Consider the following 72089-nt stretch of genomic DNA (forward strand, 5'->3'; position numbering starts at 1 on the left):
ATCTAGGCAGCAAATGAGGTTTCGACAAGCAATGATCAAGTTCAGACTCCATTTGTTTGCAAGAGCAGCGCGAGATAAAAACGCCGAAATTGTACGTACCAAAATACTCAGTGCTACTCTTCCAGCCGTCCATCTCACACGCACAGACACATTGTTCACATCGATAATAACAAGACTGACAACGGAATCCTGTGTAAACTCGCCAATCAATCAATAAAATAGAGTCAATTAAAACACAAGGAAAATGACAAGTAGCCAAGAGCTATAGGAACCTGATGGTGACCGCAACATAGTAGTACAAGTTCCCACATAAGAGGATCCGAGCAACTATCAAAGAAATGCTTTATTATTAGGACGGGGCTAGCGAGCGCCCAGGCGCTTATTTACGAGATCCAGCACTCTTATTATATATGAAAAATGCAACCGGTCCGTCCATATACGTTTCTAAAAAAGGAAACAACCTCGTCCCTGCCACTACCTTTCCCATGCCCACGTGACCATGCTACTTTACAAATAAATCAGCCCAGATCTTTGTCTCCACGTGCATTTATTTGGGGCTCAAAACATGTTAAAAGCCGTAACTTTTGATTCAAGCGTCAAAATTCAGTTCCGTTTTCACCGTTGGGTTTCTCACGACGAGTTCTTCAAAACTAGATCCCATTTGAGTAGGTTTCGTCAAACTTTTTTCCAGAGCAACTTTGAGTGCGATTGAGGCAACTATAGTGCTATATGGAAGCAACTTCTTTCTTTTGGCCTAGTAGGACTGCCAATAAGTTGGTTCGCGTAGAAATGAGAAAAATCACACAAAACACAAGGCACCTTTAGTGCTACATACAAATAAACTTCATTGCACTATGTGTATATGTGAATTTTGTTAACACTATCCCAACTTGTTTAGTATGGTTGCTCAATTGTCTTTTATTGATGGTTAGTTGTCTATGGTTGATATTCAGTTTCCTATAAGTACTATATATTGCCGACCATTGATGCCAATTGCCTGCTATTGGTAATTAGTTGCCTACTATTGCTGTTTAGTTGCTTAACTTTATAAAATAGTTGCCTAGAATATCTTGAAGTTGTTTATCATTGTTTTTCTAAGTTGCCTACAAACACTCTGAAGTTGCCTAGATTCACTGTCAAGTTGCCTACCATAACTAGCAATAACAGGCACAAGAGCAGTAACGGCAGATGACTTCATAGTGTTATAGGCAATTTAGAAACAACGACATAGGAGCATGAACAATAGAAACCTTAGAAGTACCGGTAAAGAAGTTAGAAGAATTTTAGACAAAATTAATTAGGACACAAAATGTAGTGAAGTTGTCTATTTTTAGCACTATAAAGATGCTTCTAGTAGAAGGAAAGTTGGTTATGAAGGTGATGTGATGTTATCTGCCTCTGTTTCAAAGTTGTTCTCTATTACTACTTAGTTGCTTACCGTTGCTAATTACTTACTTTTAATGGAGTGAAGTTGCTTGTTTAGCACTAAAGTTGCCCCATCTAGCATCAAAATTGCTTTAAAAAAATCAAAACATATCTAGGTGGGGTTTAATTTTGAAGAGCTCATCACGACCTGACTAGCCAACACGCGTGCACTCAATAACGTTGGCGGGCAGACTCCCCCAGAAAAGGAAAGCACAAGTATCTCACACCATCCATCCCACATAGTTTAGAAAACTGGAATCATGATAGACGACTTAGATCCCATAAAAACTTTTCGACATTGTAGTCAACTTAGGTCCCTTGATGGACAACCTCCATAGTATTGTAGGCAATTGAGGATCACTCGTAGGCAACTTCGTAGCGATGTAGGTAAACTTGGTTTGTGAGGTACACAACTTAGAAGCCATGTTATGCAACTTCCGCTCTATGGTAAACAACTTTACCAGTATGGCAGGCAACTGAACTATTTACAACTTATTTTTTGATATGCAACTTAGCAACCATGTTAACTACATATTACACTACTGCATACAACTAATTAGGAGGCTACTCGGCGAATTCAGTTATACACAGGGTGCAATTTATCTAGCATCAGAGTGACTCATGTTTAGCACTAAAGTTGCCTCATCTAGCATCAAAGTTGCTTTTGAAAAAAAATCATCAAAACATATTCATATGAGATCTAGTTTTGAAGAGCTCGTCACGAGGAACCCAACGGTGAAAACAGATAATAATTCGGACACGTGGTTTAAAAGTTATAGCTTTTTGAATTTTCTAACACTGAAATTAATGCATGCTACATCATTGCTGGGTTCGGACGGTTGATCTGATGAGGTGGAGAAAAATCAATGTACTGAGGAATCTTTCCATATATAGAATGGATGGATGAGCAGTTTTCTAAATCTGAAACCGATTTGTCCCATCTTGCAATCCATGCGCGTGCGCTCGCAACGACGTAATAGCGCAGCTGCACTTTAAGCATTTGGGTTATTATTATTCCACGGTTTGTCAACTTCGGAAGCTACAAGAACAGCAGGCGTAATGTGTCGTCAAACAAAACAAGGCCCCGGAGCAGGGAGCGAGTTCGGGGCTTCACGCCCTCATGCAATCTAGAATCATAAGAAATTGACCGACAACTGAGAAATATAGCTGCTCCAGGGCATACTCCTTCCTACATGATGTCAACACTCTAGGCTGCAAAACTGAAGACAGGGACAATCATTTTGCCTTTTATTCTCTTCGTACGCAGTTATCGTTCTCCTTTACCTCAAACAGACGCAGCAGCTCCCTGCTGCTTGTGCGCAAACTCGATACCCTTCTCGATGCTGGCCTTCAGCTCAGCCTTCAACGCCTCGAGTGCCTTGGCCTCGTAATCGGTCACTCCCTCCAGGTCGGAAGAGATGATGGACTCGACACCATTCTTCCCAATCTTAACTCTGGACGCAAAGAATGGCAGCTCAGTTAGCTCGGACTGGACATACGTGCACTCGTAAACATCTGGATCACCAGCCAGCGCACGGAGTGATGACTCAACAAATCTGGCGGCGGCATATGCCATGGACAGGGTAGCAGATCCAGCACCAGCTTTCGCCTCCACCACCTCTGTCCCTGCATTCTGTATCCTCTTTGTCAGCTCTTCGGTTTCCTCATCCGTGAAGGTGACAGATGGCCTGGTCTTGGACAACAGAGGTAGGATTGTAATTCCAGCATGACCACCAACAACTGGGACATCAACGTCAATGAGCTTGAGGTCCTTCTTCTGAGCTACAAACGTGTTAGCTCTGACAACATCTAGGGTGGAAACTCCGAAAAGCTTCTTGGGGTTGTAGACACCCTTCTGTTTCAGAATCTCAGCAGCAATCGGCACTGTGGAGTTGACTGGGTTGCTGATAATATGGATAAAGGCCTCAGGGCAATTGTCTGCGACAGCCTCAATAAGCGACTTGACGATGCCCGCGTTGATGTTAAACAGGTCATCACGAGTCATGCCTGGCTTTCTTGGGACCCCGGCAGGGATGACAACAACATCCACACCTTTCAAGCAGTTGGCTAATTCTGCGGGGCCAGTAAAGTCCATGACCTGAGAAGGTGTGTTGCAGTGGCTGAGATCAGCAGCGACTCCCTTGACATTCGCAATATCATACAGGCGCAGTTCTGAGACCAGAGGAGACATCTTGATTAACAGGCCCAATGGCTGCCCGATGCCCCCAGCAGCACCAAGCACTGCCACTTTGTAAGATGCCTCAGGTAGTATCTGAGCCACAGACTTTGCCTTTGGCACAACCCTTGTGGTGACAGATGCCCGAAGAGGTGCGGTCTTGCCGAGGAATGAGGATCCCAATTCAAAGTTAACTGATGACGACGATGCCTTTAAGACACCATAGCTTGTGATGCCATGGCTCCTTGGCCTTGAAACCAAAGCGGCCTGAGCACTAACTGAAGTCATGGTAACAGCTGATGCCATGTCCTACTGCAGGAACAGAGTTATATATGAGATTAATATACAGTGGTAACATGCAGCGTCTAATTACAAGTTCCATCTAAAAAAATTGAACTAGACTAACAGCCCAATACAGTGGTAAATGCAGATTCTAATTAAACCATCCATGGAGTAGATGTACGAACATTCGAAATAAAATGTAACGAGAATAAAACAAGGGCATTTGATTGTAAGTTATACTATGTATTTGCTTGCAAGCATCAATGGAACAAGGGATGGCAAACTATTTCCTCCCTTCATTTTGAACACGAAAGGAACTGTACTAATTATGAATTACTGTAATGAAATAGGAGTTCAAATTACACGTAAACACTTGTGACATTTCTTCCCCGACCGCGGAATTTAAACAAGTACTAGGTAGAATCAGAGATAAATTTCCCTAGGTAGAATAATGAGAGGAAGCTATTTCTATTCAGAATGCAGCAATTTACGGCTTTGCTAAACATGATGCAGGGCTGTACGACACGCAGACAATCAGATCCCTGGATCTGTGCAAGGGGGGCCGTCTGTATGATGGCACTGCACGAAAATCTTGCACAATGGCTCATCTCACAATAGCAATTTAGTAACCTATATGACTCCGCATAATATGCTGCCACGAGCAGGGGCGGATCTAAATAGTGCGGCGACACACCGAGAAATTGCGGAGGTGCCCTCCCCTCCCTACCCTGGCGGGATCGATTGATTTTAACAACAGAGAGAAACTGGTGCTGCGCCGGATGAGACGAACCAACCTATATGCTCATACCTGGAAGGAAGGAAGGAGACCCAATCAGTCGGCAGGGAGTGGGACGGGGCGTAGACAGCAGCAGGGCGCCGATGAAGTAGGGGAGCGGCGGCGGCGAAGCGCGGCCCGAGGGGGCGGGGTTGAGGGGGCGTCGGCGGTTGGTGGGCGGAGGCAGCGGCCCTTGGCTCACCCTTTGGTGTTTTTCTTGGTTGGGGGCAGGTGGCTCTGGACTCCTGGTGATAAATAAATAGCTGGGCTGGGCAGCGGCGGTGGCGGCGCACGAGAGAGAGAGAGATCGGCTTTGATTTTTATTGCGCTGCCTCGCTCGCTGGACGGTAGCCTCGGAGACAACGGGCTGGCTCTGCCGTTGGCCGACGCTCCTTTCTCCGTCCGCCGTTAGGTGGACCCGGTACGGGGGGCAGCTGGGGCAGGGGGGTCTTGCCTCCGTGTAGTTCTTGGAGATGTTGTTGTGCTTCCCTCAAATAAATAAATCAAGATACACACTTGTGCTTGTATAGGTGAAATGGAATAATAATTACTCCCTCCATTTTTATATACACAAGGCCACAACCTAATATTACATGTACTAAGGTATTTTCGTTTAATGGGATCATTAATACATTGCATGCATGCAAAGAAGGGATAGAAAGCTGATTAGAGTGTCATTATGACTGCATGCATGCAAGTATTAAATAGGTTGCTAGTAGCTCAAGAAAATATCATTAATTTTTATCTTGGTTACTGTTAGTGGCCTTATATAGATGCAAAGTGTATTTTCTGTAGTGGCCTTATATAAGTACTAAATGGAGGGAGTATAAAATAGCGATATGTAACTTTCGCGACAGAAAATCATAATTATAAATAAATACTCTGGAATATGAATATGATGACAACAATTTTACGTCACATAAAGTACACGCTACCAAAGTAATCCTAGAAACACTAAAAAGGCAGAGTAATCCTAGGTGTAGTGGCCTTTAGAGTTCCTCTTCAACCAAACTTCGATCAGCATAACCAAACTCCAAGTGCCATGTCTTTGAGTGACAAAGAAATTTGAAAATGGGAGAATGCCTTCAGGATGAGCGGAATCGGGAAAACAATTCAATCAAAGTGTGCTCCATCAAACTGCAAACCATAGCATGCATTCTTTCTTTTAGATTTCATCTATCTTCCTCCTCCAAAACGCTTTGCCCTAAGTACATAGCAGTCCTTTCAGGGAATCGGGCGAGGGTTCTGATGCATTACTTCAAAAGTGAAGTCATTTGACTTTACCACCATTGTACTCCTTTAGAGGAATCGTGTGCATGAGATTGTACATTTCAATTTGATGACACCCTCATTTTTTTTGCAATATCATTGAACTAAACATATATTTGAATCCACATCCTACTATACAAACATGCACTTATGGTTCCAATAGATAATATTGAGATCAATGCAACAGTAATAGATTGTATCCATTAGATAATATTCAGATTGCAAGGATTATTTCATTAGCATCTTGCATCTAGTCAAGTCATTTGAGATTTTATTAAATTTGATGTCAGGTGTAATTGATTTTATCTAAATATAACCAAACATATGTGGTTGGTCACCGAGATGTGGTGTTAGTGTAGATGCGACAATTTTGAGGGTTTTATCTTTAGTCAACATGTCAGATTCAGACATGTCTTCCTTTTAACAATGATATGTCTATGTAGTGGAGCACATGTCATTCTTGAGTTGACTTGTGTTCAGATAAATGGAGTTGTTGCTTAAGGAGCAACTATCTCACTCGGTGTGAGTGATCCTTCAAATATAAAGTTACCATGGTACATATTAACTTGCCATGAGACTCTAACCTATAAATCCATCTAATACTACTTCTCTTCTCCACCATTGTACCAAGACAATTAATAATACTAAATATCTACTACATAAAATTAATTTTCATGCAATGAGTAAAGTCACACCTACCTGAGTGGGGTATCATGCATATTTCCTCTCTACATATGCCAAAAATTTGAAGATGTCATGCAATGAGTGACCCATGTAGTGAAGCTAGCAAACGGATGTCATACTATTTTCTTGTCTTCTGTCGAAAAAACAACTTGGGAATATGGTGATACATTCGGGATGAGCGGCATTGGGGAAAGGGTTCAATCAAGCGCCCAAGATGATACTGCAATACGAAGATAGTTCCTCTTTAGACAAACATATTGTTAAATCCGATGAGTTTGAACCATTCCCTGAGTATAATTTTGTTTCTGGTGAAACATTAATTTACTTTTGGCACAGCAAAAATTTGCTTCGAGCTATAAATAGTTTTTTCTAATTTAATCATTTGTAGCAGAGTCACGCTTCCGTCGAGTAACAAATGTTGTCTCCATGGTAACAAAAAATTGCTTCGATTTAGCAAAATAAAAGGTGCTACGTAGTGGCAAAATTTGCTTCCAAATACAATACAATTTTAATTTCATCAACCAAAGAATTCTTTCCATAGAAATATGAATTTGTTTCCATCAAAAGATTTTTTTATTTCAAATGACATGAGGATATGTTGCCGTGATGATGAACATTTGCTTCTGTTAAACGAAGAATTTGCATCCGGCGGGGTTGGTTGAACCTGGTGAAGATAACAAACATGCCCTTAATGTATAAGTTGATAATTTAATTCTTCATCTGTTGACCTGTCAATATGAGGAAGTTTCTCATAGAAGAAAAAATAGGTGTTTTTCCTTGTTTCTCTCGTATCTTCTTTTCTCTACTACTTAAAAAGAACGTAAGGTTACCATTTCACCTTTCTTCCCACCACCCCTTCGTCCAACCTTCCCATTATATTAGTCTCATTTTGTGATGCCCGAATAATTAAGCTACAGTAACCCTCTGCTAATGATGCCACGTCACCTCGGGTACTGTTGATAAACTCGCGTTGATTCGAAACCGATTCAAATTCAATTTCAAAACTAAGGCAAACAATAAATGTTTTCAAACAATGAAACTAAAATGTTCAGGTCGTGCCAGATAATGCATAGGTGATTATGGTGGTGAAACCAAACTGTTATGAAATGGTTAACTGTACTAAATGATTTAAATAGTAGCAAACCTAATTATTTAAATGCCTTTACTAATTAATAAAATATCAATCTAAATTATTTGGGGACTAGACTTTTTGTGGCAGTGGACTAAACTGAAATACTATATTAGATGCTAAGTATATATTTTACAAAAACTAAAATAATAGGAAACAAAGATAAAACGGAATAAAAGAAAAGAAAAACAAAAAAATAAAGGAGGAGAAAACCTCCCATGCCCGATGGGCCTTGGCCCAGCCGGCCCCCACTCCCCCCTCCATAACCCCACCTGGGGGAAACCCTAACCCCCCGTCGCCCCACTTCCCCCATCGTTCCCCACGACCCTCACTGATGACCCACAAGTATATGGGATCAATTGTAGCTCTTTTCGATAAGTAAGAGTGTCGAACCCAACGAGGAGCAGAAGGAAATGACAAGTGGTTTTCAGCAAGGTAATGTCTGCAGGTGCTGAAATTGTAAGTAACAGAGTAGTTTGACAACAAGATAATTGTTGGAGATATGCCCTAGAGGCAATCATGTATGATGATATTTCCTATGTGTTTATGAATAAAGATAGTCCTTGGACATTATCAATGATGTGTATCAGCAAGTACGTGACTTGTTTGTGGGACTATGCATTGTATGATGACTGCCCTAAAAGGTCCCTAGTCGAAAGGGCTGTGTGGACGCGCAGCCGACTAGACTAGCATATGACACGGTCGATGGCTTGGTCTCACTAGCCATGGAGCATTGGATGCTAACCGGATAATATGGGCTTGGAAGGATCTGGTCGGATTCGACGTAGTCGGATCCGAGTCGAGATAAGGTCCGAGTCGAACAGACCCAACTATGAGACGCAGCGATATGTCATCTATGAGTCTCTAGTACGACATACGTTCTATGTCCTAACACCTGAGCTGGCGCATGTACTCGGGATGGTGACAGACCTGCTTTGGGCCGACCAAACGCTACTCCGTGACTGGGTAGTTACAAAGGTAGGTTTCGGGCTTGTCCAGACCCATGCTGTGAGACATGGTAGAGCAAGATGGGATTTGCCCCTCCGATCAGGAGAGATATACCCTGGGCCCCTCGTGTGATCCGACCAGGATAAGCATGGCCATGCGACAAGGATTATGAGATAATCCGGTTTGTGGTCGGCATCACTGGAACGAGAAAGAGGTCGGGCTAGCACAAGGATGACAGACTCGCCTTAAGCCAGACAACATATACCGTGTGGCAAAAGGAATGGAAGTGTGATGTACAGGTTCGCCTAACCAGCTTCATTGTCTACTTGGTGGTTGGCACGCCTTGCTAGAGGCCGCTACAAGCTGAGCAAGTTGGAAGTCATCCGACCTGCGACCAAGCCGACTTGAACCTAAGGGGTCGCGCGCTTAAGGGAAGAAACCTATAAGGTCGGATCCGAGGACACTGGTCAAATGTGATCCGAGTTGTATTCGAATTTTGGCCGAGTAGACTTATGGGCTTCAGGGTCCGTACAAGGCCCAAGTGTTGAGCCCGCGACGGACGCCTATATAAAGTGGAGGTGCGGCACACTCAGGGGTTGATTGCTTCGTCGCTGTCACTAGGGTTTGCATGTGTTGCGAATAGCCACCTCCACTCGCCGCCGGTTGTGTGATCGGACCTAGCAGTCTACCGCACGACGTTCCTCCTGCACGCGCGGATACCGTTAGAGGCGTTGCACTTGCGCTGCTCCGGCGAACCTGTTCGCGGGATCCGATCGGCTACGTGGGGACCGGCAAGGAGGAGACGACTCCAGGAAAGGCGACTCCGGGAACGCGCTGCCTCAACTCTACTCCGCTGCATGTCACTGCGCGTCTAGTGGTAACGAACTGTGATCCATCTCCCGTCGCATGTTCCTATTGTTCTGCGCGTAGGAAAATTTTAATTTGCAGTCGACGCACCCTACCGTAGACCCCAACAATAATTTGTAACGAGCAAGTAACGATAATAGTAACAAAAGTGCAGCAAGGTAGCTCAATTCTTTTGAGGCAAAGGACATGTCAAAACGGTCTCTTATAATAGGCAAAGCGTTCTTGAGGGTACACGGGAAATTCATCTAGTCACTTTCTGTTGGGGAACGTAGTGATTTCAAAAAAAATCCTACGCACACGCAAGACCATGGTGATGCATAGCAACGAGAGGGGAACGTACGGCACCTCCGCATTCAGCACACATTCAGCTCGGTGACGTCCCGCGAACTCCGATCCAGCAGAGCTCCGAGGGAGAGTTCCGTCAGCACGACGGCGTGATGACGGTGATGATTTATGCTACCGACGCAGGGCTTCGCCTAAGCACCGCTACGATATGACCGAGGTGGATTATGGTGGAGGGGGGCACCGCACACGGCTAAAAGATCAACTGATCAACTTGTGTGTCTATGGGGTGCCCCCTGCCCCCGTATATAAAGGAGCAAGGGGGGAGGCCGGCCGGCCCTAGGAGGGCGCGCCAAGAGGAGGAGTCCTCCTCCTAGTGGGAGTAGGACTCCCCTTTCCTAGTCCCACTAGGAGGGGGAAGGAAGGAGTGGGAGGGGGGAAAGGCAAGGGGGGTGCCGCCCCCCCTTCCTTGTCCTATTCGGACTCAAGGGGAGGGGGGCGCGGCCTGCCTTGGCCAGCCCCTCTCTCTCTCCACTAGGGCCCAACAAGGCCCATTAGCCCCCCGGGGGTTCCGGTAACCCCCTAGCACTCCGGTAAAATCCCGATTTCACCCGGAACTATTCCGATGTCCAAATATAGGCTTCCAATATATCAATCTTTATGTCTCGACCATTTCGAGACTCCTCGTCATGTCCGTGATCATATCCGGGACTCCGTACTACCTTCGGTACATCAAAACACATAAACTCATATTACCGATCATCATCGAACATTAAGCGTGCAGACCCTACGGGTTCGAGAACTATGTAGACATGACCGAGACACGTCTCCGGTCAATAACCAATAGCGGAACCTGGATGCTCATATTGGCTCCTACATATTCTACGAAGATCTTTATCGGTCAAACCGCATAACAACATACGTTGTTCCCTTTGTCATCGGTATGTTACTTGCCTGAGATTCGATCGTCGGTATCTCAATACCTAGTTCAATCTCATTACCGACAAGTCTCTTTACTCGTTCTGTAATGCATCATCCCGCAACTAACTCATTAGTTACATTGCTTGTAAGGCTTATAGTGATGTGCATTACCGAGAGGGCCCAAAGATACCTCTCCGACAATCGGAGTGACAAATCCTAATCTCGATCTATGCCAACTCAACAAGTACCTTCGGAGACACCTGTAGAGCACCTTTATAATCACCCAGTTACGTTGTGACGTTTGGTAGCACACAAAGTGTTCCTCTGGTATTCGGGAGTTGCATAATCTCATAGTCATAGGAACATGTATAAGTCATGAAGAAAGCAATAGCAACATACTAAACGATCAAGTGCTAAGCTAACGGAATGGGTCATGTCAATCATATCATTCTCTAATGATGTGATCCCGTTTATCAAATGACAACTCATGTCTATGGTTAGGAAACATAACCATCTTTGATCAACGAGCTAGTCAAGTAGAGGCATACTAGTGACACTCTGTTTGTCTATGTATTCACACATGTACTAAGTTTCCGGTTAATACAATTCTAGCATGAATAATAAACATTTATCATGATATAAGGAAATATAAATAACAACTTTATTATTGCCTCTAGGGCATATTTCCTTCACTTTCATCATGTTGATTCGATTCGTGTTCGCTACTTTGATAATTTAATATGTGGGTGGACCGGTGCTTAGGTGCTGTTCTTACTTGAAAAAACCTCCAACTTATGATTAACCCCCTCGCAAGCATCCGCAACTACGAGAAAAGTATTAAGAAATACATTCTAACCATAGCATTAAACTTTTGGATCCAATCGGTCCCTTACGGAATAGCGCATAAACTAGGGTTTAAGCTTATGTCACTCTCGCAACCCATGATCTAATAACTACTCCACAATGCATTCCCTTAGGCCCAAATATGGTGAAGTGTCATGTAGTCGACGTTCACATTACACCACTAAGGGAATCACAACATACATACTATCAAAATATCGAACACATATCAAGTTCACATGATTACTTGCAACATGATTTCTCCCGTGACCTCAAGAACAAAAGTAACTACTCACAAATGATAACCATGCTCAAGATCAGAGGGGTATTAAATAGCATATTGGATCTGAACATATAATCTTCCACCAAATAAACCATATAGTAATCAACTACAAGATGTAATCAACACTACTAGTCACCCACAAGGACCAATCTATAGTTCCGGTAAAAAGATTGAACACAAGAGATGAACTAGGGTTTGAGAGGAGATGGTGTTGTTGAAGATGTTGATGGATATTGCCCTCCCCAAGATGGGAGAGGTGTTGGTGATGATGATGACGATGATTTCCCCCTCCGGGGGGAAGTTCCCCCAGCGGAATCGCTCCACCGGAGGGCAAAAGTGCTCCTTCCCAAGTTCCGCCTTGAGACGGCGGCGCTCCGTCCCGAAAGTCCACTCCTTATTTTTTTTCTAGGTCAAAATGACTTATATACCAGAAGATGGGCATCGGAGGTGGGCCTGGATGAGCGCAACCCACCAGGGCGCGCTTTGGGGCCCATGCGCGCCCTGGTGTCTTGTGCTCACCAGGGCGGCCCCCTCCGGTACTTATTTGCTCCAATATTTCATATATATTCCATCAAAATTCATCATGAAGTTTCAGCTTGTTTGGAGTTGTGCAGAATTGTTGGGGAACACAGTATTTTCAAAAAAATTCCTACGATCACGCAAGATCTATCTAGGAGATGCATAGCAACGAGAGGGGAGAGTGTGTCCACGTACCCTCGTAGACCGAAAGCGGAAGCGTTTAGTAACGCGGTTGATGTAGTCGAACGTCTTTGCGATCCAACCGATCCAAGTACCGAACGTACGGCACCTCCGTGATCAGCACACGTTCAGCTCAGTGACGTCCCTCGAACTCTTGATCCAGTTGAGGCCGAGGGAGAGTTCCGTCAGCATGACGGTGTGGTGACGGTGATGATGAAGTTACCGGCGCAGGGCTTCGCCTAAGCACTACAACGATATGACCGAGGTGTGTAACTGTGGAGGGGGGCACCGCACACGGCTAAAAGATCAACTTGTGTGTCTTTGGGGTGCCCCTGCCCCCGTATATAAAGGAGGGGAGAAGGAGGCCGGCCAACAAGGGGCGCGCCAGGGAGAGGGGAGTCCTACTAGGACTCCAGTCCTAGTAGGATTCGGCCCCACCCTTTTTTCCTTCTACCGGAGGGGGAAAAGCGGAAGGATAGGGAGTAGGAGAGGAAAAGGGGGGTGGCGCCCCCTTCCCAAGTCCAATTCGGCCTCCTCCCTTGTGGGGGGCGCACCAGACCCTTGTGGGCTGGTTAGCCTCCCTCCTATGGCCCATATCTTTCCCCGGGGGGTTCCGGTAACCTCCCGGTACTCCGGAAAAATGTCCGAATCACTCGGAACCATTCCGATGTCCGAATGCAACCTTCCAACATATGAATCTTTACCTCTCGACCATTTCGAGACTCCTCGTCATGTTCGTGATCTCATCCGGTACTCCGAACAATCTTCGGTCATCAAATCACATAAACTCATAATACAAATCGTCGTCGAACGTTAAGCATGCGGACCCTATGGGTTCGAGAACTATGTAGACATGACCGAGACACCTCTCCGGTCAATAACCAATAGCGGAACCTGGATGCTCATATTGGCTCCTACATATTCTACGAAGATCTTTATCGGTCAAACCACATAACAACATACGTTGTTCCCTTTGTCATCGGTATGTTACTTGCCCGAGATTCGATCGTCGGTATCACCATACCTAGTTCAATCTCGTTACCGGCAAGTCTCTTTACTCGTTCCATAACGCATCATCCCGCAACTAACTCATTAGTCACATTGCTTGCAAGGCTTATAGTGATGTGCATTACCGAGAGGGCCCAAAGATACCTCTCCGACAATCGGAGTGACAAATCCTAATCTTGATCTATGCCAACTCAACAAACACCTTCGGAGACACCTGTAGAGCATCTTTAGAATCACCCAGTTACGTTGTGACGTTTGATAGCACACTAAGTGTTCCTCCAGTATTCGGGAGTTGCATAATTTCATAGTCAGAGGAACATGTATAAGTCATGAGGAAAGCAATAGCAATAAAACTTAACGATCATAATGCTAAGCTAACGGATGGGTCTTGTCCATCACATCATTCTCTAATGATGTGATCCCGTTCATCAAATGACAACACATGTCTATGGTCAGGAAACTTAACCATGTTTGATTAACGAGCTAGTCTAGTAGAGGCATACTAGGGACACTTTGTTTTGTCTATGTATTCACACATGTATTAAGTTTCCGGTTAATACAATTCTAGCATGAATAATAAACATTTATCATGATATAAGGAAATAAAATAATAACTTTATTATTGCCTCTAGGGCATATTTCCTTCAGTCCCCCACTTGCACTAGAGTCAATAATCTAGTTCACATCGCCATGTGATTTAACACCAATAGTTCACATCACCATGTGATTAGTTCACATCGCCATGTGACTAATACTCAAAGGTTTTACTAGAGTCAATAATCTAGTTCACATCGCTATGTGATTAACACCCAAAGAGTACTAAGGTGTGATCTTGTTTTGCTTGTGAGAGAAGCTTAGTCAATGGGTCTGTCACATTCAGAGCCGTATGTATTTTCCAAATATTCTATGTCTACAATGTTTTGTGCTACCTCTTGAGCATGTGTTGGTTTTCCCTTGAAGAGGAAAGGGTGATGCAGCAAAGTAGCGTAAGTATTTCCCTCAGTTTTTGAGAACCAAGGTATCAATCCAGTAGGAGGTTACACGCAAGTCGCCTTGTACCTGCACAAATAAATAAGAACCTTGCAACCAACGCGATAAAGGGGTTGTCAATCCCTTCACGGCCACTTGCAAAAGTGAGATCTGATAGAGATAATAAGATAAATATTTTTGGTATTTTTATGATATAGATTGGAAAGTAAAGATTGCAAAATAAACGGGGCATAAATAGCAAATTGATAGGAAAATAATATGATGGAAGATAGACCCGGGGGCCATAGGTTTCACTAGTGGCTTCTCTCAAGATAGCATAATTTACGGTGGGTGAACAAATTACTATCGAGCAATTGATAGAAAAGCGCATAGTTATGAGAATATCTAGGCATGATCATGTATATAGGCATCACGTCCGCGACAAGTAGACCGAAACGATTCTGCATCTACTACTATTACTCCACACATCGACCGCTATCCAGCATGCATCTAGAGTATTAAGTTCATAAGAACAGAGTAACACATTAGGCAAGATGACATGATGTAGAGGGATAAACTCAAGCAATATGACATAAACCCCATCCTTTTATCCTCGATGGCAACAATACAATACGTGCCTTGCTTCCCCTGCTGTCACTGGGAAAGGACACCACAAGATTGAACCCAAAGCTAAGCACTTCTCCCATTGCAAGAAAGATCAATCTAGTAGGCCAAACCAAACTGATAATTCGAAGAGACTTGCAAAGATATCAAATCATACATATAAGAATTCAGAGAAGAACCAAATATTGTTCATAGATAATCTAGGTCATAAACCCACAAGTCATCGGATCTCGACATACACACCGCAAAAATAATTACATCGAATAGATCTCCAAGAGAATCACGGAGAACTTTGTATTGAGATCCAAAGAGAGAGAAGAAGCCATCTAGCTAATAACTATGGACCCGAAGGTCTGTGGTAAACTACTCACACATCATCGGAGAGGCTATGGTGTTGCTGTAGAAGCCCTCCGTGATCGATTGCCCCTTCGGCGGAGCGCCGGAAAAGGCCCCAAGATGGGATCTCACGGGTACAGAAGGTTGCGGCGGTGGAAATAGGGTTTCGTGGTGCTCTCGGATGTTTTCAGGGTATATGAGTATATATAGGCGAAAGAAGTAGGTCGGTGGAGCCACGAGGGGCCCACGAGGGTGGGGGCGACCCTACCCCCCTAGGCGCGCCTCCCTACCTTGTGGCCGCCTCGTTGCTTCCTTGACGTCCACTCCAGGTTTCCTGGATTGCGTTTGTTCCAAAAATAACTCTCCCGAAGGTTTCATTCCGGTTGGACTCCATTTGATATTCCTTTTCTGCGAAACACTGAAATAGGCAAAAAACAGCATTTTGCACTGGGCCTTTGGTTAGTAGGTTAGTCCCAAAAATAATATAAAAGTGCATAACAAAGCCCATTAAACATCCAAAACAGATAATATAATAGCATGGAACAATAAAAAATTATAGATACGTTGGAGATGTATCAAGCATCCCCAAGCTTAATTCCTACTCGTCCTCGAGTAGGTAAATGATAAAAACAGAATTTTTGATGTGGAATGCTACCTAGCATAATTCTTAATGTAATTTTCTTTATTGTGGCATGAATGTTCAGATCCGAAAGATTCAAGATAAAAGTTTATTATCGACACAAAAATAATAATACTTCAAGCATACTAACAAAGCAATCATGTCTTCTCAAAATAACATGGCCAAAGAAAGTTATCCCTACAAAATCATATAGTCTGGCTATGATCTATCTTCATCACACAAAATATTTAAATCATGCACAACCCCGATGACAAGCCAAGCAATTGTTTCATACTTTTGATGTTCTCAAACTTTTTCAATCTTCACGCAATACATGAGCGTGAGCCATGGACATAACACTATATGTGGAATAGAAGGGTGGTTGTGGAGAAGACTAAAAGGAGAAGATAGTCTCACATCAACTAGGCGTATCAATGGGCTATGGAGATGCCCATCAATAGATATCAATATGAGTGAGTAGGGATTGCCATGCAACGGATGCACTAGAGCTATAACTATATGAAAGCTCAATAAAAGAAACTAAGTGGGTGTGCATCCAACTCGCTTGCTCACGAAGACCTAGGGCATTTTGAGGAAGCCCATCATTGGAATATACAAGCCAAGTTCTATAATGTAAAATTCCCACTAGTATATGAAAGTGACAACATAGGAGACTCTCTAATGCGAAGATCATGGTGCTACTTTGAAGCACAAGTGTGGTAAAAGGACAGTAACATTGTCCCTTCTCTCTTATTCTTCCATTTTTTTATTTGCGCCTTTTTATGGCCTCTTTTTTCCTTTTTTTTTCTTTTTGTCCGGAGTCTCATCCCGACTTATGGGGGAATCACAATCTCCATCATCCTTTCCTCACTTGGAACAATGCTCTAATAATGATGATCATCACACTTTTATTTACTTACAAATCAAAAATTACAACTCAATACTTAGAACAAAATATGACTCTATGTGAATGCCTCCGGCGGTGTACCGGGATATGCAATGAATCAAGAGTGACATGTATGAAAGAACTATAAAGGTGGCTTTGCCACAAATACAATGTCAACTACATGATCATGCAAAGCGATATGACAATGATGAAATGTGTCATAACAAACGGAACGGTGGTAAGTTGCATGGCAATATATCTCGGAATGGCTATGGAAATGCCATAATAGGTAGGTATGGTGGCTGTTTTGAGGAAGGTATATGGTGGGTGTATGATACCGGTGAAAGGTGCGCGGTATTAGAGAGGCTCGCAATGGTGGAAGGGTGAGAGTGCGTATAATCCATGGACTCAACACTAGTCATAAAGAACTCACATACTTATTGCAAAAATCTATTAGTTATCAAAACGAAGTACTACGCGCATGCTCCTAGGGGGATAGATTGGTAGGAAAAGACCATCGCTCGTCCCCGACCGCCACTCATAAGACAATCAATAAATAAATCATGCTCCGACTTCATCACATAACGGTTCACCATACGTGCATGCTACGGGAATCACAAACTTTAGAACAAGTATTTCTCAAATTCACAACTACTCAACTAGCATGACTCTAATATCACGATCTTCATATCTCAAAACAATTATCAAGTATCAAACTTCTCATAGTATTCGATGCACTTTATATGATAGCTTTTATTGTACCCATCTTGGATGCTCATCATATTAGGACTAATTTAATAGCCAAAGCAAATTACCATGCTGTTTTATAAGACTCTCAAAATAATATAAGTGAAGCATGAGAGATCAATAATTTCTATAAAATAAAACCACCACCGTGCTCTAAAAGCTATAAGTGAAGCACTAGAGCGAAATTATCTAGCTCAAAAGATATAAGTGAAGCACAAAGAGTATTCTAATAAATTCCGATTCATGTGTGTCTCTCTCAAAAGGTGTGTACAGCAAGGATGATTGTGGTAAACTAACAAGCAAATACTCAAATCATACAAGACGCTCCAAGCAAAACACATATCATGTGGTGAATAAAAATATAGCCTCAAGTAAAGTTACTGATAGACGAAGACGAAAGAGGGGATGCCTTCCGGGGCATCCCCAAGCTTAGACTTTTGGTTGTCCTTGAATTTTACCTTGGGGTGCCTTGGGCATCCCCAAGCTTAGGCTCTTGCCACTCCTTATTCCATAATCCATCAAATCTTTACCCAAAACTTGAAAACTGAAGGAAATATGCCCTAGAGGCAATAATAAAGTATTATTTATTTCATTATATCATGATAAATGTTTATTATTCGTGCTAGAATTGTATTAATCGGAAACATAATACATGTGTGAATACATAGACAAACAGAGTGTCACTAGTATGCCTCTACTTGACTAGCTCGTTAATCAAAGATGGTTATGTTTCCTAGCCATAGACATAAGTTGTCATTTGATTAACGAGATCACCTCATTAGGAGAATGACGTGATTGACTTGATCCATTCCGTTAGCTTAGCACTCGATCGTTTAGTATGTTGCTATGAGATTATGACTATGAGATTATGCAACTCCCGTTTACCGGAGGAACACTTTGTGTGCTACCAAACGTCACAACGTAAATGGGTGATTATAAAGGTGCTCTACAGGTGTCTCCAAAGGTACTTGTTGGGTTGGCGTATTTCGAGATTAGGATTTGTCACTCCAATTGTCGGAGAGGTATCTCTGGGCCCACTCGGTAATGCACATCACTATAAGCCTTGCAAGCATTGTGACTAATGAGTTAGTTGTGGGATGATGTGTTACGGAACGAGTAAAGAGACTTGCCGGTAACGAGATTGAACTAGGTATCAAGATACCGACGATCAAATCTCGGGCAAGTAACATACCGGTGACAAAAGGAACAACGTATGTTGTTATGCGGTCTGACCGATAAAGATCTTCGTAGAATATGTGGGAGCCAATATGGGCATCCAGGTCCCGCTATTGGTTATTGACCGGAGAGATGTCTCGGTCATGTCTACATAGTTCTCGAACCCGTAGGGTCCGCACGCTTAACGTTACGATGACCGTTTTATTGAGTTTTGATGTACCGAAGGAGTTCGGAGTCCCGGATGAGATCGGGGACATGACGAGGAGTCTCGAAATGGCCGAGACGTAAAAATCGATATATTGGATGACTATATTCGGACATCGGAAAGGTTCTGAGTGATTCGGGTATTTTTCGGAGTACCGGAGAGTTACGAGAATTCGTATTGGGCCTTAATGGGCCATACGGGAAAGGAGAGAAAGGCCTCAAAAGGTGGCCGCGCCCCTCCCCATTGTCTGGTCCGAATTGGACTAGGGAAGGGGGGCGCCCCCTTCCTTCTTTCTCCCTCCCCCTTCCCTTCTCCTAGTCCAACAAGGAAAGGAGGAGTCCTACTCCCGGTGGGAGTAGGACTCCCCCCTATGGCGCGCCTCTCCCCTTGGCCGGCTGCCTCCCCCTTGCTCCTTTATATACGGGGGCAGGGGGGCACCCCAAAGACACAACAATTGATCCTTGAGATCTCTTAGCCGTGTGCGGTGCCCCCCTCCACCATATTACACCTCGATAATACCGTTGCGGAGCTTAGGCGAAGCCCTGCGTCGGTGGAACATCATCATCGTCACCACGCCGTCGTGCTGACGAAACTCTCCCTCAACACTCGGCTGGATCGGAGTTCAAGGGACGTCATCGGGTACTTGATCGGTCGGATCGTGAAGACGTACGACTACATCAACCGCATTGTGATAACGCTTCTGCTGTCGGTCTACGAGGGTACGTGGACAACACTCTCCCCTCTCGTTGCTATGCATCACCATGATCTTGCGTGTGCGTAGGAATTTTTTTGAAATTACTACGTTCCCCAACAGTGGCATCCGAGCCAGGTTTTATGCGTTGATACTATGCACGAGTAGAACACAAGTGAGTTGTGGGCGATATAAGTCATACTGCTTACCAGCATGTCATACTTTGGTTCAGCGGTATTGTGAGATGAAGCGGCCCGGATCGACATTACGCGTACGCTTACGCGAGACTGGTTTCACCGTTGCGAGCACTCGTTGCTTAAAGGTGACTGGCGGGTGTCTGTCTCTCTCACTTTAGTTGAACCGAGTGTGGCTACGCCCGGTCCTTGCGAAGGTTAAAACAGCACCAACTTGACAAACTATCGTTGTGGTTTTGATGCGTAGGTAAGAACGGTTCTTGCTAAGCCCCTAGCAGCCACGTAAAACTTGCAACAACAAAGTAGAGGACGTCTAACTTGTTTTTGCAGGGCATGTTGTGATGTGATATGGTCAAGACATGATGTGATATATTTTGTTGTATGAGATGATCATGTTTTGTAACCGAGTTATCGGCAACTGGCAGGAGCCATATGGTTGTCGCTTTATTGTATGAGATGCAATCATCATGTAATAGTTTTACTTTATCACTAAGCGGTAGCGATAGTCGTAAAAGCAATTATTTGGCGAGACGACAACGATACTACGATGGAGATCAAGGTGTCGAGCCGGTGACGATGGTGATCAAGCACGGTGCTTCGGAGATGGAGATCACAAGCACAAGATGATGATGGCCATATCATATCACTTATATTGATTGCATGTGATGTTAATCCTTTATGCATCTTATCTTGCTTTGTTTGACGGCAGCATTATAAGATGATCCTTTACTAAATTATCAAAGTATAAGTGTTCTCCCTGAGTATGCACCGTTGCGAAAGTTCTTCGTACTGAGACACCATGTGATGATCGGGTGTGATAGGCTCTACGTTCAAATACAACGGGTGCAAAACAGTTGCACACGCGGAATACTCAGGTTAAACTTGACGAGCCTAGCATATAACAGACATGGCCTCGGAACACGGAGACCGAAAGGTCGAGCGTGAATCATATAGTAGATATGATCAACATAGTGATGTTCACCATTGAAACTACTCCATCTCACGTGATGATCGGACATGGTTTAGTTGATATGGATCACATGATCACTTAGAGGATTAGAGGGATGTCTATCTAAGTGGGAGTTCTTAAGTAATATGATTAATTGAACTTAAATTTATCATGAACTTAGTCCTGATAGTATTTTGCAAATTATGTTGTAGATCAATAGCTCGCATTGTTGCTTCCCTGTGTTTATTTTTGATATGTTCCTAGAGAAAAATTATGTTGAAAGATGTTAGTAGCAAAGATGCGGATTGGATCCGTGATCTGAGGATTATCCTCATTGCTGCACAGAAAAATTATGTCCTTGATGCACCGCTAGGTGACAGACCAATTGCAGGAGCAGATGCAGACGTTATGAACGTTTGGCTAGCTCAATATGATGACTACTTGATAGTTTAGTGCACCATGCTTAACGGCTTAGAATCGGGACTTCAAAGACGTTTTGAACGTCATGGACCATATGAGATGTTCCAGGAGTTGAAGTTAATATTTCAAGCAAATACCCGAGTTGAGAGATATGAAGTCTCCAACAAGTTCTATAGCTAAAAGATGGAGGAGAATCGCTCAACTAGTGAGCATGTGCTCAGATTGTCTGGGTACTACAATCGCTTGAATCAAGTGAGAGTTAATCTTCCAGATAAAATAGTGATTGACAGAATTCTCTAGTCATCATCACCAAGTTAGTAGAACTTCGTGATGAACTATGATATGCAAGGGATGACGAAAGTAATTCCTGAGCTCTTCGTGATGCTGAAATCGACGAAGGTAGAAATCAAGAAAAACGTCAAGTGTTGATGGTTGACGAGACCACTTCAAGTGTTGATGGTTGACGAGACCACTAGTTTCAAGAAAAGGGCAAAGGGAAGAAGGGGAACTTCAAAAAGAACGGCAAGCAAGTTGCTACTCAAGTGAAGAAGCCCAAGTCTGTACCTAAGCCTGAGACTAAGTGCTTCTACTGCAAAGGAACTGGTCACTGGAGGCGGAACTGCCCCAAGTATTTGGTGGATAAGAAGGATGGCAAAGTAAACAAAGGTATATTGGATATACATGTTATTGATGTGTACTTTACTAGTGTTTATAGCAACCCCTCGGTATTTGATACTGGTTCAGTTGCTAAGAGTAGTAACTCGAAAAGGGAGTTGCAGAATAAATAGAGACTAGTAAAAAGGTGAGGTGACGATGTGTGTTGGAAGTAGTTCCAAGATTGATATGATCATCATCGCACACTCCCTATACTTTCGGGATTAGTGTTGAAACTAAATAAGTGTTATTTGGTGTTTGCGTTGAGCATGAATATGATTTGATCATGTTTATTGCAATACGGTTATTCATTTAAGTTAGAGAACAATTGTTGTTCTGTTTACATGAATAAAAACCTTTTATGGTCATACACACCAACGAAAATGGTTTGTTGGATCTCGATCGTACTGACACACATATTCATAATATTGAAGCCAAAAGATGCAAAGTTAATAATGATAGTGCAACTTATTTGTGGCACTGCCGTTTAGGTCATATTGGTGTAAAGCGCATGAAGAAACTCCATACTGATGGGATTTTGGAATCACTTGATTATGAATCACTTGATGCTTGCGAACCGTGCCTCATGGGCAAGATGACTAAAACGCCGTTCTCCAGAACTATGGAGAGAGCAACAGATTTGTTGGAAATCATACATACAGATGTATGTGGTCCGATGAATATTGAGGCTCGTAGCAGGTATCATTATTTTCTGACCTTCACAAATGATTTGAGCAGATATGGGTATATCTACTTAATGAAACAGAAGTCTGAAACATTTGAAAAGTTCATATAATTTCAGAGTGAAGCGGAAAATCATCGTAACAAGAAAATAAAGTTTCTACGATCTGATCGTGGAGAAGAGTATTTGAGTTACGAGTTTGGCCTTCAGTTAAAACAATGTGAAATTGTTTCACTACTCACGCCACCTGGAACACCACAGTGTAATGGTGTGTCCGAACATCGTAACCGTACTTTATTAGATATGGTGCAATATATGATGTCTCTTACCGATCTACCACTATCGTTTTGGGGTTATGCATTAGAGACAGCTACATTCACGTTAAATAGGGCACCATCAAAATCCGTTGAGACGACGCCTTATGAACTGTGGTTTGGCAAGAAACCAAAGTTGTTGTATCTTAAAGTTTGGGGTTGCGATGCTTATGTGAAAAGGTTTCATCCTGATAAGCTCAAACCCAAATCGGAGAAATGTGTCTTCATAGGATACCCAAAGGAGACAGTTGGGTACACCTTCTATCACAGATCCGAAGGCAAGACATTCGTTGCTTAGTATGGATCCTTTCTAGAGAAGGAGTTTCTCTCGAAAGAAGTGAGTGGGAGGAAAGTAGAACTTGATGAGGTAACTGTACCTGCTCCCTTATTGGAAAGTAGTTCATCACAGAAATCTGTTCCTGTGACTTCTACACCAATTAGTGAGGAAGTTAATGATGATGATCATGTAACTTCAGATCAAGTTACTACCAAAACCTCGTAGGTAAACCAGAGTAAGATCCGCACTAGAGTGGTACGGTAATCCTGTTCTGGAGGTCATGTTATTTGACCATGACGAACCTACAAACTATGAGGAAGCGATGATGAGCCCAGATTCCGCAAAATGGCTTGAGGCCATGAAATCTGAGATGAGATCCATATATGAGAACAAAGTATGGACTTTGATTGACTTGCCCAATGATCGGCGAGCCATTGAGATTAAATGGATCTTCAAGAGGAAGACGGACGCTGATAGTAGTGTCACTATCTACAAAGCTAGAATTGTCGCAAAAAGGTTTTCGACAAGTTCAAGATGTTGACTACGATGAGAGTTTCTCACTCGTATCTATGCTTAAGTCTATCCGAATCATGTTAGCAATTGCCGCATTTTATGAAATCTGGCAAATGGATAAACAAAACTGCATTCCTTAATGGATTTATTAAAGAAGAGTTGTATATGATGCAACCAGAAGGTGCTAACAAAATATGCAAGCTCCAGCGATCCATCTATGGACTGGTGCAAGCATCTCGGAGTTGGAATATACACTTTGATAAGTTGATCAAAGGATATAGTGTTATACAGACTTGCGGTGAAGCCTGTATTTACAAGAAAGTGAGTGGGAGCACTACAGCATTTCTGATAAGTATATGTGAATGACATATTGTTGATCGGAAACAATGTAGAATTATTCTGCAAAGCATAAAGGAGTGTTTGAAAGAAGTTTTTCAAAGAAAGACCTCGGTGAAGCTGCTTACATATTGAGCATCAAGATCTATAGAGATAGATCAAAACGCTTGATAAGTTTTTTCAATGAGTACATACCTTAACAAGATTTTGAAGTAGTTCAAAATAGAACAGTCAAAGAAAGAGTTCTTGCCTGTGTTACAAGGTGTGAAATTGAGTAAGACTCAAAGCCCGACCATGGCAGAAGATAGAAAGAGAATGAAAGTCATTCCCTATGCCTTGGCCATAGGTTCTATAAAGTATGCCATGCTGTGTACCAGATCTATTGTATACCCTACACTGATTTTGGCAAGGGAGTACAATAGTGATCTAGGAGTAGATCACTGGACAGCGGTCAAAATTATCCTTAGTGGAATAAGGATATGTTTCTCGATTATGGAAATGACAAAAGGTTCGTCGTAAAGGGTTACGTCGATGCAAGTTTTGACACTAAATCTAGATGACTCTAAGTCTCGGTCTAGATACATATTGAAAGTGGGAGCAATTAGCTAGAGTAGCTCCGTGCAGAGCATTGTAGACATAGAAATTTGCAAAATACTTATGGATGTGAATGTGACAGACCCGTTGACTAAAATTATCTCACAATCAAAACATGATCACACCTTAGTACTCTTTGGGTGTTAATCACATAGCGATGTGAACTAGATTATTGACTCTAGTAAACCCTTTGAGTGTTGGTCACATAGAGATGTGAACTATGGGTGTTAATCACATGGGGATGTGAATTATTAATGTTAAATCATATGACGATGTGAACTAGATTATTGACTCTAGTGCAAGTGGGAGACTGAAGGAAATATGCCCTAGAGGCAATAATAAAGTATTATTTATTTCCTTATATCATGATAAATGTTTATTATTCGTGCTAGAATTGTATTAACCGGAAACATAATACATGTGTGAATATATAGACAAACAGAGTGTCACTAGTATGCCTCTACTTGACTAGCTCGTTAATCAAAGATGGTTATGTTTCCTAGCCATAGACATAAGTTGTCATTTGATTAACGAGATCACCTCATTAGGAGAATGACGTGATTGACTTGACCCATTCCGTTAGCTTAGCACTCGATCGTTTAGTATGTTGCTATTGCTTTCTTCATGACTTATACATGTTCCTATGACTATGAGATTATGCAACTCCCGTTTACCGGAGGAACACTTTGTGTGCTACCAAACGTCACAACGTAAATGGGTGATTATAAAGGTGCTCTACAGGTGTCTCCAAAGGTACTTGTTGGGTTGGCGTATTTCGAGATTAGGATTTGTCACTCCAATTGTCGGAGAGGTATCTCTGGGCCCACTCGGCAATGCACATCACTATAAGCCTTGCAAGCATTGTGACTAATGAGTTAGTTGCGGGATGATGTGTTACGGAACGAGTGAAGAGACTTGCTGGTAACGAGATTGAACTAGGTATCAAGATACCGACGATCAGATCTCGGGCAAGTAACATACCGGTGACAAAAGGAACAACGTATGTTGTTATGCGGTCTGACCGATAAAGATCTTCGTAGAATATGTGGGAGCCAATATGGGCATCCAGGTCCCGCTATTGGTTATTGACCGGAGAGATGTCTCGGTCATGTCTACATAGTTCTCGAACCCGTAGGGTCCGCACGCTTAACGTTACGATGACAGTTTTATTGAGTTTTGATGTACCGAAGGAGTTCGGAGTCCCGGATGAGATCGGGGACATGACGAGGAGTCTCGAAATGGCCGAGACGTAAAAATCGATATATTGGACAACTATATTCGGACATCGGAAAGGTTGCGAGTGATTCGGGTATTTTTCGGAGTACCGGAGAGTTACGGGAATTCGTATTGGGCCTTAATGGGCCATACGGGAAAGGAGAGAAAGGCCTCAAAAGGTGGCCGCGCCCCTCCCCATTGTCTGGTCCGAATTGGACTAGGGAAGGGGGGCGCCCCCTTCCTTCTTTCTCCCTCCCCCTTCCCTTCTCCTAGTCCAACAAGGAAAGGAGGAGTCCTACTCCCGGGACTCCCACCTATGGCGCGCCTCTCCCCTTGGCCGGCTGCCTCCCCCTTGCTCCTTTATATACGGGGGCAGGGGGGCACCCCAAAGACACAACAATTGATCCTTGAGATCTCTTAGCCGTGTGCGGTGCCCCCCTCCACCATATTACACCTCGATAATACCGTTGCGGAGCTTAGGCGAAGCCCTGCGTCGGTGGAACATCATCATCGTCAGCACGACATCATCATCGTCACCACGCCGTCGTGCTGACGAAACTCTCCCTCAACACTCGGCTGGATCGGAGTTCGAGGGACGTCATCAAGCTGAACGTGTGTAGAACTCAGAGGTGCCGTACGTTCGGTACTTGATCGGTCGGATCGTGAAGACGTACGACTACATCAACCGCGTTGTGATAACGCTTCCGCTGTCGGTCTACGAGGGTACGTGGACAACACTCTCCCCTCTCGTTGGTATGCATCACCATGATCTTACGTATGCGTAGGAAAGTTTTTGAAATTACTACGTTCCCCAACAAAAACTTCACAACACAAAACTCAACAGAAAATCTCATGAGATCCGTTAGTATAAGAAAACAAATCACCACTTTAAGGTACTGTAATGAACTCATTATTTATTTATATTGGTGTTAAACCTACTGTATTCCAACTTCTCTATGGTTCATACCCCCCGATACGAGCCATAGATTCATCAAAATAAGCAAACAACACACGGAAAACAGAATCTGTCAAAAACAGAACAGTCTGTAGCGATCAGATTTGTTCGAATACTTCTGGAACTCCAAAAATTCTGAAAAACTAGGACAACCTGGATAATTTGTATATTGATATACTTCAAAAAGAATTAACAATTTATCACGTTCTGGTGAATTTTAACAATTATTTTCGTGAGCGCAAAGTTTCTGTCTTTTTCAGCAAGATCAAACAATTATCACCCAAGAAGATCCTATTGTTCCTACTTGGCACAAACACTAATTAAAACATAAAAACACATCTAAATAGAAGCTAGATGAATTATTTATTTCTAAACAGAAACAAAAAGCAAGAAACAAAAATAAAATTGGGTTGCCTCCCAACAAGCGCTATTGTTTAACGCCCCTAGCTAGGCATAAAGGCAAGAATAGATCTAGGTATTGTCATCTTTGGTTGGCAATTCTTCAATAGAACACTTATAACCCTTAGGAGTTTCCTTATTTTTGTTAATGATTAAACTCCTAGGCAAGAAATCAAGAAATTCATTTGTAGCAAAAGGTTCCTTAATGATAGCGAAAAAGTTGGGGTGAACACTTATGGATTTGAGATTTGCATTTTCCTTACTAGAAGATTCACCCTTATTTTTAGGAACATACATCAATTTGGCAACTTTGGCATTAGGAGGATTTGGAGTATTTCTCACGGAAGAAAAGGCAGACCCTAAGTTGGTAATAATATCCTCAAGTTTATCAATTCTTGTGGAATCTCGATCTATCTTTTCGTTAACTATGGGTTCTTTTTCTTTAAAAAAATTCAGAGTAACTCCTACCTTATATCCATATTGGGTAATCTGTTTGTGGATCTTTTTATCCTAATTTTCAATCAACTCTATAGTAGCAACTTTATTTTCAATAATTTCAAGCCTTTGCATAACATATTCCAAAGTTAAAATAGTTCCATTAACCAAAAGAGGTGGTGGGCCAAACAAATCCATTATAGCATTATAAGAATCAAAAGTATGGCTACCCAAGAAATTCCCTCCGGTAATGGTATCAAGAATATATCTATTCCAAGGGGTGATGCCTACATAAAATTTGTGAAGAAGAACGGAAGTGGATTGCTTCCTATTGGATCTATTCTGAGCATTGCAAATTCTATACCAAGCATCTTTTAAATTTTCTCCCTCCTTTTGTTTAAAATTAAGAACTTCATGATCGGGAGTACTAACGATGATAGAAGGACTAGCCATAATAGCAAAACCAACGATCTAACACACGGACACACAAGAAGCAAGCGAAAAGAGACGAATGGAAAAAGAGGGTGAATAAAACGGCAAAGGTGAAGTGGGGGAGAGGAAAACGAGAGGAAAATGGCAAATAATTTAATGCGAGGGATAAGAGTTTGTGATGGGTACTTGGTATGTCTTGACTTGTGGTAGATCTCCCCGGCAACGGCGCCACAAATGGCTAGTTGCTGGGAGATCAAATCTTGTCTTGACTTGGCGTAAGCCTCCCCGGCAACGGCGCCAGGAATCCTTCTTGCTACCTCTTGAGAATGCGTTGGTTTTCCCTTGAAGAGGAAAGGGTGATGCAGCAAAGTAGCGTAAGTATTTCCTCAGTTTTTGAAAACCAAGGTATCAATCCAGTAGGAGGTTACACGCCAGTCGCCTTGTACCTGCACAAACAAATAAGAACCTTGCAACCAACGTGATAAAGGGGTTGTCAATCCCTTCACGGCCACTTGCAAAAGTGAGATCTGATAGAGATAATAAGATAAATATTTTTGGTATTTTTATGATATAGATTGGAAAGTAAAGATTGCAAAATAAACGGCGGCAGAAATAGCAAATTGATAGGAAAATAATATGATGGAAGATAGACCCGGGGGCCATAGGTTTCACTAGTGGCTTCTCTCAAGATAGCATAATTTACGGTGGGTGAACAAATTACTGTCGAGCAATTGATAGAAAAGCGCATAGTTATGAGAATATCTAGGCATGATCATGTATATAGGCATCACGTCCGCGACAAGTAGACCGAAACGATTCTGCATCTACTACTATCACTCCACACATCGACCGCTATCCAGCATGCGTCTAGAGTATTAAGTTCATAAGAATAGAGTAACGCATTAGGCAAGATGACATGATGTAGAGGGATAAACTCAAGCAATATGACATAAACCCCATCCTTTTATCCTCGATGGCAGCAATACAATACGTGCCTTGCTGCCCCTGCTGTCACTGGGAAAGGACACCGCAAGATTGAACCCAAAGCTAAGCACTTCTCCCATTGCAAGAAAGATCAATCTAGTAGGCCAAACCAAACTGATAATTCGAAGAGAATTGCATAGATATCAAATCATACATATAAGAATTCAGAGAAGAACCAAATATTGTTCATAGATAATCTTGATCATAAACCCACAATGCATCGGATCTCGACAAACACACCGCAAAAAGAATTACATTGAGTAGATCTCCAAGAGAATCGAGGAGAACTTTGTATTGAGGTCCAAAGAGAGAGAAGAAGCCATATAGCTAATAACTATGGACCCGAAGGTCTTTGGTCAACTACTCACACATCATCAGAGAGGCTATGGTGTTGATGTAGAAGCCCTCCGTGATCGATTCCCCCTCCGGCGGAGCGCCGGAAAAGGCCCCAAGATGGGATCTCACGGGTACAGAAGGTTGCGGCAGTGGAAATAGGGTTTCGTGCTGCTCTCGGATGTTTTCAGGGTATATGAGTATATATAGGCGAAAGAAGTAGGTCGGTGGAGCCACGAGGGGCCCACAAGGGTGGGGGGCGCGCCTCCCTACCTCGTGGCCGCCTCGTTGCTTCCTTGACGTCCACTCCAAGTCTCCTGGATTGCGTTTGTTCCAAAAATAACTCTCCCGAAGGTTTCATTCCGTTTGGACTCCGTTTGTTATTCCTTTTCTGCGAAACACTGAAATAGGCAAAAAAACAACAATTTGCACTGGGCCTTTGGTTAGTAGGTTAGTCCCAAAAATAATATAAAAGTGCATAACAAAGCCCATTAAACATCCAAAACAGATAATATAATAGCATGGAACAATCAAAAATTATAATTACGTTGGAGACGTATCACTCTGCATGGAGCTACTCTAGCTAATTGCTCCCACTTTCAATATGTATCCAGATTGAGACTCAAAGTCATCCGGATCGGTGTAAAAGTTTGCATCAGCGTAACTCTTTACGATGAACTCTTTATCACCTCCATAACTGAGAAATATCTCCTTAGTCTTCTAAGGATAATTTTGACCGCTGTCAAGTAATCCACTCCTGGATCAATATCGTACCCCCTTGCCAAACTCATCGCAAGGTACACAATAGGTTTGGTACACAACATAGCATACTTTTTAGAACCTATGGCTGAGGCATAGGGAATGACTTTCATTCTCTTTCTATTTTCTGCCGTGGTCGTGTTTTGAGTATTACTCAACTTTACACCATGCAATAAAAGCAAGAACTCCTTCTTTAACTGTTCCATTTTGAACTACTTCAAAAATCTTGTCAAGGTATGTACTCATTGAAAAATCTTATCAAGCGTCTTGATCTATCTCTAGATCTTGATGCCCAATATGTAAGCAGCTTCACCGAGGTCTTTCTTTGAAAAACTCCTTTCAAACACTCCTTTATGCTTTCCAGAAAATTCTACATCATTTCCGATCAATAATATGTCATTCACATATACTTATCAGAAATGTTGTGGTGCTCCCACTCACTTTCTTGTAAATACAGGCTTCACCGCAAGTCTGTATAAAACTATATGCTTTGATCAACTCATCAAAGCGTATATTCCAACTCCGAGATGCTTGCACCAGTCCATAGATGGATCGCTGGAGCTTGCACACTTTGTTTAGCACCTTTAGGATTGACAAAACCTTCTTGTTGCATCATATACAACTCTTCTTTAAGAAATCTATTAAGAAATGCAGTTTTGACATCCATTTGCCAGATTTCAAAAAATGTGGCAATTGCTAACATGATTCGGACAGACTTAAGCATCGCTACGAGTGAGAAAATCTCATCATAGTCAACACCTTGAACTTGTCGAAAAACCTTTTTGCGACAATTTGAGCTTTGTAGATAATAACACTACTATCATCGTCCGTCTTCCTCTTGAAGATCCATTTATTCTCAATGGCTTGCCGATCATCAGGCAAGTCAACCAAAGTCCACACTTTGTTCTTCATACATGGATCCCATCTCATATTTCATGGCCTCAAGCCATTTTGCGGAATCTGGGCTCATCATCGCTTCCTCATAGTTCGTAGGTTCGTCATGGTCAAGTAACATGACCTCCAGAACAGGATTACCGTACCACTATGGTGCGGATCTTACTCTGGTTCACCTACGAGGTTCGGTAGTAACTTGATCCGAAGTTTCATGATCATTATCATTAGCTTCCTAACTAGTTGGTGTAGGCATCACGGGAAACGTTTTTTTTGTGATGAGCTACTTTCCAATTAGAGAGAAGGTACAATTACCTCATCAAGTTCTACTTTACTCCCACTCACTTATTTCTCTAGAAAGGATCCATTCCTAGCAACGAATATCTTGCCTTCGGATCTGTGATAGAAGGTGTACCCAACAGTCTCCTTTGGGTATCCTATGAAGAAACATTTCTCCGATTTGGGTTCGAGCTTATCAGGTTGAAGCTTTTTCACATAAGTATCGCTGCCCCAAACTTTTAAGAAACAACAGCTTAGGTTTCTTGCCAAACCATAGTTCATACGGTGTCGTCTCAACGGATTTAGATGGTGCCCTATTTGACGTGAATGTAGCTGTCTCTAATGCATAACCCCAAAATGATAGTGGTAAATCGGTAAGAGACATCATAGATCGCACCATATCTAATAAAGTACGGTTACGACGTTCGGACACACCATTACACTGTGGTGTTCCAGGTGGCGTGAGTTGCGAAACTATTCCACATCGTTTCAAATGAAGTCCAAACTCGTAACTCGAATATTCACCTCCATGATCAGATTGTAGAAACTTTATTTTCTTGTTACGATGATTTTTCACTTCACTCTAAAATTCTTTGAACTTTACAAATATTTCAGACTTATGTTTCATCAAGTAGATATACCCATATCTGCTCAAATCATCTGTGAAGGTCAGAAAATAATGATACCCGCCGCGAGCCTTAACACTCATCGGACTGCATACATCAGTATGTATTATTTACAACAAGTCTGTTGCTCGCTCCATTGTTTTGGAGAACGGAATCTTAGTCATCTTGCCCATGAGGCATGGTTCGCAAGCATCAAGTGATTCATAATCAAGTGATTCCAAAAGCCCATCAGCATGGAGTTTCTTCATGCGCTTTACACCAATATGACCTAAACGGCAGTGCCACAAATATGTTGCACTATCATTATCAACTTTGCATCTTTTGACATCAATATTATGAATATGTGTATCACTACGATCGAGATTCAATAAACCATTCACCTTGGGTGTATGACCACATAAGGTTTTATTCATGTAAACAGAATAACAATTATTCTTCGACTTAAATGAATAACCGTATTGCATAAACATGATCCAATCATATTATGCTCAACGCAAATAACAAATAACATTTATTTTAGGTTCAACACTAATCCCGAAGGCAAAGGGAGTGTGCGATGGTGATCTTATCAACCTTGGAATCACTTCCAACACACATCGTCACCTCGCCCTCAACTAGTCTTTGTTCATTTTATAACTCCTGTTTCAAGTTACTAATCATAGCAACTGAACCAGTATCAAATACCCAGGGGCTACTATGAACACTAGTAAAGTACACATCAATAACATTTATATCATATATACTTTTGTTCACTTTTCCATCCTTCTTATCCGCCAAGTATTTGGGGCAGTTCCGCTTCCAGTGACCATTTCCTTTGTAGTAGAATTACTCAATTTCAGGCTTAGGTCTAGCTTTGGGCTTCTTCATGGGAGTGGCAACTTGCTTGTCATTCTTATTGAAGTTCCCTTTCTTTCCCTTGCCCTTTCACTTGAAACTAGTGGTCTTATCAACCATCAACATTTGATGATTTTCTTGATTTCTACCTTCGTCGATTTCAGCATCATGAAGAGCTCGGGAATCGTTTTCGTCATCCCTTGCATATTATAGTTCATCACGAAGTTCCAGTAACTTGGTGATAGTGACTAGAGAACTCTGTCAATCACTGTTTTATCTGGAAGATTAACTCCCACTTGATTCAAGCGATTGTAGTACTCAGACAATCTAAGCACATGCTTACTAGTTGAGCTATTCTCCTCCATCTTGTAGGCAAAGTACTTGTCAGAGGTCTCATACCTCTCGACTCGGGCATGAGTCTGAAATACCAATTTCAGCTCTTGGAACATCTTATATGCTCCGTGGCGTTCAAAACGTTTTTGAAGTACCGGTTCTAAGCCGTAAAGCATGGCGCACTAAACTATCAAGTAGTTATCATACCGAGCTTGCCAAACGTTCATAACGTCTGTATCTACTCCTACAATAGGTCCGTCACCTAGCGGTGCATCAAGGACATAATTCTTCTGTGCAGCAATGAGGATAATCCTCAGATCATGGACCTAGTCCGCATCATTGCTACTATCATCTTTCAACATAGTTTTTCTCTAGGAACATATCAAAAAATAAACGGGGAGCTACATCGCGAGCTATTGATCTATAACATAGTTATGCAAATATTATCAGGACTAAGTTCATGATAAATTAAAGTTCAATTAATCATATTACTTAAGAACTCCCACTTAGATAGACATCCCTCTAGTCATCTAAATGATCACGTGATCCATATCAACTAAACCATGTCCGATCATCACGTGAGATGGAGAAGTTTTCAATGGTGAACATCACTATGTTGATCATTGGTACGTCTCCAACGTATCTATAATTTTTTATCGTTCCATGCTATTATATTATCTGTTTTGGATGTTTAATGGGCTTTAATATACATTTTTATATTATTTTTGGGACTAACCTATTAACCGAAGGCCCAGTGCAATTTGTTGTTTTTTGCCTATTTCAGTGTTTCGTAGAAAAGGAATATCAAACGGAATCCAAACGGAACGAAACCTTCGCGAGGATCTTTTTTGGAACAAACGCAATCCATGAGACTTGGAGTGGAAGTCAAGGAAGCAACGAGGTGGCCACGAGGCAGGAGGGCGTGCCCGGGGGGTAGGGGCGCCCCCACCCTTGTGGGCCCCTCGTAGCTCCACCGACCTACTTCTTTCACCTATATATACTCTTATACCCTGAAAACATCCAGGGGAGCCACGAAACCACTTTTCCACCGCCGCAACCTTCTGTACCCGTGAGATCCCATCTTGGGGCCTTTTCCGGCGATCTGCCGGAGGGGGATTCGATCACGGAGGTCTTCTACATCAACACCATAGCCTCTCCGATGATGTGTGAGTAGTTTACCACAGACCTTCGGGTCCATAGTTATTAGCTAGATGGCTTCTTCACTCTCTTTGGATCTCAATACAAAGTTTTCCTCGATTCTCTTGGAGATCTATTCGATGTAATACTCTTTTGCGGTGTGTTTGCCGAGATCCGATGAATTGTGGGTTTATGAACTTGATTATCTATGAATATTATTTGATTCTTCTCTGAATTCTTATATGCATGATTTGATATCTTTGCAAGTCTCTTCGAAATATCGGTTTAGTTTGGCCTACTAGATTGATCTTTCTTGCAATGGGAGAAGTGCTTAGCTTTGGGTTCAATCTTGCGGTGCTCGATCCCAGTGACAGAAAGGAAAAAGACACGTATTGTATTGTTGCCATCGAGGATGAAAAGATGGGGTTTATATCATATTGCTTGAGTTTATCCCTCTACATCATGTCATCTTGCCTAATGCGTTACTCTGTTCTTATGAACTTAATACTCTAGATGCATGCTGGATAGCGGTCGATGTGTGGAGTAATAGTAGTAGATGCAGAATCGTTTCGGTCTACTTGACACAGACGTGATGCCTATATTCATGATCATTGCCTTAGATATCATCATAACTATGCGCTTTTCTATCAATTGCTCGGCAGTAATTTTTTTCACCCACCGTAATATATGCTATCTTGAGAGAAGCCACTAGTGAAACCTATGGACCCCGGGTCTACTTTACATCATATAAGTTTCCAATCTACAATTCTAGTTTACTATTTCTTTTGCAATCTTTATTTTCCAATCTATACAACCAAAAATACCAAAAATATTTATCTTATTATCTTTATTAGATCTCACTTTTGCAAGTGGCCGTGAAGGGATTGACAACCCCTTTATCGCGTTGGTTGCAAGGTTCTTGATTGTTTGTGCAGGTACTAGGCGATTTGCGTGTAGTCTCCTACTGGATTGATACCTTGGTTCTGAAAAACCGAGGGAAATATTTACGCTACTTTGCTGCATCACCCATTCCTCTTCAAGGGAAAACCAACACATGCTCAAGAGGTAGCAAGAAGGATTTCTGGCGCCGTTGTCGGGGAGATCTACGCCAAGTCAAGACATACCAAGTACCCATCACAAACTCTTCTCCCTCGCATTACATTATTTGCCATTTGCCTCTCATTTTCCTCTCCCCCACTTCACCTTTGACTTTTCTTCGCCTTCTTCCCGTATGTCTTTTTGTTTGTGTTTCCATGTGCCTTCTATTTGCTTGCTAAAAATCTATTGATATGGATCTACTTAAAGTGTTCTACTTGGATCATCTTCGATCTATTTGTGCTCATGCTGAAACCCCAACTAGTTTAGTTGAGGGAAAATCTTTAGATGAGCATGGTCATTTTGTGCGTCATTGTTTGTCTAAAAAAGGGAAGCTCTTATGGTATCAAATAAATAGTTTTCTATGCTATGCATGGAATCTTTGTGAAATTTATGACTTTACTTGTTGCTCTAAGAACCCTAAAAACCACCTTCCCTACCTATGTGAGCTTAATGATAATGAAATCTTATGTTCTTATGGAAAGAGTGTTTATAGTTACTATGATATCGAATAAATTGAAGAATTTGTCGTTTTTAAGGGTGCTCATGAAGTTGCTTCTTTGATTGAAAAGTATGATATTACTCTCTACAAATCTGAAAATTCTGACATACTTAAATATTGCTATGAAAACTATGCTCATAATGCCTATGTTAAGGAATTTATTGAGAGAATGACCGTTGCTTTGGAAGAAAATAATGATATGCATGAATCTATAGATAATTATGATTCCGATGCTTTGGTTGAAATATCCCTTGATGGACATGATGCTTGCTATTCTTGTGGCCGTGATGCCAATATTTATGAAGACAAATTTGCTATAGTTCCTTATGTTAAACATGAGATCGTTGCTATTGCACCCATACTTGATAGTTCCTTCGATGAAAAGCATGATTGCAATAATCTTATTATAAATTATCTTGATGTCAATTGTGCTAATAATATGCAAAACCCTAAGCTTGGGGATGCTAGTTTTGCTATGTCTACTACTTGTTGCAATGATCATGATTGGGGTGGTTCTTCTTATGATCTTGAAAACTTATTTAAGCCCCATGATGAATATGAGATTGATAATAGTGTTTGCAATATATTGAAAGTGGGTTTGGAAGAGTGTCAACTTTAGATCCCACATATTTGGAGAATGTTCAATCTTATGGTATTTTTGATAAAAGTGGGTTTGGAGAGGTCATGACTTTAGTTAATGTTAATCCCACTATTTTGGAAGAGTGTCAACTTTGCATACATGTGGATCGTGTTAAGAATATATTTTGTGATAGATATATTTTTGAATTTGCTTATGATCCTACATGTAATTATCATGAGAGAGGAAAATATGGTTGTAGAAATTTTCATGTTACAAAATTACCTCCCGTTATGTTGAGATTGCTATTGTTTCTTTCCACTTCCTTGCATATGCTAGTTTTCGCTTGCTATGATAATTTATTTTCCTATAAAATGCCTATGCATAGGAAGTATGTTAGACTTAGATGTGATTTTCATATACTACATGATGCTCTCCTCGTTTTTCAATTGCTATCTTTCATGTGAGCATCATTAAAATTATCAATGCCTAGTTAGGGGCGTTAAACGATAGCGTTTGTTGGGAGGCAACCAAATTTTATTTTTTGTTCCTTGCCTTTTGTTCCTATTTAGTAATAAATATTTCTTCTAGACTATGTTTAGATGTCGTTTTATGTTCTAGTTAGTGTTTGTGCCAAGTAGAACCTTTGGGAAGACTTGGGTGAAGTCTTTATGATCTTGCTGTAAAAAACAGAAACTTTAGCGCTCACGAGATTAGCTTCCATTTTTTACTGGAGAGTTATTTTAGGTTGATTATTTTTGCAGATGATTAATAGATAAATTCCTCACGTCCACCAATTTAGTTCAGATTTTTTGGAGTTACAGAAGTATACGTTTGATACAGATTACTACAGACTGTTCTGTTTTTGACAGATTCTGTTTTTCATGTGTTGTTTGCTTATTTTGATGAATCTATGACTAGTATCGGGGGGTATGAACCATAGAGAAGTTGTAACACAGTAGGTTTAACACCAATATAAATAAATAATTAGTTCATTATAGTACCTTAAAGTGGTGGTTTGTTTTCTTACACTAACGGAGCTCATGAGATTTTCTGTTTAAGTTTTGTGTTGTGAAGTTTTCTAGTTTTTCGGTAAAGATTTGATGGATTTTGGAACAAAGAGTGGCAAGAGCCTAAGCTTGGGGATGACCAAGGCACCCCAAGGTAAAATTCAAGGACAACCAAAAGCCTAAGCTTGGGGATGCCCCGGAAGGCATCCCCTCTTTCGTCTTCGTCTATCGGTAACTTTACTTGAGGCTATATTTTTATTCACCACATGATATGTGTTTTGCTTGGAGCGTCTTGTATGATTTGAGTCTTTGCTATTTAGTTTACCACAATCATCCTTGCTGTATACACCTTTTGGGAGAGACACACATGAATCGGAATTTATTAGAATACTCTATGTGCTTCACTTATATCTTTTGAGCTAGATGATTTTGCTCTAGTGCTTCACCTACATCTTTTTAGAGCACGGTGGTGGTTTTATTTTATAGAAATTACTAATCTCTAATGCTTCACTTATATTATTTTGAGAGTCTTTTAGAACAGCATGGTAATTTGCTTTGGCTATAAAATTAGTCCTAATATGATAGGCATCCAAGATGGGTATAATAAAAACTTCCATATAGAGTGCATTGAATACTATGAGAAGTTTGATACTTGATAGTTGTTTTGAGATATAAAGGTGGTAATGTTAGAGTCATGCTAGTTGGGTAATTGTGGAATTGAGAAATACTTGTGTTGAGGATTGCAAGTCCCGTAGCATGCACGTATGGTAAACATTGTGTGACAAATTTGAAGCATGGGGTGTTCTTTGATTGCTTTCCTTATGAGTGGCGGTCGGGGACGAGCGATGGTCATTTCCTACCAATCTATCCCCCTAGGGGCATGCGTATTTGTACTTTGCTTCGAGGGCTAATAAACTTTTGCAATAAGTATATGAGTTCTTTATGACTAATGTGAGTCCATGGATTATACGCACTCTTACTTTTCGCAATTTGCTAGCCTCTACGGTACCGTTCATTGCCCTTTCTCACCTCGAGAGTTGGTGCAAGCTTCGCCGGTTCATCCAAACCCCGTGATATGATACGCTCTATCACGCATAAGCCTCCTTATATCTTCCTCAAAACAGCCACCATACCTACCTATTATGGCATTTCCATAGCCATTCCGAGATATATTGTCATGCAACTTTCCACCGTTCCGTTTATTATGACACGCTCCATCATTGTCATATTACTTTGCATGATCATGTAATTGACATCGTATTTGTGGCAAAGCCACCCTCAGAATTATTGCATACATGTCGCTCTTGATTCATTGCATATCCTGGTACACCGCTGGAGGCATTCACATAGAGTCATATTTTTGTTTTAGTATCGAGTTGTAATATTGAGTTATGAGTAAACAAAAGTGTGATGATCATCATTATTAGAGCATTGTCCCATGTGAGGAAAGGATGATGGAAACTGTGATTCCCCCACAAGTCGGGATGAGACTCCGGACGAAAAAAAGAGAGGCTAAAGAAGCCCAAACAAAAAAATGAGAGAAAGAGAGAGAAGGGACAATGTTACTATCCTTTTTCCCCACTTGTGCGTCAAAATAGCACCATGATCTTCATGATAGAGAGTTTCTTATTTTGTCACTTTCATATACTAGTGGGAATTTTTCATTATAGAACTTGGCTTGTATATTCCAATGATGGGCTTCCTCAAAATGCCCTAGGTCTTCGTGAGCAAGCAAGTTGGATGCACACCCACTTAGTTTCTTTTGATGAGCTTTCATATATTTATAGCTCTAGTGCATCCGTTGCATGGCAATCGCTACTCCTCGCATTGACATCAATTGATGGGCATCTCCATAGCCCGTTGATTAGCCGCGTCAATGTGAGACTTTCTCCTTTTTTGTCTCCTCACATAACCCCCATCATCATATGCTATTCCACCTGTAGTGCTATATCCATGGTTTGCGCTCATGTATTACGTGAGGGTTGACAAGGCCGAAGCGCGTTAAAAAGTATGAACCAATTGCTCGGCTTGTCATCGGGGTTGTGCATGATGGGAGCATTTTGTGTGACGAAAATGAAGCATGGCCAAACTATATGATTTTGTAGGGATAAACTTTCTTTGGCTATGTTATTTTGATAAGACATAATTGCTTGGTTAGCATGCTTGAAGTATTACTATTTTTATGTCAATATTAAAACTTTGTCTAGAATCTTTTGGATCTAAACATTCATGCCACAATAAAGAGAATTACATTGAAAAATTATGTTAGGTAGCATTCCACATCAAAAATTCTGTTTTATCATTTACCTACTCGAGGACGAGCAGGAATTAAGTTTGGGGATGCTTGATACGTCTCCAACGTATCTATAATTGTTTATTGTTCCATGCTATTATATTATCTGTTTTGGATGTTCAATGGGCTTTACTATAACCTTTTATATTATTTTTGGGACTAACCTATTAACCTAAGGCCGAGTGCAATTTGCTGTTTTTTTTGCCTATTTCAGTGTTTTGCAGAAAAGGAATATCAAACGGAATCCAAACGGAACGAAACCTTCGCCAGGATCTTTTTTGGAACAAACGCAATCCAGGAGACTTGGAGTGGAAGTCAAGGAAGCAACGAGGCGGCCACGAGGCAGGAGGGCGCGCCCAGGGGGGTAGGCACGCCCCCACCCTCGTAGGCCCCACGTAGCTCCACCGACCTACTTCTTTCGCCTATATATACTCTTATACCCTGAAAACATCCAGGGGAGCCACGAAACCACTTTTCCACCGCCGCAACCTTCTATACCCATGAGATCCCATCTTGGGGCCTTTTCCGGCGATCTGCCGGAGGGGGATTCAATCATGGAGGGCTTCTACATCAACAACATAGCCTCTCTGATGATGTGTGACTAGTTTACCACAGACCTTCGGTCCATAGTTATTAGCTAGGTGGCTTCTTCTCTCTCTTTGGATCTCAATACAAAGTTCTCCTCGATTCTCTTGGAGATCTATTCAATGTAATACTCTTTTGCGGTGTGTTTGCCGAGATCCGATGAATTGTGGGTTTATGAACTTGATTATCTATGAATATTATTTGATTCTTCTCTGAATTCTTATATGCATGATTTGATATCTTTGCAAGTCTCTTCGAAATATCGATTTAGTTTGGCCTACTAGATTGATCTTTCTTGCAATGGGAGAAGTGCTTAGCTTTGGGTTCAATCTTGCGGTGCTCGATCCCAGTGACAGAAAGGGAAACGACACGTATTGTATTGTTGCCATCGAGGATAAAAAGATGGGGTTTATATCATATTGCTTGAGTTTATCCCTCTACATCATGTCATCTTGCCTAATGTGTTACTCCGTTCTTATGAACTTAATACTCTAGATGCATCCTGGATAGCGGTCGATGTGTGGAGTAATAGTAGTAGATGCAGAATCGTTTCGGTCTACTTGACACGGACGTGATGCCTATATTCATGATCATTGCCTTAGATATCATCATAACTATGCGTTTTTCTATCAATTGCTCGGCAGTAATTTGTTCACCCACTGTAATATATGCTATCTTGAGAGAAGCCACTAGTGAAACCTATGGCCACCGGGTCTACTTTACATCATATAAGTTTGCAATCTACAATTCTAGTTTACAATTTATTTTGCAATCTTTATTTTCCAATCTATACAACCAAAAATACCAAAAATATTTATCTTATTATCTTTATCAGATCTCACTTTTGCAAGTGGCCGTGAAGGGATTGACAACCCCTTTATCGCGTTGGTTGCAAGGTTCTTGATTATTTGTGCAGGTACTAGGCGATTTGCGTGTAGTCTCCTACTGGATTGATACCTTGGTTCTCAAAAACTGAGGGAAATACTTACGCTACTTTGCTGCATCACCCTTTCCTCTTCAAGGGAAAACCAACGCATGCTCAAGAGGTAGCAATCATATCTACTATATGATTCACGCTTGACCTTTCGGTCTCAGTGTTCCGAGGCCATATCTGCATACGCTAGGCTCGTCAAGTTTAACCCGAGTATTCTGCGTGTGCAAAACTGGCTTGCACCCGTTGTATGTGAACGTAGAGCTTATCACACCTGATCATCACGTGGTGTCTCGGCACGAAGAACTGTTGCAACGGTGCATACTCAGGGAGAACACTTATACCTTGAAATTTTAGTAAGGGATCATCTCATAATGCTACCGTCGTACTAAGCAAAATAAGATGCATAGAAGATAAACATCACATGCAATCAAAATATGTGACATGATATGGCCATCATCATCTTGTGCCTTTGATCTCCATCTCCAAAGTACCGTCATGATCTCCATCGTCACCGGCATGACACCATGATCTCCATCATCTTGATCTTTATCAATGTGTCGTCACATGGTCGTCTCGCCAACTATTGCTTTTGCAACTGTTGTTATCGCATAGAGATAAAGTAAAGCAATTATATGGCGCTTGCATCTTATGCAATAAAGAGACAACCATAAGGCTCCTGCCAGTTGCCGATAACTTCAACAAAACATGATCATCTCATACAACAATTTATACCTCATCACGTCTTGAATATATCACATCACAACATTCCCTGCAAAAACAAGTTAGACGTCCTCTACTTTGTTGTTGCAAGTTTTGAGTGGCTCCTACGGGCTTCTAGCAAGAACCGTTCTTACCTACGCATCAAAACCACAACGATTTTTCGTCAAGTGTGCTGTTTTAACCTTCAACAAGGACCGGGCGTAGTCAAACTCGATTCAATTAAAATTGGAGAAACAGACACCCGCTAGCCACCTGTGTGCGAAGCACGTCGGTAGAACCAGTCTCATGAACGCGGTCATGTAATGTCGGTCCGGGCCGCTTCATCCAACAATACTGCCGAATCAAAGTAAGACGTTGCTGGTAAGCAGTAGGACTATTATCGCCCACAACTCATTGTGTTCTACTCGTGCATATAACATCTACGCATAGACCTGGCTCGGATACCACTGTTGGGGAACGTAGTAATTTCAAAAAAATTCCTACGATCACGCAAGATCTATCTAGGAGATGCATAGCAACGAGAGGGGAGAGTGTGTCCACGTACCCTCGTAGACCGAAAGCGGAAGCGTTTAGTAACGCGGTTGATGTAGTCAAACTTCTTCGCGATCCAACCGATCCAAGTACCGAACGTACGGCACCTCCGCGATCAGCACACGTTCAGCTCGGTGACGTCCCTCGAACTCTTGATCCAGTTGAGGCCGAGGGAGAGTTCCGTCAGCACGACGGTGTGGTGACGGTGATGATGAAGTTACCGGCGCAGGGCTTCGCCTAAGCACAACGACGATATGACCGAGGTGTGTAACTATGGAGGGGGGCACCGCACACGGCTAAAAGATCAACTTGTGTGTCTTTGGGGTGCCCCCTGCCCCCGTATATAAAGGAGGGGAGGAGGAGCCCGGCCAACAAGGGGCGCGCCAGGGAGAGGGGAGTCCTACTAGGACTCCAGTCCTAGTAGGATTCGGCCCCACCCTTTTTTTTCCTTCTACCGGAGGGGGAAAAGGGGAAGGAGAGGGAGTAGGAGAAGGAAAGGGGGGTGGCGCCCCCTTCCCAAGTCCAATTCGGCCTCCTCCCTTGTGGGGGGAGCACCAGACCCTTGTGGGCTGGTTAGCCTCCCTCCTATGGCGCATAAGGCCCATATCTTTCCCCGGGGGGTTCCGGTAACCTCCCAGTACTCCGGAAAAATGCCCGAATCACTCGGAACCATTCCGATGTACGAATGCAACCTTACAATATATGAATATTTACCTCTCGACCATTTCGAGACTCCTCATCATGTCCGTGATCTCATCCGGGACTCCGAACAACCTTCGGTCATCAAATCACATAAACTCATAATACAATCGTCATCGAACGTTAAGCGTGCGGACCCTACGGGTTCGAGAACTATGTAGACATGACCGAGACACCTCTCCGGTCAATAACCAATAGCGGAACCTGGATGCTCATATTGGCTCCTACATATTCTACGAAGATCTTTATCGGTCAAACCGCATAACAACATACGTTGTTCCCTTTGTCATCGGTATGTTACTTGCCCGAGATTCGATCGTCAGTATCACCATACCTAGTTCAATCTCGTTACCGGCAAGTCTCTTTACTCGTTTCGTAATGCATCATCCCACAACTAACTCATTAGTCACATTGCTTGCAAGGCTTATAGTGATGTGCATTACTGAGAGGGCCCAGAGATACCTCTCCGACAATCAGAGTGACCAGTTGTCAGGACCCCGATTCTAAGTCACACCGATCTAGCCTGTAACACCTCATATCCCTTTGCGGCCTCACGCACGGTATTCCCACGGGTGTCGCCTTACCATGGCCCGGGACCATTTGCGCCTTTTGGCTCATGTATATGATAATGTCGCTAGCATCCATATGACAGAGAACCCGGGCCGACATGACTAGTCGTGAACCCAAAGTGGCACTAACTTACGGGGACAGGCAAATATGAATCAACATCGAGCATGTCGGTCAGCAGAGTGTGAATCCGGGCTGTAGCACTGGGCTAACAGGACTCCGGGAACCCGGGCTGTAGCAGGCTAGGCAGGACTCCGGATGTCACCGCGTGACATTTCCCCGAAGGGACAGACACAGGAACGAAGTGAATCACATGCCGGCCAGTCAAGTGTTCCGGAGCAGTAGTGCTGGGCTAGCAGGACTACGGTGAACCGGGCTGTAGCGGACTACTATGGCTCATGGAAGCACAAGACTGCATTTCCCCATAAGAGAGGCTACCAAGGATAAACAACTAGGTTGTCGGATACCACACATACCAAGCATTTCAATCATACACACAATATGCTCGATATGTGCAAATACAACATGGCATCACAACAAGACTCTACGACTCAGAGTATTTATTCATTAGGCTCCGAAGAGCCAGATATTACAAACATGGGTCTCATGACCCAACATTCAGAGCATACAAGTCAAACACATGCGGAAGCTTAACATGTCTGAGTACAGACATCTACAAATGAAAAAGGCTGAGAAGCCTGACTATCTACCAGATCCTGCCGAGGGCACAAGATCGTAGCTGAGGTAACAAGCTAAATGTCGAAGTCCAAGCGGTACTACTAGCGAGACTGAAGTCTCTCTACAAAAACATAAAATAGGCAAACGTGAGTACAAATGTACCCAGCAAGACTTACATCAGAACTAGCTACATATGCATCGGTATCAACAAAAGGGGGGTGGTGGAGTTTGACTGCAGCAAGCCAGCTTTGACTCGGTGGCTATCCTAAACTATGACTGCAAGTAACTCTTTGAGGTGGCGCACACGAGTCCACATAATCACCATATCAATACTCCACTATGGATCCGCTCCCGTCTCCCTACGAGAACGCCATCCATAGCACTCACGCTTATCTTGCGCATTTTAGAGTATCCACTTTCACTTGTCTATGAACTGTTATAGGCAACCCAGAAGTCCTTTTCCGCGGACACGGCTATTCGAATAGATGATGTTAACCCTGCAGGGGTGTACTTCGACACACACGCTCTCACCACTTACCGCCGTTTACACGACATGTACTCGGCAACCTTCAAGCGGAAGCCCAGCGAGGGTGTCGGCCACAGCCTACCTAAACACTCAAGTCTCTAGTCCAGGTTTATCGCCTATTCAGGTTCCATCCGCAGGGAGTCCGGCCGAGGTTTCCACATACGGCCCCGAACGATGTGTGCGGGGTTCCGAGACACCAAACGGGCACCCGGCATGCCCGGCCACGTGCCTACCGCATCACAGCCCACCCCTCCGGTCAGCGCTGCCCACGGCCTCCAGCATACTACAAACACCAGAAACTACTTGCAACTCCTGGACAGAGGACAAGGGTGATTAAGAAGCCGAGAGGGTCCATTGGTTTCGGGCCCAATGCGTGGTAGTAACTGTATCATGGATCACAAACACAGAACTCAGTTCCTGAGGACGGCTGCAATGAGACAACCCACCATGTACTCCTACATGGCCTCTCACCGCTACCTTTACCAAAACGTGTTCACATAGCTCACACACAGTAGGACATGTTCATCACCATTCCAACTCATCCCCGATGAATCAGACCTGACACAACTCTAAGCAATAGCAGGCATGACAAACAAGCATGAATGAGTAGGCACACCAGGGCTCAAACAACTCCTACTCATGCTAGTGGGTTTCATCTATTTACTGTGGCAATGACAGGTCATGCAGAGGATAAGGGGTTCAACTACCGCAGCAAGTAACAGTTGAATCGATGTTGTCCTAATGCAGTAGAAGAGAGCAGGAGCGAGAGAATGGGATTGTATTGGAATGAACAAGGGGGTTTTGCTTGCCTGACACTTCCGAAGATAGTATAGTTCTTCATCCGTGTCATCGAACTCATCGTCGGAACATCGTCTACCGAGAGGGGACAAATACCGGCAACTGAGAAGAAAAACAATCAATGCAACGCACAATATGATGCATGATCATGACATGGCAATATGAATGTGTTTTGAGCTAATGCAACTAGCAACATATTAAATGGAGTTGGTTTGAATCCAAGATTCAAATTCAAACTCCATATGTGGAAATTCAAATGCCATTTACATGATTTGCCCTAAACAGCAAGGTTAAGTTGCTCTAACATGCATGAAACCAGTGCAGATGGATAGATTGGATTTTTCTGATCATTTTCCATATATAATTTGTTTCATTTGGAGCTACGGTTGAATTTCTATGAATTTTAGAAGTTTAGGGCATTTTCTGGAATTCCTGAATTATTTTAAATACAGAAACTATTTACTGCGTCAGCAATGTGTAAGCATGACGTCAGCAGGTCAAAGGGCTGGTCCAAGTCAAACCTGACAGTGGGGTCCACACGTCAGTGACAAGGTTAACTAGCAGAGTTAAATAGAATTAAACTAAACCTAATCTAGATTAGTTAAGGCCTGGGCCCACATGTCAGTGGCACTTGCTCTAGTTAGTGATTAAGTTAAAACTATTAGGGCGCTGGGCCCACTTGTCAGGACTATAGGTTGGTTAGCTGGCAGTGATTAGCACTAATCACGCGGCCACGTCGGCACGCCGGAGTTGAATGCCGGCGAGCACATCCGACGACGGATGCTCCTTGGGATCGAGCTACGGGCAACCATTTGCCTCGCCGTTTGCTGCTACGGGTTCCTCGGGTTCGCGCGCATCCAAAGGAGCAAGCAAGAGGAGATGGGGTGAGCTGTGGGGTCGGCGGTGGCGAGCGAGGCGGCGGCCGGAGTTCGGCGTTCGTGAGTTTTGCTGCTGCGGCTCGCGGTCGAGCGAACCAGTGCGCTAGGGATGCACTACGCGAGGTTGCGAACGCGTTGCACACCGACGGATGACCAAATGGTCACCGAAGTGACGCTGGCGTCGAGCTCGTGCGGCGGAGCGTTTCGGTCAACGCGGAATCAACGGCTACAGGTCATGAACGGCGTCGGGGTAAGAGGGAAACGGCGTAGGAGCTCACATAGAGGCTGTAGGGATGCTTAGCGCGCTCGGGGACGGCTCGGAGGTGTCGAATCGGCGGTGGCGATCTCCGGTGCCCGAGGTTGAAGACGAGGGCAAAGGCGGCGTTGTGGGGCGTCCGGCGTCGCGCGGCTCGGTGTGGGGGTCGAGGATGAAGCGGCGGAGCTGCTGGGCATCCTAGCTAGGTGAGGGGGGCTCGGTGGCCACGGCAACGGCGAGCGGCGTCGACGAGCTCCACTCGGGCAGAGAGGAAGAGGGAGCAGAGGAGGGGGAAGAGGTCGGGAGAGAGAGCAGCAAGTGAGGGAGGGAAGCGAGGGGCTGCGAGGCGTCTCCAGACGCGTCGGGGGCGCCTCGGTGGCAAGCAGGAGGTGGCCGCGTTCGCACGCGCGCGCTCCACGCTTCCCCTCTGCCTACTGGCAGGAGGAGGAAGACGGCTCTGCCCTCGGTGGGCTAGGCCGCTACAGTGGTGGGCTGGCCCCTCTGGTGGCTGCACAGGTGAGGCTAGGTAAGCTCTCCCTCTTTCTGTTTTCTAATTTGTTTTTGTTTTCTAATTATTTGCCTCTGTTTTGAGCTTAGGAAAAATACCAAGGCATTTTCCTAAAATCCTGAAAATATTCATGGACACTTGCTGAATTTTTTCAGTGGCCCAAAAATAGTTCCAACATTATTTGAACATTTAAATTATTTATAGCATTTAAATGCCCAAAAGTCAAATACAATAAGATGTAATTCAAAAATCCAGGATGGCCTAGAAATAGGTGCATCATTTTTGGCAGAGGTTTTCACCTTTAACAAAAATCATGAACTTTTCTAAAGGGCATTTGGGTTCATTGAAAATATTGTTTATTTGAACCTAGTTGAATGCATTTGGTGCTAGGGTTTCAACATCCCCATTTCAAGTTTCTTTGAAAATTAAACATGATGACATGAGGAACAAGCAAAGTCAAACAAGGGCTGATCTGGGGCTGTGACAGCTCACCCCCACTAAACAAGAATCTCGTCCCGAGATTCAAGACGTGAGGTAAGAAGACAGAGGGTACACAAAGCTAACACGATCTTCATGATCCAATTGCTCTTCGCGAAGATGTTGATCCGTTACTTCAATTAACGTTGACGTCTTTGCTTTCGAGATCTTCATCCGACACGATGACGACAAGGGAAACTCTATGGAAATCGATCTCCTTAAAGATCGAGCAACTGACGATCAACTCACGGAATGCGACGTTGAGTATCTCTTGAGCTGAGACTCAACACATACATCGAGAGAGGGATGAAGTGAAACAGAGAACGAAGATTCAAGTTGATAAACACAATTCCACGTTGAATAAGACGGTGCATGGTTTCAAAGTAGCGAGGAGATAATTGCCACGATTCCATAACGGGGCACCTTGGGGAAGGTGACTTGTAGAAATATTCCCTTAAGTGGCAAAAGGAATTACTTTTGATATAAATATCATTGAAACTCTTTATGCCAGCCTAAGGCAATCACAAACGATCGTTCGAGGGAGTTCGGGAGAACGACACACTCGGGCTAGCATGGACGATGTGGACTACCTTGTTGAAGACAACACAAGGGGTGATTTGCTTATCACCGGAAATGGTCGGAACCCCTGGTGGGACCACTTTTGAAGATGGTCCTTATCAGTAATTACTGGGAAGGGTAATCCAAGGTAGGATGGCACAATGACGGTGCAAGCTGGGGACAAAAAATGCAAATGCTGGAATGATTTTAGTAACAGGGGAGAAGCTCAACAGTAGAGAGTGAATCCACTGTTTGAAAGGTTATAGCATAATCGAGGAAACTGGGGCAATCCCAGTTAGTGCCGGTGAAAACACCTAGTGCTTGTGCGTGCTCTCAAGAACTTAAGCATTTCCATATTCATCAAGGTTTTACCAACATCCGTGTCGAGGATCCTGGCAACACATCATACTACCATGATGAATGGTGATGGAGGATGCAGGTGCAAAGGAGGACAACACTTTCTCAGATTTTTCCTTAGCAATGCCAAAGAAGCAATCTGGATGATCGACCGAGAGACATTTAGCACTCCACTTCTAATGTTCTCCTTGATGTGCTAGCGTAACCCATTTATTGATATGGTTTGGTATCTAGAACATCAAGTAAAAGGTCGGACTTCGGGAGCACAAGAATCCATAAGGAATAACTACGGAAGTAAATCCTACGAAATCCTTATGGGGAGGTGGCCAACTTCCTTAATCAAGATACTACAATAATAGGTCTTCCGGCTGGGTGTGTTGGCCACGACATCCACTTTACCGATTAACGAGAGACCAATATTGTAGTTCTTGGGAATGTTCCAACCATCATGTCTGCCTGAGATTTAGATCTGGTTGGTGTCAGAATATTCCAGACTCGTCAAGTCTGGAAAGAAAATTAAAGTTTGCAACACAAATCGACGAGAAGACGTTGCAAGATTCTCGGGAGATGGATTACGGTAGTAAGCTCCAAAACATGAGCTGGTTCTGCTACAAACATGTGAGCACGTGGTCCCAGACAAGCATGATCACATGGTAGTCTTATAATAAAACACTACCGAGTTCTGGTTGGGAACCATCAACGAGGATATCGAAGTTCTTTCATAAGTCCGGATTAGCTCTTATGAAGGAACTCCTTCTCCTTGAACAAATCAATCAGTGGCTTGGTGTGCTAGAGAATTCGTATGGAATGAAGATGATCAGTCTAACAGACCACGGAATACTTCGCACGTGCATAACTGACTTGGGATGATTCCAGAGGAGGTAGAGACATGCTTTCTCAAATTCACGGTGGCAACTTGCATCAAATGCACATGAATTAGAGGAAGTCACTCCTTTCATCCAAACATAGGCTTCATGAACTAGCACAAAGAAAATGCTTTCAAAAGTTTCCAACACTAACTTAGATGTTCAACATGAATCATGGACAAGATGAGAATGTTGTCAATGGGCTTAACAACAATTCATCCAGGTTTCCATATAAATGTAATTCCATAACTATGTGAACATGGTGATAGCACTGGTCATACCAAAGGATGTAATGGTGTATGCTCGAGGGATCAACCACGAGTAAGACAACATTATGCATATCGTTGGTTCTGACTTGATTTGATGATAGCCCATACGCAAATCAAAGATTTGGGTAAGACAATAGATCCAACAATTGATCACGAGGATCAAACAATGAAGATATCATCTTTCTTCAACACACACACAGACACAAGATATCCCTTTGGAAATGAACTAAGTTAGACAACATTTTATCTTCCAACTCTCCAAGTTGTTGTTTAGCTTGACCAACTAGCTCAGGGGTATCCAACACAGATTCTTGGAGAAGGGGTGGTTTATTGGAAAACCAACTTGTTCACAAACTCAACATATCGGTCAGGGACAACCTGGTGGTACTTCCAAGAAGATATTTGGAAAATCATGATCCACCGACATGTTAGTAAGATCGAGAACAATCTTGCTTTTCAGGGCAAGACGATATGACCGAATAAGCAAGGACTGACACTATCCTAACTCATTGATCGAAAAGTACACCGGGAATATGGACTAGGTAGCACGATCAACCTCAGGATGGTGATTCAATAACCAACACGCTAAGGATGAAATTATTGTCCTTTAACTACCAAGCAACGGAGTTGCTAGGAGTATAGATTTCACACACCACGATTCACTTGTTAGTATTCCGGTTACAATAACATGGAGACTGAGGAATGAATAACGATGGCCAGAAGTATCACTGCAACAAGAATTCATAAGGGTTGGTGCAGTCCTCATGAGATTCCTGACATAAAGAGGGTAATACTCGTAGGTAGAACAGAACAAAAGCTGGTTAGGCATTTGATCTGCGGAAAACAACTACTTTGACCCAATCCCAGAGATGGACGAGGTACTGGAGTTTGTTTCTCCTAGTCATTCCGGATTAGAATGGCTTGACAGACCACAAGAATAATAGGCATCGATAACACAAATGCACAATTACTCCTGACTATCAATTGATAGACGAGGGCCAGAAAATAACTAAAGAGGGACACCTCAAAGGAACATATGGTTTTCTGAGTTGTGGATGCATAGATTAGTATGTCGAACCAAGTCCAACAAGTTTCTTCCGGATAACCCATGCGGAAGAGGAAGGACTGGCAGATTCACAATTCTTGAAGGGAGAACCCATTAAGAGCACTCTTATTGTGATCCTTTAGTTCAACGAGGAACTTCTGCCAAGGATGGTTCATGGTATTTGGAAGAAGGAGATACCTCGGACCTCGAGGACTAATGCAAGGTTACTAATATCCTAAAGGAACGAGCAAACACTATCAACAGGAGGTAAGTGGAGTGAATCTCGAGTTCAGAAACCCGGGAATAGAATGCCTACTAACTAAGTGGCATCACGGGATGCTTTCAAGAATGATGGCCAGAATCCGCACACTGGGAATGCAAAGCATTGCTAGATTACTAAGTGGTCCTCTAAGACACCTAGGGTCATAATAATAACTCCAACATACACGATGAGGTAACGGGGTACCTCAACTCGACGATTAGTGTGGTTAATCTGGCCCAAAGGAACATCGAGAACGGACGGAAAGGATTTGCAAATGCATCAGACCATTTAGGAACCTGGGATGACTCGGACAGCATAACGGCTGTAAATGCTCAAAGGATTTGAGACATCCTGCAAAAATGGTGGCATAACCACCCAACAACATCATATCAAGGTTCCAAGTCCAACTAACAACACACTGTAGTGGTAGAAACTGAACTGAGGCTTGAGACCAACAATCCTACGAGTCTACGGATTAGTAACACGTGATCCTGATAGAAAGATGAGAAGCCTAGTTCTTAATCCCCGTAGAAGAGAAGAGGGTGACTCAGATCAGAAGGGCATAAGGTAAAGGAGTAAAAAGAGCCTTACGTTCCCTTATATAACTAAAGCATTTCTAGACACAACTTCGACCAGTTTGGCTTGGTAATCCTACAGGCAGTCAGGCTCTGATACCAACGCTGTCAGGACCCCGATTCTAAGTCACATCGATCTAGCCTGTAACACCTCATATCCCTTTGCGGCCTCACGCACGGTATTCCCACGGGTGTCGCCTTACCATGGCCCGGGACCGTTTGCGCCTTTTGGCTCACGTATATGATAATGTCGCTAGCATCCATATGACAGAGAACCCGGGCCGACATGACTAGTCGTGAACCCAAAGTGGCACTAACTTACGGGGACAGGCAAACATGAATCAACATCGAGCATGTCGGTCAGCAGAGTGTGAATCCGGGCTATAGCACTGGGCTAACAGGACTCCAGGAACCCGGGCTGTAGCAGGCTAGGCAGGACTCCGGATGTCACCGCGTGACATTTCCCCGAAGGGACAGACACAGGAACGAAGTGAATCACATGCCGGCCAGTCAAGTGTTCCGGAGCAGTAGTGCTGGGCTAGCAGGACTCCGGTGAACCGGGCTGTAGCGGACTACTATGGCTCATGGAAGCACAAGACTACATTTCCCCATAAGAGAGGCTACCAAGGATAAACAACTAGGTTGTCGGATCCCACACATACCAAGCATTTCAATCATACACACAATATGCTCGATATGTGCAAATACAACATGGCATCACAACAAGACTCTACGACTCAGAGTATTTATTCATTAGGCTCCGAAGAGCCAGATATTACAAACATGGGTCTCATGACCCAACATTCAGAGCATACAAGTCAAACACATGCGGAAGCTTAACATGTCTGAGTACAGACATCTACAAATGAAAAAGGCTGAGAAGCCTGACTATCTACCAGATCCTGCCGAGGGCACAAGATCGTAGCTGAGGTAACAAGCTAAACGTCGAAGTCCAAGCGGTACTACTAGCGAGACTGAAGTCTCTCTACAAAAACATAAAATAGGCAAACGTGAGTACAAATGTACCCAGCAAGACTTACATCAGAACTAGCTACATATGCATCGGTATCAACAAAAGGGGGGTGGTGGAGTTTGACTGCAGCAAGCCAGCTTTGACTCGGTGGCTATCCTAAACTATGACTGCAAGTAACTCTTTGAGGTGGCGCACACGAGTCCACATAATCACCATATCAATACTCCACTATGGATCCGCTCCCGTCTCCCTACGAGAACGCCATCCATAGCACTCACGCTTATCTTGCGCATTTTAGAGTATCCACTTTCACTTGTCTATGAACTGTTATAGGCAACCCAGAAGTCCTTTTCCGCGGACACGGCTATTCGAATAGATGATGTTAACCCTGCAGGGGTGTACTTCGACACACACGCTCTCACCACTTACCGCCGTTTACACGACATGTACTCGGCAACCTTCAAGCGGAAGCCCAGCGAGGGTGTCGGCCACAGCCTACCTAAACACTCAAGTCTCTAGTCCAGGTTTATCGCCTATTCAGGTTCCATCCGCAGGGAGTCCGGCCGAGGTTTCCACATACGGCCCCGAACGATGTGTGCGGGGTTCCGAGACACCAAACGGGCGCCCGGCATGCCCGGCCACGTGCCTACCGCATCACAGCCCACCCCTCCGGTCAGCGCTGCCCACGGCCTCCAGCATACTACAAACACCAGAAACTACTTGCAACTCCTGGACAGAGGACAAGGGTGATTAAGAAGCCGAGAGGGTCCATTGGTTTCGGGCCCAATGCGTGGTAGTAACTGTATCATGGATCACAAACACAGAACTCAGTTCCTGAGGACGGCTGCAATGAGACAACCCACCATGTACTCCTACATGGCCTCTCACCGCTACCTTTACCAAAACGTGTTCACATAGCTCACACACAGTAGGACATGTTCATCACCATTCCAACTCATCCCCGATGAATCAGACCTGACACAACTCTAAGCAATAGCAGGCATGACAAACAAGCATGAATGAGTAGGCACACCAGGGCTCAAACAACTCCTACTCATGCTAGTGGGTTTCATCTATTTACTGTGGCAATGACAGGTCATGCAGAGGATAAGGGGTTCAACTACCGCAGCAAGTAACAGTTGAATCGATGTTGTCCTAATGCAGTAGAAGAGAGCAGGAGCGAGAGAATGGGATTGTATTGGAATGAACAAGGGGGTTTTGCTTGCCTGACACTTCCGAAGATAGTATAGTTCTTCATCCGTGTCATCGAACTCATCGTCGGAACATCGTCTACCGAGAGGGGACAAATACCGGCAACTGAGAAGAAAAACAATCAATGCAACGCACAATATGATGCATGATCATGACATGGCAATATGAATGTGTTTTGAGCTAATGCAACTAGCAACATATTAAATGGAGTTGGTTTGAATCCAAGATTCAAATTCAAACTCCATATGTGGAAATTCAAATGCCATTTACATGATTTGCCCTAAACAGCAAGGTTAAGTTGCTCTAACATGCATGAAACCAGTGCAGATGGATAGATTGGATTTTTCTGATCATTTTCCATATATAATTTGTTTCATTTGGAGCTACGGTTGAATTTCTATGAATTTTAGAAGTTTAGGGCATTTTCTGGAATTCCTGAATTATTTTAAATACAGAAACTATTTACTGCGTCAGCAATGTGTAAGCATGACGTCAGCAGGTCAAAGGGCTGGTCCAAGTCAAACCTGACAGTGGGGTCCACACGTCAGTGACAAGGTTAACTAGCAGAGTTAAATAGAATTAAACTAAACCTAATCTAGATTAGTTAAGGCCTGGGCCCACATGTCAGTGGCACTTGCTCTAGTTAGTGATTAAGTTAAAACTATTAGGGCGCTGGGCCCACTTGTCAGGACTATAGGTTGGTTAGCTGGCAGTGATTAGCACTAATCACGCGGCCACGTCGGCACGCCGGAGTTGAATGCCGGCGAGCACATCCGACGACGGATGCTCCTTGGGATCGAGCTACGGGCAACCATTTGCCTCGCCGTTTGCTGCTACGGGTTCCTCGGGTTCGCGCGCATCCAAAGGAGCAAGCAAGAGGAGATGGGGTGAGCTGTGGGGTCGGCGGTGGCGAGCGAGGCGGCGGCCGGAGTTCGGCGTTCGTGAGTTTTGCTGCTGCGGCTCGCGGTCGAGCGAACCAGTGCGCTAGGGATGCACTACGCGAGGTTGCGAACGCGTTGCACACCGACGGATGACCAAATGGTCACCGAAGTGACGCTGGCGTCGAGCTCGTGCGGCGGAGCGTTTCGGTCAACGCGGAATCAACGGCTACAGGTCATGAACGGCGTCGGGGTAAGAGGGAAACGGCGTAGGAGCTCACATAGAGGCTGTAGGGATGCTTAGCGCGCTCGGGGACGGCTCGGAGGTGTCGAATCGGCGGTGGCGATCTCCGGTGCCCGAGGTTGAAGACGAGGGCAAAGGCGGCGTTGTGGGGCGTCCGGCGTCGCGCGGCTCGGTGTGGGGGTCGAGGATGAAGCGGCGGAGCTGCTGGGCATCCTAGCTAGGCGGGGGGGGGGGGGGGCTCGGTGGCCACGGCAACGATGAGCGGCGTCGACGAGCTCCACTCGGGCAAAGAGGAAGAGGGAGCAGAGGAGGGGGAAGAGGTCGGGAGAGAGAGCAGCGAGTGAGGGAGGGAAGCGAGGGGCTGCGAGGCGTCTCCAAACGCGTCGGGGGCGCCTCGGTGGCAAGCAGGAGGTGGCCGCGTTCGCACGCGCGCGCTCCATGCTTCCCCTCTGCCTACTGGCAGGAGGAGGAAGACGGCTCTGCCCTCGGTGGGCTACGCCGCTACAGTGGTGGGCTGGCCCCTCTGGTGGCTGCACAGGTGAGGCCAGGTAAGCTCTCCCTCTTTCTGTTTTCTAATTTGTTTTTGTTTTCTAATTATTTGCCTCTGTTTTGAGCTTAGGAAAAATACCAAGGCATTTTCCTAAAATCCTAAAAATATTCATGGACACTTGCTGAATTATTTCAGTGGCCCAAAAATAGTTCCAACATTATTTGAACATTTAAATTATTTATAGCATTTAAATGCCCAAAAGTCAAATACAATAAGATTTAATTCAAAAATCCAGGATGGCCTAGAAATAGGTGCATCATTTTTGGCAGAGGTTTTCACCTTTAACAAAAATCATGAACTTTTCTAAAGGGCATTTGGGTTCATTGAAAATATTGTTTATTTGAACCTAGTTGAATGCATTTGGTGCTAGGGTTTCAACATCCCCATTTCAAGTTTCTTTGAAAATTAAACATGATGACATGAGGAACAAGCAAAGTCAAACAAGGGCTGATCTGGGGCTGTGACACAAGTCCTAATCTCGATCTATGCCAACTCAACAAACACCTTCGGAGACACCTGTAGAGCATCTTTATAATCACCCAGTTACGTTGTGACGTTTGATAGCACACTAAGTGTTCCTCCGGTATTCGGGAGTTGCATAATCTCATAGTCAGAGGAACATGTATAAGTCATGAAGAAAGCAATAGCAATAAAACTTAACGATCATAATGCTAAGCTAACGGATGGGTCTTGTCCATCACATCATTCTCTAATGATGTGATCCCGTTCATCAAATGACAACACATGTCTATGGTCAGGAAACTTAACCATGTTTGATTAACGAGCTAGTCTAGTAGAGGCATACTAGGGACACTTTGTTTTGTCTATGTATTCACACATGTATTAAGTTTCCGGTTAATACAATTCTAGCATGAATAATAAACATTTATCATGATATAAGGAAATAAAATAATAACTTTATTATTGCCTCTAGGGCATATTTCCTTCAGTCTTCCACTTGCACTAGAGTCAATAATCTAGTTCACATCGCCATGTGATTTAACACCAATAGTTCACATCACCATGTGATTAGTTCACATCGCCATGTGACTAATACTCAAAGGCTTTTACTAGAGTCAATAATCTAGTTCACAACACTATGTGATTAACACCCAAAGAGTACTAAGGTGTGATCATGTTTTGCTTGTGAGAGAAGCTTAGTCAATGGGTCTGTCACATTCAGAGCCGTATGTATTTTGCAAATATTCTATTTCTACAATGCTCTGCATGGAGCTACTCTAGCTAATTGCTCCCACTTTCAATATGTATCCAGATTGAGACTCAGAGTCATCCGGATCGGTGTAAAAGTTTGCATCGGCGTAACTCTTTACGACAAACTCTTTATCACCTCCATAATGGAGAAATATCTCCTTAGTCTTCTAAGGATAATTTTGACCGCTGTCAAGTAATCCACTCCTGGATCAATATCGTACCCCTTGCATATTATCAGAGAAAAGGCATTAGAATTACTCCAAAAAGCATTGTTATGCATAAAAACATCATAAATAACAGTAGGTAAACATGATGCAAAATGGACGTATCAACTCCCCCAAGCTTAGACCTCGCTTATCCTCAAGCGAAAACCGAAATCGAAAAACATGTCCACATGCTTAGGAAGAGAGGTGTCGATAAAACAAAATATTGACATAGAAGCATCATGTAGATTATTATAACAGCAACAAATTTAAACATACAACTTTTATCATAGAAATTTTATCATAGACTTCTCATGAATAAGTAACAATTCATCACACTATCGAAGTATAATGCATAAACTCTATTAGAAACCAGCAAACTATGTTCTGAGTCAACTTTGCAACTACAATTCATTATCTTTTCAGGAAGGGTCATGTATCGGAGCCTTTAGGCAAGTCCACATACTCAACCATCATATAGTCTTCTATGATTGCTTACACTCACCGCATACACATGAGCAAAACATTTCAACTGGACACATAGAAAGATAGGGGCTTGTAGTTTCGCCTCCCAACGTATTGATACGTCCATTTTGCATCATTCTTTTATATTGATATTTAATGCATTATGGTCTCTTCTAAGGAAGGAGAGACCCAATCAGTCGGCAGGGAGTGGGACGGGGTGAAGACAGCGGCAGGATGCTCTGGAGGCCGATGAAGTAGGGGAGCGGCGGCGGCGAAGCGTGGTCTGAGGGGGCGGCAGCGGTTGGTGGGCGGAGACAGCAGCCCTTGGCTCACCCTTTGCTCCTTTTCTTGGTTGGGGGCAGGTGGCTCTGGACTCCCGGTGATAAATAAATAGTTGGGCAGCGGCGGCGCAAGAGAAAGAGAGAGAGAGATCGGTTTTGATTTTTCTTGTGCTAGTTCGCTCGCTGGGCGGTAGCCTCAGAGACAACGGGCTCGCTCTACCGTTGGCCGTCGCTCCTTTCTCCATACGCCGTTAGGTGGACCTGATACGTCTCCAACGTATCTATAATTTTTTATTGTTCCATGCTATATTCTATTCTATTTTGGATGTTTAATGGGCTTTCTTATACACTTTTATATTATTTTGGGCCTAACCTATTAACGGCAGACCCAGCCCAGAATTGTTGTTTTTTTTGCCTATTTCAGAGTTTCGCAGAAAATGAATATCAAACGGAGTCCAAACGGAATGAAACCTTCGGGAACGTGATTTTCGGAACGAACGTGATCCAGAGGACTTGGACCCTACGTCAAGAAAGCTACCAAGAAGGCCCGAGGTAGGGGGGCGTGCCTACCCCCCTGGGCGTGCCCTCCACCCTCGTGGGGCCCACGTTGCTCCACCGACATACTTCTTCCTCCTATATATACCTACGTACCCCCAAACTACCAGATACGGAGCCAAAAACCTAATTCCACCGCCGCAACCTTCTGTACTCGTGACATCCCATCTTGGGGCCTTTTCCGGAGCTCCACCGGAGGGGGCATTGATCACGAAGGGCTTCTACATCAACACCATAGCCTCTCCGATGATGTGTGAGTAGTTTACCTCAAACCTTCGGGTCCATAGTTATTAGCTAGATGGCTTCTTCTCTCTCTTTGGTTCTCAATACAAAGTTCTCCACGATTCTCGTGGAGATCTATTCGATGTAATCTTCTTTTGCGGTGTGTTTGTTGAGACCGATGAATTGTGGGTTTATGATCAAGTTTATCTATGAACAATATTTGAATCTTCTCTGAATTCTTTTATGTATGATTGGTTATCTTTGCAAGTCTCTTCGAATTATCAGTTTGGTTTGGCCTACTAGATTGATCTTTTTTGCAATGGGAGAAGTGCTTAGCTTTGGGTTCAATCTTGCGGTGTCCTTTCCCAGTGACTGCAGGGGCAGCAAGGCACGTATTGTATTGTTGCCATCGAGGATAACAAGATGGGGTTTATATCATATTGCATGAGTTTATCCCTCTACATCATGTCATCTTACATAAAAGGATTACTCTGTTCTTATGAACTTAATACTCTAGATGCATGCTGGATAGCGGTCGATGTGTGGAGTAATAGTAGTAGATGCAGGCAGAAGTCGGTCTACTTGTCGCGGACGTGATGCCTATATACATGATCATACCTAGATATTCTCTTGATAGGAACGTTGATGAATTGGCTAGGAACGTTGATAGAATTTCTCTTGATATCGATTCCTTGAAACTTAGATCTATTCCACCTAAGCATGATATCAATGAGTCTCTCAAGGCCATGAGAATTTCCATTGATGAGTGCAAAGAAAGAACCGCTAGGATGCGTGCTAAGAAAGATTGTTTCGTGAAAGCGTGTTCTTCTAGTTTCTATGAAAATAAAGATGAAGATCTAAAAGTTATTGATGTGTCCCTTATTAAATCTTTGTTTTGCAGTATGAATCTTGATAATGATGGAACTGAATATGATCCACCTTTACCTAGAAGGTATTCCACAAATTCGGAGTTTTTAATATTCAAAAAAAAATTCGGAGTTTTTAGATCTTGATGCAAAAATTGGTAAAAGTGGGATTGAAGAGATCAAAACTCTAGATATTAATGAACCCACTATCTTGGATTTCAAGGAATTTAATTACGATAATTTCTCTTTGATAGATTGTATTTCCTTGTTACAATCCGTGCTAAATTCTCCACATGCTTATAGTCAAAATAAAGTCTTTACCAAACATATCGTTGATGCTTTGATGCATTCTTATGAAGAAAAACTTGAGTTGGAAGTTTCTATCCCTAGAAAACTTTATGATGAGTGGGAACCTACTATTAAAATTAAAATTAAAGATCATGAATGCTATGCTTTGTGTGATTTGGGTGCTAGTGTTTCCACGATTCCAAAGACTTTGTGTGATTTGCTAGGTTTCCGTGATTTTGATGATTGTTCTTTAACCTTGCACCTTGCAGATTCCACTATTAAGAAACCTATGGGAAGAATTAATGATGTTCTTATTGTTGCAAATAGGAACTATGTGCCCGTAGATTTTATTGTTCTTGATATAGATTGCAATCCTTCATGTCCTATTATTCTTGGTAGACCTTTCCTTAGAACGATTGGTGCAATTATTGATATGAAGGAAATATTAGATTCCAATTTCTGTTAAGGAAAGGCATGGAACACTTCCCTAGAAAGAAAACAAAATTACCTTATGAATCTATTATGAGATCCACTTATGGATTGCCTACCAAAGATGGCAATACCTAGATCTATCCTTGCTATTATGCCTAGCTAGGGGCGTTAAACGATAGCGCTTGTTGGGAGGCAACCCAATTTTATTTTTAGTTTTTTGCTTTTTGCTTCTGTTTAGGAATAAATATTTGATCTAGCCTCTGGTTAGATTTGTTTTTACGTTTTAATTAGTGTTTGTGCCAAGTTTGACCTATAGGATCTTCTTGGATTATAGTTATTTGATCTTGCTGAAAATTCCAGAAACTTTCTGTTCACGAAAACAATTGTTAAAAATCACCAGAACGTGATAAAATATTGATTCCAATTGAAGAAGATCAATAAACAAATTGTCTAGGTCGTCTTATTTTGGTAGATTGTTTGGAGTTCCAGAAGTTTGCGTTAGTTACAGATTACTACAGACTGTTCTGTTTTTGACAGATTCTGTTTTTCGTGTGTTGTTTGCTTATTTTGATGAATCTATGGCTAGTAAAATAGTTTATAAACCATAGAGAAGTTGGAATACAGTAGGTTTAACACCAATATAAATAAATAATGAGTTCATTACAGTACCTTGAAGTGGTGTTTTGTTTTCTTTCACTAACGGAGCTCACGAGATTTTCTGCTGAGTTTTGTGTTGTGAAGTTTTCAAGTTTTGGGTGAAAGATTTGATGGATTATGGAATAAGGAGTGGCAAGAGCCTAAGCTTGGGGATGCCCATGGCACCCCAAGATAATCTAAGGACACCAAAAAGCCAAATCTTGGGGATGCCCCGGAAGGCATCCCCTCTTTCGTCTACTTCCATCGGTAACTTTACTTGGAGCTATATTTTTATTCACCACATGATATGTGTTTTGCTTGGAGCGTCTTGTATTATTTGAGTCTTTGTTTTTTAGTTTACCACAATCATCCTTGCTGTACACACCTTTTGAGAGAGTCACACATAAATTGGAACTTATTAGAATACTCTATGTGCTTCACTTATATTTTTTGAGCTATATAGTTTTGCTCTAGTGCTTCACTTATATCTTTTAGAGCAAGGCGGTGGATTTGTTTTATAGAAACTATTGATCTCTCATGCTTCACTTATATTATTTTGAGAGTCTTAAAATAGCATGGAAATTTGCTTTAATTATAATATCATTAGAAATTTGATGCTTGATAATTGTTTTGAGATATAAAGGTGGTAATATCATTGTTGTGCTAGTTGAGTAATTGTGGAATTGAAAAATACTTGTGTTGGAGTTTGTGATTCCCGTAGCATGCACGTATGGTGAACCGTTATGTAACGAAGTTGGAGCATGAGGTATTTATTGATTGTCATCCTTTGTGTGGCGGTCGGGATCGCGCGATGGTTAACTCCTACCAACCCTTCCCCTAGGAGCATGCGTAGTAGTACTTTGCTTCGAGGGCTAATAAATTTTTGCAATAAGTATATGAGTTCTTTATGACTAATGTGAGTCCATGGATTATACGCACACTTACCTTTCCGCAATTTTCTAGCCTCTTCGGTAACGTGCATTGCCCTTTCTCACCTTGAGAGTTGGTGCAAACTTCGCCGGCGCATCCAAAACCCGTGATATGATACGCTCTATCACACATAAACCCCCTTATATCTTCCTCAAAACAGCCACCATACCTACCTATTATGGCATTTCCATATCCATTCCGAGATATATTGCCATGCAACTTTCCATCGTTTCGTTATCATGACACGCTCCATCATTGTCATATTGCTTTGCATGATCATGTAGTTGACATTGTATTTGTGGCAAAGCCACCATTCATAATTGTTTCATAGATGTCACTCTTGATTCATTGCATATCCTGGTACACCGCCGGAGGCATCCACATAGAGTCATATTTTGTTCTAAGTATTGAGTTGTAATTCATGAGTTGTAAGTAAATAAAAGTGTGATGATCATCATTATTAGAGAATTGTCCCAAGTGAGGAAAGGATGATGGAGACTATGATTCCCCCACAAGTCGGGATGAGACTCCGGACTAAAAAAAAGAGGCCATAAAAAAAGAGAAAAGGCCCAAATAAAAAAAATAAAAAAATAAGAGTAAAAGAGAGAAGGGACAATGTTACTATCCTTTTACCACACTTGTGCTTCAAAGTAGCACCGTGATCTTCATGATAGAGAGTCTCTCATTTTGTCGCTTTCATATACTAGTGGGAAATTTCATTATAGAACTTGGCTTGTATATTCCAATGATGGGCTTCCTCAAATGCCCGAGGTCTTCGTGAGCAAGCAAGTTGGATGCACACCCACGTAGTTTCTTTTGTTTGAGCTTTCATACACTTATAGCTCTAGTGCATCCGTTGCATGGCAATCCCTACTCCTTGCATTGACATCAATTAATGGGCATCTCCATAGCCCGTTGATTAGCCTCGTTGATGTGAGACTTTCTCCTTTTTTTGTCTTCCCACATAGCCCCTATCATTATACCTTATTCCACCATAGTGCTATATCCATGGCTTGCGGTCATGTATTGCGTAAGAGTTGAAAAGGCTGAAGCGCGTTAAAAAGTATGAACCAATTGCTTGCCTAAAACCGGGGTTGTACATGATATGAATATTTTGTGTGGGGAAGATGGAGCATAGCCAGACTATATGATTTTGTAGGGATAACTTGCTTTGGCTATGTTATTTTGATAAGACATAATTGCTTGGTTAGCATGCTTGAAGTATTATTGTTTTTATGTCAACATTAAACTTTTATCTTGAATCATATCAAATCTAAACATTCGTGCCACAATAAGAAGAATTACATTGAAACTATGCTAAGTTGCATTCCACATAAAAAATTCTGTTTTTTATCATTTACCTACTCGAGGACGAGCAGGAATTAAGCTTGGGGATGCTTGATACGTCTCCAACGTATCTATAATTTTTTATTGTTCCATGCTATATTATATTCTGTTTTGGATGTTTAATGGGCTTTATTATATACTTTTATATTATTTTGGGACTAACCTATTAACCGGAGGCCCAGCCCAGAATTGCTGTTTTTTGCCTATTTCAGAGTTTCGCAGAAAAAGAATATCAAACGGAGTCCAAACGGAATGAAACCTTCGGGAACGTGATTTTCGGAACGAATGTGATCTAGAGGACTTGGACCCTACGTCAAGAAAGCTACCAGGAAGGCACGAGGTAGGGGGGCGCGCCTACCCCCCTGGGCACGCCCTCCACCCTCGTGGGGCCCATGTTGCTCCACCGACGTACTTCTTCCTCCTATATATACCTACGTTCCCCCAAACTACCAGATACGGAGCCAAAAACCAAATTCCACCGCCGCAACTTTCTGTACTCATGAGATCCCATCTTGGGGCCTTTTCCGGAGCTCCGCCGGAGGGGGCATTGATCATGGAGGGCTTCTACATCAACACCATAGCCTCTCCGATGATGTGTGAGTAGTTTACCTCAGACCTTCGGGTCCATAGTTATTAGCTAGATGGCTTCTTCTCTCTCTTTGGTTCTCAATACAAAGTTCTCCACGATTCTCGTGGAGATCTATTCGATGTAATCTTCTTTTGCGGTGTGTTTGTTGAGACCGATGAATTGTGGGTTTATGATCAAGTTTATCTATGAACAATATTTGAATCTTCTCTGAATTCTTTTATATATGATTGGTTATCTTTGCAAGTCTCTTCGAATTATCAGTTTGGTTTGGCCTACTAGATTGATCTTTTTTGCAATGGGAGAAGTGCTTAGCTTTGGGTTCAATCTTGCGGTGTCCTTTCCCAGTGACTGCAGGGGCAGCAAGGCACGTATTGTATTGTTGCCATCGAGGATAACAAGATGGGGTTTATATCATATTGCATGAGTTTATCCCTCTACATCATGCCATCTTACTTAAAGCGTTACTCTGTTCTTTTGAACTTAATACTCTAGATGCATGCTGGATAGCGGTCGATGTGTGGAGTAATAGGAGTAGATGCAGGCAGGAGTCGGTCTACTTGTCGCGGACGTGATGCCTATATACATGATCATACCTACATATTCTCATAACTATGCTCAATTCTGTCAAGTGCTCAGCAGTAATTTGTTCACCACCGTAATACTTATGCTCTCGAGAGAAGCCACTAGTGAAACCTATGGCCCCCGGGTCTATTTTCCATCATATTAATCTTCCAACACTTAGCTATTTTTATTGCCTTTTATTTTACTTTGCATCTTTATCATAAAAATATCAAAAATATTATCTTATCATATCTATCAGATTTCACTTTCATAAGTGACCGTGAAGGGATTGACAACCCCTTTATTGTGTTGGTTGCGAGGATCTTATTTGTTTGTGTAGGTGTGCGGGACTCGTGCGTGGCCTCCTACTGGATTGATACCTTGGTTCTAAAAAACCGAGGGAAATATTTGCGCTGCTTTACTGCATCACCCTTTCCTCTTCAAGGGGAAACCAACTCAGTGCTTAAGAGGTAGCAGGACCCGGTACGGGGGCAGCTGGGGCAGGGGGGGGTCTTGCCTCTGTGTACTTTTTCGAGATGCTGATGTACTTCCCTCAAAAAGAAAAAAACAAGAATTCAAGATACAGTTGTGCTTGTAGCACCTGGGTGCACCACACCCCTATATGAACACTAAGTTCAAAAAAATATCAAGATATTTAAAAAAAACTGGGGTTTTGGGGTATGAAACTTGGACGCCCAATCTACTTTCGTGTAAAATTTCGTGAAAAAATACCAGGGAACGTATCTGTGCCAAAAAAGACAAAAAAGTCCTATGTATAAAAGAAAAAAACTTTTGGATGAATTTTATTTCGGACTGTATTTCTCCGCCACGGATACATTTTTTGGTATTTTTCTGTGAAACTTCATACAGGAGTAGATTGGGCACCCAAGTTTGACACCCCAAGATTTCAGATTTTTATGAATTTCCCTTGTATTTTTGGATTTAATTTTTGTATAAGGGGGTGGAGCACCCAGGTGCTCATGTGTATTTCCCTGGAATGCACCCCCTTCTTTTTGTAAGGGTGTGTCCCGTGCGCCTAGTCTTGTGTGGTGCTATGCAGAAGTTATTCCCTCCCTTTTAGCTTAGAGGATCTATATATATAAAAAAAATCACATTTTCATTATATTAGTCTTATTTTGAGTTAAAGTGTTTTGAATTCCATACCACATTCAATCCATGGAGATGAGAGAGAGGGAATATAGAGGTCATGCATGCGCTCTTGTTGTATAAGTATGTACTATCATGCAAACATGCGAAGCATATTTTGGGCTGTTTTAAACTCACAAAACTCATGCCCTCAACTCATTATGTACCATGGTTCCCCCTCAAAAAAAATGTACCATGATTGCTAAGAATTTTGAGACGAGTCCTTTTTTTCCGAAAATGATCTAGATCTATTATCAAAATTCACCGGAAGTACAAAGCAGCTTAAATATAATAAAAAATACATTGAGATTCTGAAACCACCAAACAACCACTACCGCTATCAGAACGAGCCGACGACGCACTGTTGTCGTCGCTCCCATACCGGAGCCGGCTTGACTTTGTCGATGACAGCCGGAAGCCTTTGTGCACGTGCCCCTAAGCACCAGCGCCCTGGAGCCGCAGTCGTCGTCGTCGTTGAACCCCTGAATAGATCTGAAACACCTGACACCAAATCTCGCGACATGTCAAGAAACCCTAACCACACCGTCCTAAGGAGACGACAGGAATCTACAACGAAGCTCCGTTGACTACGGCCAGATAGACGAACTTGAAGAGGACCGGAGCCCGGAAGACAAACTCAGAAAAGAAGCGCCACCATCTGCCCGAGCGCCGCACTTGCGAGGACTAAAAAAAACCCTAACCTAAACTACTAACCGGAGCTGAGGTACCGGGATTCCCCTCCCCGACACCGCCCGCCGGAGCGGAACATAGAGGGGAGGCAAATCTATGGGCTCGCCGGCGAAGTCTGGAGGGCAAAGTTTACCCTAGCCACCAAGGGATAGGGGAGGGAGAGAGAAACCTTTGAGACGAGCCCTTCGACCGGAAGAAAGGGAATAGTTGGTGTGACAATATGTTACCAAGACGGTCATGATCACTAGCTGAAACCGAAGACATGCTCTTACAAGTTGATTTAATAAAGTCTAAAAATAATTTAGCGTGAAAACACATAAATACATGTATTATGTCATACAAATTCAAACATACATTTAAAGCACAGCTTGAGAAAAAAAAAATATGCACTAACCGTGTTAATGGTCCAAATCAGTGGGAAGTTGGAAATAACAATAATAATACTGATACTCCTGCTTTTTTAATACGCGTATTAGATCTCCTTATGACAAGCCTTTGACCTACAATTACACTAATAACTAGCTAATTATCCGTGTGTTCCAATGGAGGTGTACATATTCTTGTGGATCAACACCAATCATATCCTCTCGTCCCTGTTGGCTGGAACCCTAGCCGCCGCCAGGGGAGGCCGATCTTCCAACGCCGCTCTCCGGCGGCTTCCCTTCGCCGGCGACCTCGGTCGTCGGTGGTGAGGGGGGTCGCCGGATCCACGCGTGTGGATCGCTTTTACTCTCTCGTACTCTAGGTTTTTAGATTGTTCATCGTCTTTGCTTCGGCGGCGACGATGACAATGCTGAATAAAGATTCTTCGGATCCTTCCCTGACGAGGCAATCGGTCCTATGGTTGGGGATGGATTTGGAAACCAGTCTGTTCAAGCAAGAATGGCGTGGCGGCGATGGCATCCTCGTGGTGGACCTGTGTCCTTGGGCTCCGCCGTTGCAACGGCGTTTGCTCCAGCGTCGGCGTGGAGCTTGGGAGGTAGTCCAGGAGAATATGCAGATTGTGGTCTGCATCGACGACATCTGGAAGACAGAGCATGTGCTGGGCTCGTGGTTCGTGGATGGCAGATATGGTTTCCTCCTTCGGCGTTTTAGTCGTGGTGGGGTGCCAGATGTGGAGTTCGATGGCGTGTCCGGGGTGTCACCTTGGAGGTCCGCAAAGCTGCATATCAGCGATGGAGCCGCGTCGAGCTCGGGTGAGGAGGTGATTCGTCATTCTTTTCTTCGGTGGCTGCTGTGGTGGTGCCGGAGGCAGGTGACGGGCGTTGATGTCAAGCTCAGAGATGTTCTGCTATCTTTTTGGTTTTGTCATGTCGGTCTTTACGTGACTTGTACTTTGTTCTTTATGATATGAATGAGACACGTATTACCATGCAAAAAAAAACACCAATCATATCCGACATAAATCTTACACCTATCATATTCTAAATTTTGGTAAGATTTGATTTGAGTATGCTTAGGGGAAGGCAAGGAAAGTTTTGATTTAGGTGATGTTATGGTAAGACTTGATTTGATTTGTGTATGGGTAGGGGAAGCCAATGAATTTTTTGATTTAATTAAGGTTTTGGAAGATTTGATTTGATTGAATTAATGCAGGGTGTGGGGAGGGGGTGGCGGCAAATGCAAATATATGTCGAACAACTCCCCTTCTATGGTATAGATATGTAACTTTAGCGACACAAAATCATAATCATAAAGTAATATGTTGGAATATCAATCTAATGACAACAATTTGTTGTCACATAAAGTACACACTAACAAAGTAATTCTAGCTGTAGTGATTTTGAGAGTTCCTCGCCCCCAATTTCACATCTTTGAGTGACAAAGAAATTTGAAAATGTGAGAATGCCTTCAGGATGAGCGAAATTAGGAAAACAATTCAATCGAGTGTGCTCCACCAGACCGCAAACTATAGCATGCATTCTTTCTTTTAGATTTCATATATCTTTCTCCTCCAAAACGCTTTTCCCTATGCGTACAACAGTCCTTTAAGGGAATCACGCTAGAGCTATCAAGTTGGTGTATTACTTCCAAAGTGAAGTCATTTGACTTTACCACCATTGTACTTCTCTAGAGGAATCATGTGCTTGTTACTCGTCGTGAGATTATAACATTTCACTTTAGATGAAACCCTCGTGTTTTTTCAATATAAAACCTATACTGTTTGAATCCACATACAACACATGCACTTATGGTTCCAATAGACAATATTGAGATCAGTCGGTTTTGTACATGTGAATCACATTGTAACAACACTAATATATTTTATCCAATAGATAGGATCAAGATTGCCAGGATTATTTCCTTGACATCTTGCATCTAGTCAAATCATTTGAGCTGTTATTAATTGGTTGTCAAGTGTAATTGATTTTTATCTAAAAAGAATCAAACATTTGTAGTTAGTCATCGAGATGTGGTGTTAGTGTAGTCCATAGATGTGATGATTTTGATAGTTTTATCTTTAGTCAATATGTGAGCTTCAGACATGTCTTCCTGCTGAACAAAATTAGCAGATAACTTCGTAACTGCCCCCGCATCGTCCACATGGGCGACACGGGTGGCGATCTTCTCGTCACCCCCCCCCCCCCCCCCCCCCCCCCAGGGTGCTCCTCGTCTCGGATCTCCTCCCCGCCGTCGCCGGAGGACGCCGCTGCGAGAATCCCGGCTGTCCGGCGGCGGCGGCAGGCCTCTGCTACGTCCTTGTTGAGATCCACTCATTCACGAGGTTACTGGCCGGCGGAAGCGGCTCTTTGGGGCGCATCATTGGTGATGAGACATGGCACAGGGGAGGCTTCAGATCATGGTTGCAGCGCCTGCGGCCTCCAGTATCGCGATCGTCGTTGCACACCGAGCACCAAACGGTTTATCGCCAGGCTTGGAGCAACGCCCTGACGCACAGATCTGGACGACACCGTGCAGCATGGTTTCATGGCACTGTTTGGTGACGTTTGAAGGCTCGGCTGTTGTTGGCCTTGATGCTCGCCGGCCTGGATTGGGAGGCGCAGTGCCGATCTCGCGGTTGTGCATCCCTGATTTAGGGGCGGCCGCGCACAAGATACGGCCATGTCAACCCATGGGCCGATGGGCATCGACAGGGCTCTCTCCGGCGAGGTGGTAGTCAGGGACGGTTTGCTCCACCGTCGGTGTTGGTCTTTACGGTGACCACTCTGAGTTACGGTAGCAAACTTGTTGCGGACTGCAGTGGCCACTGAAAGGTCTCCGTGACCCGGTGGTTGACTTCGACGCTGAGATGCAAACTATGGAAGACGGCTTGACGCAGAGGAATGGTTGTGCAGCAGGAGCGGTCCACATTGCATGCAGCTGCTAGGATCGTGGAAAAGTGGTGAAGACAACACATAAGTGACAGCGATGGTGGTGCTACTTGAGCACACGGTCTCGAGTTCCGGGGTGAAATCCTAGGTCTGACACGTGTTGGTTATACCTGGCAATGGCGATGTTGTTGCGTCGTTACCTTGGTGAAGGCATTGTTCGGATATGCTCAGACTGGTTTTTGGGGTGAAAACCTAGATTTTGGCCTTGCCTGGTTGAATCCGGTGACGGCGGCGCTTGAGCGCAGCTCCCTTTCTGAAGGCGTTGCTGTTAAAGAATCTTCATCGTCCGTGTGGTGTCATGAGATGATTGGTGCAGATATGGTCATTGCTATAGTTTGACATGGATCTTGTCACTTTCAGTTTTTTCCTTGCCTAAGATTAGCTTTGGTCTTATATGACTTTGCTATTTGCCGGCGTGTTTTTGTGTGCGTGTGTTGGTTTGGCTGTGTGCATTCTAGCTATGCAGAGGCCGGGTGTGTGCTCTTTATGTTTGTATCCTCTTGATGCTCCATTTTGAGCCAATAAAATTCAACCTTTGTCAAAAAAGACATGTCTTCCTATTTTAGAATGATATGTCTATGTAGTGGAGCACATAACATTCTGGAGTGGACTTACTCAAAACTTCAAATGAATGGGGGGTTGCTTAAGGATCAACTATCTCACTCATTGTGAGCGATCCTTCATCTTTATCATCATTCTGTAGTGCTTTTTACCCCATATAAAGTTACCATGGTACAACTTGCGTTAATGCAAACAACCGGCCGATCACGTACGCCTTGAATGCGAGGACCATGCCGAGCACGAATGTCATGTTCCAACCATGGATGAAGATAAGAAGGACGAAGAAGAAGACCAAAGTGAGGGTGAAGAGCCTCGACATCCATCCTCTTCCATGTCAAATGTTGCCGGATGCATTGGTGTTGAGAAGGGTACTTGCCATGAGAGTGTAACCTATAAATCTATCTATGCACTAATGCTACTTCTCTTCACCACCATTGTACCAGGACATTTAAGAATAACAAATAACTACTGCATCTAATTTTCATGCAATGAATAAAGTCACACCTACTTGCGTGAGGTATCATGTATATTTTCTCTCTACATATGCCAAAAATTTAAAGGATATCATGCAATGAGTGACCCATGCATGTAGTGAAGCTAGCAAACGGAGTGGCATGTTATTTTCTTGTATTCTCTTGGGAAAACAACTTGGAAATATGACAATACAGTCGGGATGAGCGACATTGAAAATAGTTCAACCTAGGGGCCTTGTTGATACTGTAGTACTGAAGAGAGTTTCTTGTTAGACAAACATATTGTCAAATCCGATGAGTTTGAATCATCACCTCATTCATCTTAGCTGTGTTTATTTTCCTTTTCTTGATTTGGCATTGACGAAGGCCACATGTGCATCTCACCTCTCCATCTGGTGGATTTAGTTGCGGGTAGCTAATTTGTCTCAACAGTTAGCTAAATTTGCTTTGATTTAACAGAAATTGATGTGCTACTTTTGGACTTTAAGGAAATTAATTATCCATCGAAATATATTTCCTCTCCGTGCATCTTTATTTTCCTCTTGTATAGAACTTCGTTTTTGATGCGACATTAATTTAATTCGATCTATACATTGTTTTCTAAGGCTAGTCATAGTGAGAGTAATTTAGATAGTAACATAACATGTCCCAAGACAATTTTATGTGGCATGAAGTTAATGAGGAGAGAGATGCTTGTGGTAACATAATATGTTACTGTAACATAACACGCCCCAAGGTAAAATGAGTCTATATCTCAATTAATGAAGGCTTGCATGTTATCATCCATATGTTACTACCCATTATGAAGGTAGTAACATGGACTAGTAACATATGCATGTTACTAGTCTAAGTTACTCCCCACTATGACCAGCCTAACACACCCTTAATTTACTTCGATCTATACATTGGACTTGGTAACGATAATTAAACACGCCCTTAATGATTTTTTTAACACATAGACGCCCTCATACACTCACCCTATGAACGCACGCGCAGACACCCTGCCATTATGAGCATCTCCGAAATACTGAGCCGACATCATATCTTTAGATTGACAAAGTCATCACATGCGTCTCATAGTCAACAGGAACGTCTCCTCCCACTGAACGAGTATCGCCGAAAAGCCTGAAATAAATTCAGGAAAATACGAACACCAGTGCGAAGTCTGTGACTTAAACCCTAGTGGGATGGTTCCACCACAAGGAAGCTAGTCATCTGAAGTACGCTCAGTTCGCACACGCTCTTAGTGTTATAATGAATCAGTTTTGCTAAAGAACATCTAGTGTATCATAAGTATTGCACATCTAAGTCATGTGCCATTGATCAAACGTGGAGATTCATGTGAGTGTTTTCTTTTTTTTTTCTTTACCTTTTCTTTTTGTGTTAATTGAGTCACTTAGATGTGCAATAAGTAGAGCACACATCTATATGTGCCCTAAACATACGCATAATGTATAGCCTATTAGCCTAAGTTGAGAATTTAATTCTTGG

General features: G+C 43.0%; 1 protein-coding gene across 1 annotated transcript; it reads right to left on the reverse strand.

The window, feature by feature from the left end:
* Nucleotides 1-2416: 2416 nt before the first annotated feature.
* On the reverse strand, nucleotides 2417-4952 carry LOC109772367 (malate dehydrogenase, chloroplastic). Its single transcript, XM_020331051.4, has 2 exons — nucleotides 4692-4952; nucleotides 2417-3913 (listed from the first exon to the last, which is right to left on the reverse strand). Exon 2 carries the CDS (start codon nucleotides 3905-3907, stop codon nucleotides 2711-2713), a length of 1197 nt encoding a protein of 398 aa, XP_020186640.1. The 5' UTR covers nucleotides 3908-3913; nucleotides 4692-4952; the 3' UTR covers nucleotides 2417-2710.
* Between the last annotated feature and the right edge of the window lie 67137 nt (nucleotides 4953-72089).

The sequence above is a fragment of the Aegilops tauschii genome, chromosome 1 (genome assembly GCF_002575655.3).
Source record: "Aegilops tauschii subsp. strangulata cultivar AL8/78 chromosome 1, Aet v6.0, whole genome shotgun sequence".
In the NCBI taxonomy this organism is placed as follows: domain Eukaryota; kingdom Viridiplantae; phylum Streptophyta; class Magnoliopsida; order Poales; family Poaceae; genus Aegilops; species Aegilops tauschii.

Excerpts from the sequence above, each read along its gene's own strand:
- LOC109772367 (XM_020331051.4), bottom strand. The coding sequence starts at position 3,907 with ATGGCATCAGCTGTTACCATGACTTCAGTTAGTGCTCAGGCCGCTTTG.